Raw genomic sequence first — 72,089 nt, 5'->3', positions numbered from 1 at the left:
TGGTTTTTTTAAACGTTTGCTGACTCATGAGCTTGCTGTTTAATATCGGTGGATGAGAACATCAGAGCTGTCACTTGCCAAACAAATCTGAGATTTAGTAACTAATTAATTGAATAAATTTGCAATGCTGCTATCATAGCTTTCCTTGCTTGTTTATGTATTGTAACTACTTTCCAATGTTTGAGAGAGGTACGTTACCACCGGCGGTGGATTTCCAATATTTTTACCACCGGTTCGCTGTGTGCGCAGATGCTCACTTTGTGCATGCAACTTCTGCGCATGTGCTTTGCTCGCTTGTGCGCCTTACACATGCGCCCGGCCCAGGGGTGGGTTCTATCTATCTTTACTACCAATTTGCAACACAATCGCGTGTACGTACGCTCACTTCACTCACGCACGCGCCTTGCTTCTGCGCATGCGCAGATAGCTGATGATGACATCCGGGGCAGTGGGCGGGGCCTCCCACCGGTTTTACTACCGGTTCTTGCGAACCGGTCCGAACCGGGGGCAACCCACCACTGGCCCGGTCTCAAAAACATGCCTAAATAGGACGGCATAGAGCCAGAGTGGGGGCGGGGGGCAGGGCCCACCTGCGATTTCCGCTACCGGTTTGCCCGAACCAGTACGACCCGACTGAATTCATTGCAAAAAAGGCATTAAGATTTGTCAATCTTATTTTATGAAGTTTTCTCTCTGGTAACGCTATACTCCAAACTAGGGCATACAAAACCTTTGCCAGACCTGCTCACCTGTCTCACTGTATTTCAGACATCAATACATTAGAGAGGGTCCAGAGATATTTTACTAGAAGAATCCTCAAATTCTCTGCTTGAAATAAAATTCCCTATACCACCAGGCTTGAAATTTTAGGCCTGGATAACCTCAAACTACGCCATCTACGTTCCAACCTAAGCTTAGTTCATATGATTATTTACCAAAACGTCCTACCTGTAAATGAGTACTTTAATTTCAACCATAATAACGCAAGGGCTATCAATAGATTCAAACTCAATGTAATTCGCTCTAATCTTGATTGTAGGAAATATGACTTCTGCAATAGAGTAGTAAATGTCTGGAACACTCTACCTGATCCTGTTGTTAGTCTCTCTAATCCCCATCCCTTTTACCTTAAAACTGTCTACTGTGGATCTTTCATGTTTCTTCAGAGGTCCCTAAGGGGGCGTGCATAAGCGCACCAATGTGCCTACCATCCCTATCCTACTCTCCCCATTTATATGTAATCATTTCACATCCACCCTGGCTTATGGCAACTCAAGAGCAGGCCAGGGATGCTTTGTGAGTTGACAGCAGGATTGCTTCTGAGCCCTAGGTATCCCCATAAACATTCTCAGAAAATAAGGGGGGAAAGGAGATATTTGTTTGGCGGTGTGTCCACTTGTTAAAGAAAACACAAAAGAAGGATTGGGCGCTAAATAACAACCTTGGGAGACAGAGAGGAGGATTATTGACAAGCACCTTGCCAACATCAATCTTCTGTTGAAAGAGCCTTTCGTCAGTAAACAGGCAAGCTTTCCTAGACATTTCTTTTCAAGAGTGCCATCAAAACTCATTAGTTCAATTTTTTTTTTTTTAGTAATATGTCGGCAAATAGACAAGTCAGAGAAGAAAGAAAATTGGTATGATTGGATTCTGCATCCAGTGATTAGTTCAGAACCAAGAAATGTCTCAGCGTTCCAGAACAACCCAACTCCAATGAAAAACTCCGAGACAGGCATCATCTCAAATCTTCCATTTATTAGAGTAGGTATACTGGCACACCTGGGAAAACCCAAACCCCTCAGTAAATCAAAACCCCAAATCAGTGGTGAAATCCAATTTTTTTTACTACCGGTTCTGTGGGCGTGGCTTGGTGGATGTGGCAGGGGAAGGATACTGCAAAATCTCCATTCCCACCCTACTCTGGGGCCAGCCAGAGCTGGTATTTGCTGGTTCTCTGAACTACTCAAAATTTCCGCTACCGGTTCTCCAGAACCTGTCAGAACCTGCTCGATTTCACCTCTGCCCCAAATCCAACCCCTGCACCTATCAGTCGGTCACATGGCCCAATCACCATCTGTCCAAACTTGAGCCACCACTGCAACCACTCCTCCTCAAGATGCAGGAACACCATGACCTTGACCACAAAGAAGAATGCTATTATGTCTAACTACAATCTCTCCACTAAATCCCCCCCTCCTACTTTCCCAAGCTCAAGAAGGTGGAAGCTCCTGGTGCTAATATGCCTTCCAAAGCTGACAAAATGATTCCTTTGAGGGACTTGGCTACAAAATGGAGCATAACATCTCAGACCAAAATAGACCTAATGAAAAGACTCAGATGCTAAAAAGGTGACCTATTCGTTTAGCACTGACCAAAGACCATAGGCCATAAGAGGTTCAGGTAAAGTTTGAACCGTGAAAAAAAGAAAGTCTGAAACCGCTCCTCTAATTTGTTTCAATTCCAGCAAGCTCCAAACACTTGACAATTTTTTCTTTCTCCTCGATCTTCTGCTCCATGACTGGAAAATATTTGCCTGGCAAATGAAGTGAGTTTGCCATAGTTTGAATTACAGATGCTTACGAACAAGTATTTTTGGCATCTCTTGGGTAGCTTGTCATAGGTAATTAATGTGTTATGCTAATATATCTCAGCCTCTTCTTAGAATTTCCATAACTTAATGAATGACATTTAGTGGAACGGTCTTTAGTCCACAATAATCTGGGTTTCTGATCCATGGGAGTTAAGAAGTAATCAACATCCAATCTGTCTCTAGTCAGGAAGTCATCAGCCAAAAAAAAAAAAAAAGTTTTCTAGCAGGAGTTTTAATATATAAGCCAATATACAATTTACGCTGACATATTCTGTTAAAACTGCCTTGTTGTTGTTGTTAGTTGCAAAGTCGACTGCTTCAGTGACTCCATCCAGCCATCTCGTTCTCTATCGTCCCTTTCTACTTTTGCCCTCCATCTTTCCCAGCATTAGGCTCTTCTCCAGTGAGTCCTTCCTTCTCATTAGGTGGCCAAAGTATTTGCGTTTCCTCTTTAGGATCTGGCCTTCTAAAAAGCAATCAGAATCGATCTCCTCTAGGACTGACCGGTTTGATTGCCTTGCAGTCCAAGGGACTCGCAGGAGTCTTCTACAGCACCATAGTTCAAAGGCCTCCATTCTTTGGCGCTCAGCCTTTCTTATGGTCCAATTTTCACAGCCATACATTACAACTGTGAAAATCGTAGTCTTGACTACCAAATTTATATTTCACTGATAAAGAAATAAAGGGAGACTAGTATAGATCTATTTCAAGCTATTTAGCTCTCATCAGCTAGCCATACCCTTACTCGCATTCAAGTGGGAGTATAAAACTGCCTTATACTCCCACTATATTTAACTTATATGGTTGTCACATCTGCCTATGAACTTTTTGACCTGAAACTAAGGCTGTGGTTCTTTTTTTTTTTTTTAATTTGATTTATATGCCGCTCTTCTCCGGAGACTCAGGGAGGCTTACAATGCGTTAAGCAATAGCCTTCATTCTTTTGTATATTTTATACAAAGTCAGCTTATTGCCCCCACAAACTGGGTCCTCATTTCACCTACCTTAGAAAGGATGGAAGGCTGAGTCAACCTTGAGCCTTGGAGAGATTCGAACCAGCAGAAATTGCAGGCAGCTGTGTTAATAACAGGGTGCACTAAACCACTGTACTATCAAGGCTCTTAAAGAGTGTTCTCCAGATGTATCCAAAGTTGTTGTTCTTTTAACAAGAGTCATATCCGACTCTTCACAACTTTATAAGCAAGTGCTATCCTGTCAAACACAGCTTCTTTCAGTTGTTGGATGTTTATCTTTGTATCGGCTTTGATGTTATCAAGCCAGCGTGTTCTTTGTTTGTCCCTTCCTCTAATTCCGCTAGACTTTGGTAGCTTCATTGACTTCTCCAATGAATTTGCACGCATGACATGGCCAAAATAAATCAGACATTGTCTTACGATTTTAGCTTCTAGTGATGTGTCTGGTTTTATGCAGTTTAAAACCTCTCCATTAGTTGCTTTGGTTGTCCATGGAATATGCAATAATTATACACCGGTAAAAGGTAAAGGTAAAGGTTCCCCTCACACATACGAGCTAGTCATTCCCAACTCTAGGAGGCGGTGCTCATCTCCGTTCCAAAGCCGAAGAGCCAGCTCTGTCTGAAGATGTCTCCGTGGTCATGTGGCCAGCATGACTAAACGCCAAAGGCGCACGGAACGCTGTTATTTTCCCACCAAAGGTGGTCCCTATTTTTCTACTTGCGTTTTTTACCTTCTTTCGAACTGCTAGGTTGGCAGAAGCTGGGGCAAGTAACAGGAGCTCACTCCGTTACGCGGCGCTAGGGATTCAAACCACCAAACTGCCAACCTTTCTGATCGACAAGCTCAGCGTCTTAGCCACTGAGCCGGTACCACAATTCAAAGGCGTCAATTCTTCTTCGAACCCAAGTACAACTCCCAGAATTCCCAGCCAGCGTGTCCAACAGCTTGAGCACTGAGCTCTTTCCCACCTAAGCAGAGTCTATCAAGAGTATATAATTCATGACAGAAGAACCATAGAGTATAATGGAAGAAATGATAACATCTATTCTGGTCAAAGGCATGAGATTCTCTTTCACTGCCTCTCTTCTCCCTGAAGATCCTCCCTGAAGAAAAGAGAAACAATGTCAGCTGATAATTTTCACATTAGGTTGGGGAGGATCTTTGATCCTTCACAATTATTTCCCACAGATATTTTCAATGAGGCATTGAAAGGGAACTATTGTGACTATTGTTTAGTCAGAATAGTTAATTTACATGGGAAGTCGAGAGCTTTTCCCTCGCAAATGTTCAAGAAGGTTTCTTTCTTTCGTGTATTGATCACACAGATTTTCTTCCCTGAGTCAAACCCAGGCAACTACAACTAAAAAAGAACGACGGTAAAACTGAACATGCTACCTTCAATTTTTGGCTGTTGTTATTACAGTCCGTGAGTCACAGAAAGGCAGAAATTGATCTAGTGAGAAATGCTTCCTGTCAAAGGATGGTGGCAAGGTGAATCCAAGAAGTTTGGAGAAAAAAAGTAGGAAGAATAAAAGAGTAGAAATACGTTATAGAGAGTTCTATGGATGCTTTGATCTTAACTATACCGATCTGCCTGGAGCTTTTTGTAACTCCACACAAGGGAACTTCCTAGAAGTCATGGGTAGAATCTGAATTTTTTTTTAATGTAATTAATGTAATTTAGCAGTGATTTGTCCATTTTCTGCAATAGGAACAGAAGGAGCCATTGAGTAATGGTTGACTTGGGAAGGCTTAAGATATAACCCTTTATGATCTTTGACAATTAATAAGCTTACGGATTTGACTGGATTATTTTCCTTGTAGTTTCTTTCTTTCACGCACACACAAAAAGCATATTAAAATAACAATACCATAACCATTAAAATTAATCATGCACTAAATATAGACAGATCTCATTTATGGATCAAAGCCTATTTTAAACAACCATTGTTGCATTCAGGACCATGGACAGTGATCTCCTTTGGAATACTGCAGGGGTGTCAAAACTGGATTTCTTCAAGGGCCGGATCACATTGTAGTTCTCTGTGGGCTGGAGGGGGGGGTAGCGGGGAGGGGGGGGAGACAGGACGGACGCCTCCTGCAGTACCCTGCTGGCCAAAATGGGGTGCCGGAGTGCGGGTGCCTCATTTTCAGCCTCCAGCAGCATTCTGCCGGCCAAAAATGGGCCATGTGGAGGCCTCGGGGGGGGGGGGCGCATGCAGCCTGTTTTGGCTGGCCGAGACACTGCGGGCCAGTCCTTTGATATTTCCAGGCTGGCCCCACAGGCCAGATTTAAGCACCCCACAGGCTGGACACAGCCCACGGGCCTTGTTGTGACCCCGACTCCCGAGCCTGTCCTAACAGAGGACGAGGACTCAGAAGGTGATGGGGAGCAACTGACAATGCCTCCCTCTCCAGGACCCTCCTTTCTGGCAATGCCTCAGGTTCCATCCGAAGGCCAGGAGGAACAGCCTGGGAGATGCCAGGAGGAAGGCATATCAGAGCACCAATTGATAGGGAGTGAGGATGATGAATCCTGGCTTGATCCCAGGCAGTGTCGGAGGGAGAAGCGTGCACAGCAACGGAAGAGGCATGGGAGGGCCAGAGATTGAGCTGAGTCACAGAGCCACGCCCCACGAGGAATAAAAATGGGTGGGATTGCTCTTCAAGCTTTGTGATGGACAAAGTTAAACCCTGAAAGTCACATCGTGATCTCTGAAATTCGGCTTGGATATATTTTGGACTGAACATTGACTAAACTCTTGTCTTGTGGATAATTTGTTGCTCCTGGAACGGATTGAAGATAAGTCCTCTTCTGCTTTATGGGAGTGAAAACTGTCTTGGCAGGCATTTGGCAGTTTGCTGCCAAAACCTTTGTCTGCCAAGAATTCTAATCTGTTTACCTAATAAAATATTGGCAGGCGTGCTTGGTATTACGTTTGCCTGTGTGAGGCAGGGGGACAGAATAGGCCTTGAGTTTGATACCCCTGGAATACCGGATGCAATATTACAAGAATTTAGAAGGATTGGGGATCGCCTAAATCTGGAACCACTTCTGACAGCCCAGTTGCTCAAGTGGCTAAGATGCTGAGCTTGTCGATTGGAAAGGTTGGCAGTTCGGCGGTTCAAATCCCTAGTACAGATCTCCTGCGTGACAGTCTCCTCTGTTATTGTTACTGTTACATTGCAAACATCCTCACTGTTGGTCACCTCCTACTCAATTAAATGCTTTATAATTCCCAAAGGGTCAAGTGTCTGGTGTGTGATGAATACAGGAGGGAGAGAGGTCCATGAAGAAAAAGAAATCCCAACATACACTAATAAAGAAAATAACATTTTAACGGTGACAGGTATCACGTATTGCAGGAGATGCTAAGACTTTACAACCAGGTGTTTTTACTCTAATGAGGATTCCTTATTTATTTGCATTCAGTGATTTTCGCCAAAAAGTTGCTGTCATTACTCGGTAAAAGATGGTAGCTCCCTCACTCCCATCTCTGACCCCTTATCCAGAGCTTCAAAATCAAATTTCATTCTCTTGGCTCCTTACCTTGTTAATAATAATAAAGATTTTGCAGGCAGTCCAGAGCTGCTATGTTGAAGGACAGGCAGCTTGGATTCCCAGCACTGCATCTAAGAGCTGTTCGTGCCAAACAATAATTCATCGTGCCTACATAACACCTCTCATCCAAAATACTTTTAAAGCACCAGTCAATCGTGAAGGTTTTCTCTAGTCTTGTTTTGTAGCCAGTCTGCTGGGTCTTTTACAACTGAGAAAACCCAACATGAGAGAAACTTAAGGGGAGTACTATGGAAAAGACAAGGCAGCGTGCTGGGGGCATTGTGGCAAAGCTATTGAAATGACACTTAAGAAAGTGCGAAGTGGTGTGTTTGCAACTGGAGTCAACCTGAGGTGACTTAGAGGGTTTTTAAAGACTGAAATCCTTCCTTTTCATGAATTCCATTTTTTCCCTGCTGACAACAGGGAACGGAGAACAGAAGGTTGACAGGAAAGATAACAATCTTCCTCTTGATTCTTTGCAACAACAGATCAAGAGAAAGGGCCTTTCGGGTTATTATAGATTCACAGATTTATCAGAGTTGGGAGGGACCTTGCAGGACATCGAGTCCAACCCCCTGCCCAAGCAGGAAAGCCTACATCCAGTGGTGGGATTCAGCCAGTTCGCACCACTTCAGGAGAACCGGTTGTTAACTTTCTGAGCAGTTTGGCAAACTGGTTGTTGGAAGAAATCATTAGGGCAGAGAACCAGTTGTTAAATTACTTGAATCCCACCACTGCCTACATCTGCCTCTACCTAGGATCAAACTCACAACCTCCTGATTGTGAGGCAAGAGCTCCATGGAATCATAAAGGAGAGTAAAACATTGAGCAGTGGTGAATTATCAGCCAAGAAGTTCCCAGTTCAAATCTTTAGTCATTCATCAAATAGTACCAATAGAAGACAATATTTAAAGTTCAGGATTGAACTGTAGGGTCCTTGGTGCTCTCTGAGCTTGGTAGTTTTCTTGCAGACATTTCATGACCCAACTAGGCAACATCATCAGTGCTAGAAGGGAGTGGGGCTTGCTCTCTGTTTATGTACTGGTAGCTTGCCCTGTCGGTGTTGACTTCTTCTTCGTAGTTCCTTGATTTAAGCTATCATATACTGCTTGATTGTTGGTCTGGTGTTAATTCCTGATTACCTGACTGTTGATTGCTGGGTTTAATCCAGTGGTGGGATTCTACCGGTTTAGACTGTTTTGGGCGAACCCTTAGCTCCGACTATCAGCTGTGAGTGAACCGGTTCACTCTGACTTTGAAGTGGGCCCACCCAGTGGTGAAATCCAAATTTTTTTTACTATCGGTTCTTTGGGTGTGGCTTGGTGGATGTGGCAGGGGAAGGATACTGCAAAATCCCCATTCCCATCCCACTCCAGGGAAAGGATACTGCAAAATCCCCATTCCCAACCCACTCTGGGGCCAGCCAGAGGTGGTATTTGCCAGTTCTCCGAACTACTCCAAATTTCCACTGCTGGTTCTCCGAACTGCTCAAAATTTCCGCTACCAGTTCTCCAGAACCTGTCAGAACCTGCTGGATTTCACCCCTGGGCCCATCTGCCTGCCCCTTCATTATACTTACCTATATTTCCATTTCGGAAGCCCAGCTGATCGGCGGGGAAGAGTGGATTGCCGTGCCTCAGCTATTTTCCTCGCTGGCAGCAATGCAGAAGGACTGCAAAATAACCGTGCACGCTCAGTGAACCGGTTGTTAAACCAGTAGGATCCCACCCCCATTTAATCTTTTTGTTCTCTTTTTATCTTTTTGGTTATCTCTTCTGAGTGATTGAGAAAGCAAACCCTAATCCCTCATATCACTGATGATGCTAGCTAGCTGGGTGATGAAACATCTGCAAGAAAACCACCAAGCTCGGAGAACAACAAAGACCTCACCAAGTAGTTCTGGGAAGGTTGCTAGCATTTTCCTTACATGGCCCTTTTAATTATGAAATGGTTGCATTTGAATGAACCGTTAAAATGTCAAGGAAGACAGGATAGAATAGAGCCAATGGGAAACTCACAGTATATGGCCTGATTTCCAAGCATCATCTTCTAGATGTGGCCATCCAAGAAGAATCTGAAACCCCAGACTAAATCTAACGAGAAGATTATCATGGCTGAGGGTAGTGAAAGTTACTTTCAATTATTTCCTCTCCCACAATATATAGAGAAAGCGGGGAGGAAAATACAGCTTCTTCTCTTGCATTCAGTTTGGCCTAATGTTAGGTGAAATCCATCAACTCAGAGGCGCAGGCAGGAAGCAATCCTCGTTAGCTATGAATGGGAAGCATTTTGAAGAAGAGGATTTGCAAATCCTGCCTTGGACTGGATTTAATTATATTATCTCTTTCCTAGTTTTTAAACTTTGGGGATTCCGAGTAGCTGCGGGGAACGCGCGCGAGATATTTGTTTTCGAGTTCTGCAGCGCTTCCCCCAAAATATTGTCAAATCCTTGACCTTTTCTTTAGTTTTGAAAACACACTGAAAGCACAACAAGGAGCCGAGCGAGGCGATGAGTTCAGTACTCATTCATGAACATGTCTGTAGCCATTTTGGAGGCTATAGAAAGAAATCCAGCAAACGGGAAGAGCAATTACATTATTTGATGCATAAGATCCAGAGGTTATTCTGTACGGTTTTATTAACTGAAAACAGCAATAAAACTATATGAAATTGCAAAATATCTGTACATCTTTTGCCATCAAAGTATCATTCTACAGGGATCTCTCTTCCTCTCAGTGCAGGCATGGACACGTATGCAGTGGTGGGCCGCTGTCAGTTCAGACTGGTTCTGGCGAACCGGTAGTTCTGACCAGCGGCTGGGCCCGCCCACCTACCCTGGCGCTATCACATCCTATATAATCGCTGGTTTTTTGGCGTCGCACACATGCGCAGAAGGCACATGAGTGCTCACATTTTCGGTTCTGCGCAAACCAGTTGTTACAGTATGTGACACCCCCTCTGCACGTACACACACAGAGAGACACACACACACAACTATAATGAAATAGATCAGCTAATAACAAACATTCATTGGTTTTTAAGAAAGGCTTAAGACACTTAAACTGTCACCTGGATGGATAACGCCAAAGTATAAAATTGTCTTCTTGGCCTAGCCCTTTTTATCTCACTTATCTCCCTGTCAAGTTCTTTCAGCAGTTGTATTTAGACCTTGCTTTTTTGCAGCTACCTAGAAACATAGTTCCATGCTTTGTTTCTGCCTGGTGTCTCCTTAGAGAACATCACATTATCACAACTGCCTGGAAACTGTTATTTTCTACATGGAACGGCATCTTGTCAAGATTATGGAGCATCACGCTCTTTCAAGGAGTCGATTGTGAGCAGCATAGGGTACACTAAACATTTGAGCCATGGTGGCGCAGTGGTTAGAGTGCAATACTGCAGGCTACTTCTGCTGATTGCCGGCTGCCTGCATTTTGGCAGTTCAAATCTCACCACAGGTTCAAGGTTGACTTAGCCTTCCATCCTAAAATCCATCCTGGTCAAACTGGATTCCTTTTGAAGTACAGTTTGTTCACCCTTACAATGCCTAGCCATGAAGAAATAGCACTTAGCAATTGCACTTAGATTTATATACTGCTTTACAGTGCTTTACAGAGTCAGCATAATTCCCCCCAACAGTTTGAGTCCTCGTGTTACTCACCTTGGAAGGATGGAAAGTTGAGTCAACCTTGAGCCAGTCTGGATCGAACTGCTGGCAGTTGGCAGAATTAGCCTGCAATATTGCATTCTAACCACTGGGAAGGGAGGAAGGAAAATAGCAATTATACTTAGACTTATATAGCATTATACAGTGCTTTAAAGCCCACTCTAAGCGGTTTATAGAGTCAGCCTATTGCCCCCAACTAGCTGGGTCCTTATTTTATAGAATTTGGCAGAATTAGCCTGCAATGCTGCATTCTAACCACAAGGAAGGAAGGAAGGAAGGAAGGAAGGAAGGAAGGAAGGAAGGAAGGAAGGAAGGAAGGAAGGAAGGAAGGAAGGAAGGAAGGAAGGAAGGAAAATAGCAATAGCACTTAGATTTATATACCACTTCACAGTGCTTTCCAGCCCTCTCTAAGTGGTTTACAGAGTCAAGCTATTGTGTCCAACAATCTGGCTCCTCATTTTACTGACCTCGGAAGGATGGAAGGCTGAGTCAACCACGAGCCAGTCAGAATCGAACTCTTGACAGTGAGCAGTGAGTTAGTTTGCAATATTGCATTCTAACCATTGCACCACCCCAAGCTCAATCTTGGTATTGATTTTATTATTTATTTCTAATATGTATATGTTACCTCAAAGTAAACTCTGGGCGGCTTACAAAATGATAAGCCGTGGAAGCTTGCGGTTCTGTAATTCTGGGCTTCTCTGATATATGTTGCATTAGTTATTGGGTAGTGGTTAAAACCAGAAGACTGTGAAGACTCGGGCACAAATGCAGCTGGGTGGCCTTGGGCCAGTTGCTCATCCTTAGGAAGGAGTGAAAAACCTGGCCAAGAAAACCTCAGGGACTTGTCCAGGCAGTATCCAAGAATTGGACACAATTGAATCAATGATTGGGATGTGGTGGCTCATTGGCTAAGACACTGAGCTTGTCGATTGAAAGTTCAGCGGTTCGAATCCCTAGTACCGTGTAATGGGGTGAGCTCCCATTCCTTGTCCCAGCTTCTGCCAACCTAGCAGTTCAAAAGCATGTGAAAAATGCAAGTAGAAAAATAGGGACCACCTTTGGTGGGAAGGTAACAGCGTTCCGTGCGCCTTTGGCATTGAGCATGCCGGCCACATGACCATGGAGACGTCTTCGGACAGCACTGACTCTTCGGCTAAGAAATGGAGATGAGCACCGCCCCCTAGAGTCGGGAACGACTAGCACATATGTGCGAGGGGAACCTTTACCTTTACCTAGTGGTTAAGACACCAAGCTGGAATAGACTAGAATAACAGTGTTGGAAGGGACCTTGGAGGTCTTCTAATCCAACCTCCTGCTTAGGCAGGAAACCCTACACCACTTCAGACAAATGGTTATCCAACATCTTCTTAAAAATTTCCAGGAAACCAGAAGACTCTGAATTATGGTCTCTCCTCGGGCACAAAGGCAGCTGGGGTGACTTTGAGCCAGTTGCTCATCCTTAGGAAGGAGTGGTAAACCACTTCTGAAAAACCTGGCTAAGAAAAAAACAGGGACTTGTCCAGGCAGTATCCAAGAATTGGACACGATTGAATGGAGAGCAGCAAAGATATTGGCCTCACATTTCCTTTCTCAGTTCTTTCAGGGAACAGGTTGTGATGGTTCACTAAGTATGCATGATATGGGGTGTCAATGCCTAAAGCAGTGGTGAAATCTAAAATTTGTTACTACCGGTTCTGTGGGCGTGGCTTGGTGGGGGTGTAATGTGACTGGGTGGGCGTGGCCATTTTTGTTTTTACTTTTAAAACCATTTTTTCCACAACCTCTTCAGTGAAGAGGTTGTAAAAAAATGCTTTCAAAAGGCTCTGATGATCCCAGCTGAGTGGCCTGATCGGCAGAGGCTTTTTTTTCTTTTAAATGCCTCTGATGATCAGGCAACTCATCTAGGATCATCAGAGGCTTTTAAAAGCATTGTTTCCTACTTTTAAAAGCCTTTGAAGATCCCAGCTGAGCTGTGCGATCATCAGAGGCTCTTTTTTTTACTTTTAAAACCATTTTTTCTACAATCTCTTCAGTGAAGAGGTTGTAAAAAAAATGCTTTCAAAAGGCTCTGACGATCCCAGCTGAGTGGCCTGATCGGCAGAGGCTTTTTTTTCTTTTAAATGCCTCTGACGATCAGGCAACTCATCTAGGATCATCAGAGGCTTTTAAAAGCCTTTGAGGATCCCAGCTGAGCTGCGCGATCATCAGAGGCTTTTTTTTTTAACTTTTAAAACCATTTTTTCTACAATCTCTTCAGTGAAGAGGTTGCAAAAAAATGCTTTCAAAAGGCTCTGACGATCCCAGCTGAGTTGCCTGATCAGCAGAGGCTTTTTTTTTTCTTTTAAAAGCCTCTGATGATCAGGCAACTCAGCAGGGATTTTTGTTACCGGTTCTCCAAACCATTGTCCTCCATCGCTACCGGATCAGGCGATCCAGTCCGAACCAGGAGCATTTCATCCCTGGCTTAAAGATATCAGTAATGTGAAGGGGGCAAAAAAATAAACGGCATCCTAGTAATTAGTCCCGCATTTCTGGAAACTTCGTAGCTTTGTTCCTAAGCTACTTAGCTCCTCTTCTTCCTTTCATTTCGGCTTTGATAAGCTCTAAGTTTCATCCATCACATTGTTTGAACCCTCTTTGAATGACCACTCCAGATTTTCTTTCTCTCTCTTTCATAATTCTTTACTTCCATTGTAATTGCAGCCACTTCGGGGGAGGTCAACCCCCCCTCTAGAAGAGAAAACTGAGCAGGGTCACCCAGTTGCCTTGGTAACTCAGGAATACTTTTTAATGTTTTCCCATGCTAGGTTTCAAGCAATGACATGTCCCAAGTGCCGTGTTCGGCAAAACAAAATGACAAAGTGATGATTTTTACCGACAACTCCTGATGAAAATAGAGGAGAGCAAATAAGGTTGCTAAATAGACTGAACCCCACACACGCCACGTTCCCATTAGTTGAAGTTTCCTTAGCATCAGAACACTCTTGGCTCAGATTCGGTTTGGTGGGATTTCCGAGCAGCTCAGTGAGCGGCTCAGTGGCTAAGACGCTGAGCTTGTCGATCGAAAGGTCGGCAGTTCGGCGGTTCGAATCCCTAGTGCCGTGTAATGGGGTGAGCTTCCGTTACTTGTCCCAGCTTCTGCCAACCTAGCAGTTCGAAAGCAGGTAAAAAATGCAAGTAGAAAAATAGGGACCACCTTTGGTGGGAAGGTAGCAGCGTTCCGTGCGCCTTTGGCATTGAGTCATGCTGGCCACATGACCACGGAGATGTCTTCGGACAGCGTTGGCTGTTCAGCTTTGAAACGGGGATGAGCACCGCCCCCTAGAGTCAGGAATGACTAGCACACATGTGCAGGGGAACTTTTACCTTTACTTCCACTTGTTCCAATTTCTTCTCCAAAGTTTGCTTTTTTTAAAAAAAAATCATTACTACACGCCAATGAACAATTCATCAAAAGGACTTTCTTGAAATGAATTTAGAAACCAGAAAGTTCTGCTTCAACCTAAATGAAACAGATATGAAATGATGCAAGAGAATTCTGCAGAGGCCATTTACTTTGACACTGATGGGCACTGATCATATCAGTATTGCTTTTTTTACTTTTACTGGGAAACCCTTTCCTCTCAGATAATGCTTTTCCTCTCCCACAAACTCCTGGATAAGGATTGGAAATGTGGTTTAACCTAGTCGTGGGATTCACTTACTTTTCCTACCACAATCTGTGCATGCACAGTAGTCGTGCATTACAACCGGGCAGGTGGGCAGAGCTCCCACAGTCTCCGCTACTGGTTCACACAATCTGGAGAGAACTGGCTGAATCCCATCACTGATCTAACCTTAGGAATTGACAAAAGGTTGATTCAATGGAATAAACACTTGGAATTTTGTATCCAGTTCTGGTCACCACAATATAAAAAAGATATTGAGACTCTGGAAAGAGTGCAGAGAAGAGCAACAGGGATGATTAAGGGATTGCAGGCTAAAACATACGAAGAACGGTTGTAGGAATTTGATATGTCTAGTTTAATGAAAAGAAGGACTAGGAGACTTACGATAGCAGCTTTCCAGTATCTGAGGGGCTCCTACAAAGATGAGGGAGTCAAACTATTTTCCAAACCATCAAAAGGCCAGACAACAAATAATGGATAGAAACTAACCAAGGAGGGAAGCAACCCAGAAAGAATAGAATAGAGTAGAGTAGAGTAGAGTAGAGTAGAGTAGAGTAGAGTAGAGTAGAGTAGAGTAGAGTAGAGTAGAGTAGAATAGGACATTGGAATGAAGAATAGAATAAGAATAGAGTAGAGTAGAGTAGAGTAGAGTAGAGTAGAGTAGAATAGAATAGAATAGAATAGAATAGAATAGAATAGAATAGAATAGAATAGAATAGAATAGAATAGAATAGAATAGAATAGACATTGGAATGAAGAATAGAATAAGAATAGAGTAGAGTAGAGTAGAGTAGAGTAGAGTAGAGTAGAGTAGAGTAGAGTAGAATAGAATAGAATAGAATAGAATAGAATAGACATTGGAATGAAGAATAGAATAAGAATAGAATAGAATAGAATAGAATAGAATAGAATAGAATAGAATAGAATAGAATAGAATAGAATAGAATAGAATAGAATAGAATAGAATAGAATAGAATAGAATTTTATTATTATTCTATGTTCCAGGTTTCGTGTTATTCTGTCATATTTTAAAGGTAAAGGTTCCCCCCCATATATGTGCTAGTCATTCCCGACTCTAGGGGGCGGTGCTCATCTCCATTTCAAAACCGAAGAGCCAGCGCTGTCCGAAGAAGTCTCCGTGGTCATGTGGCTGGCATGACTCAACACCAAAGGTGCACAGAATGCTGTTCCCTTCCCACCAAAGGTGGTCCCTATTTTTCTACTTGCATTTTTTATCTGCTTTCGAACTGCTAGGTTGGCAGAAGCTGGGACGAGTAACGGGAGCTCACCCCGTTATGCGGCACTAGGGATTCGAACCGCTGAACTGCCGACCTTTCAATCGACAAGCTCAGCACCTTAGCCACTGAGCCACCACGTCCCCTATTTTAGGACTTACATCATTCTCCCGTAGATGCCAATTCTCCAACTTGCTTTCGGGGAGAAAGAATATAGCTTTGGGATGTCAGTCAAACATCCTAACTCCCAGCAAATAAAATGCTTGAAAAGAAGCTGAAGTTCACATTCTTAGAACTGGCTGGGGGGAAAAAAAGCCAAAACTTCATTAGAAGTCCTTGATTACTACGGAGTGTGAAATTGCATCTTGTCTTGTACACAAATGTGGAGAAGGGAGGTCAGGAATTAAACATTCAAACAAGGCCAAGAGGATTAATTCCTCCCCAGCAATAACTCTTCACACTGAAGGGTTTCCCCCCTCCCCATCCTATCCCCCCCGCTTTCCTGGATGTTAAAAAAAATTGCTAAAGTTTCCAATAGTATCATCTACCTATATTTGAAGAGTATAAGCTCCCCTCTCTCTGCCTACACAGACCCTCATTTCCTCTCACTCTGTCTGTGCCAAATGAGCTTTCCTTGCTTCAGATATTTCTTAATCATGGTTTCTTAAAGGATTATGACAAAGCTGTTGGGGATTATTTCTTTTCCATTTTTTTTTTGTCAAAGTTTAGTGTAAGCCTATGCCTGGGATTTTGCTAAAACTTGGAGTTTGGAAAACTGGTACAAGGCATGTGCAAAGGCATTCCAAGCTCATTTTAATCAATAGGTCACACCTATATCATATTAATCATCTTGCACATTTTTTTTTCAACGTGCCCCCCCCTTCCCCAACAATATCCTACACCGAGATAAATGCCATCGAGACTGCAAAAAGTCTTTCCCTTAAATCAGGGGTGACAAACTCAAGGCCAGTGGGCCAAATCTGGCCTGTGGGGTGGTTAGATCTGTGGCCCATGGGTCCACCCTGTGAAACAGCAAAGGAAACAGCTCCATTTTCAATGGCAGAGGGTTACAGGAAGCCATCACCAGGGTGGGGTGCTGGGGATTCGGCAAAACCTCTAGCTAAGATTCTGTGCAGTTTGGAGAACCCCCAAATCCCACTCCTGGCTGGCCTGCCCCACCCCTCCCAGAAGTCCCCACGCGGCCTGTTTTGGATGCAGGTAAGTGCAGGGTGCACGCGGAGGCTTGGGGAGGGTGAAAAACAGGCCTACTGGAAGTTTGGGAAGGCCAGAAAGGGGCTGTCAGCACTTCAACCTGCATTTACTCTAGTGCTGACATAAGAAGGAGAAGAGGGGGCAGCTGGCAAGAGGACGCTTGACTTCTCACCTACTTATTTTCCCTGAAGATAATGTCCCCTAGGAGATTAGATGGGAGGGGGAGATTCCTGGGAGCTGAAGTACTAGATATGGGGAGAGTGATTTGGAAGAAGGCCAATGAGATGCTGAGAATTGGGGAACGGAAAGGGAAGGTTTTGGGGTCAGGAAGTCAGTGTTGGCTACGCCACAATCGGGGACAGGTTGTCATGCTTAATAAAATGAAAGATTTCTTCAAAGATTACTTGTTTGGAAATGCAATTTATTTTAATTAAGATGACATCGAAACCTGACACGGGCCCATTTCCAGCCTCCAGAGGGCCTCCGGAGCCTGGGGAGGCCATTTTTGCCCTGCCGGAGGCTTGAGGAAAGCCTCCAGAGCCTGGGAAGAGCCAAAATGCCCCCCTGCTGTTGTGCAGGAGGCCAACTAGGCCACGCTCATCATGGCCACACCCATGCAGCAACCAGGCAGAAAACCCCTTGCTAAAATTTTTGAAGCCCACCCATGGCCGTCGCAGCCAAAAACAGAGGTCGGAAGCCCATTTTGGCAGGCAGAGTGCTTGGGCCAGCACAGGGGCCCCTGACACAAGTGATGTCAAGCTGGTTATGCCCACCCTGCCCAAGCCTGCCCAGCTCCCCAAGGTCAAACACAACCCTGATGCGACTCTCAATTAAATTGAGTTTGACAACCCTGCCTTAAATTGATGAAAAAAGTAAAATTATCACCCTGCTCTCTGCATGACCAATTTGTTATGAATTGCCTTCTCTTCTTTCCTCCGCATCTCCATGGTCACGTGACTTTTGATCATGTGACCATGGAAAAGCTACAAGGGTCGTACGTGTGAAAACGGTCATAAGTCACTTATTCAGGGCCATTGTAATGTCAGGGTTTCCAAGTAACACCCCCAACGAAAGAAGACTCCAAGGCTTTCCTCAAAGCTCCATTTTATTACCAATGCCATATTGGCACATCTGGGAAAACCCGAAAGTTTCCAGGTTTTCCCCACCCAAAAGAAAGTTCAAGCCCTTGCCCAGCACCCACATGTCCATCACATGGTCCAATCAGGCACCATCCAAAACTGGAGATGCCTCCCAGTCACCTGATCACAGCTGCAGGGCGAGGTGGCCTTGACTCTCTGAGAAAAGAATGTTATTTTGACTATACATCACCCATTCTCTATGCAATCCCCCCTCCCATTTTCCCACAGTAGAAAATGTGGCAGTCCTTAAGGCCTAAATGTAAAAGATGGCTTCCAGGCTTGACATGTAACTTTGAATGATCACTAAATGAACTTTTGTAAGTTGAGGACTTTTGTAAGTTGTAGCTTTCCTACCCTCCTACTGAGAAAAAAATGAGGAAATCTACAAGTAAGTGAACTTCTATGACATATATATGAGGGTGGGGAAAAAAACCCACCCAGATTGGCCTTTGAAGGTATATATTTTATTCACACTGACCTTTTCCGATGTATATTTAACACTTGGCTTTCTCTTTGCGCGTTCTCAAACCTGGAACTGCTTGAAAAGCCCAATTGCGTCTTTTTTCTTTTTAAGATGCTTCACGCTGATGTTTTAAAAATTCTGTGAACTTTTTGCTTTAATTTTTTTCCTCTTTTTGTTACGGTAAAATGGCATTTGCTTATTGTAGAACGTCTTGCAAAGTCTGGAGGTAGGGACATAAACATCTTCCATTTCACCTCTGTGGGTGGTTTTCTTTTGGCAGGTAAAAATTCACATTTGCGCTCCCTTTATTCCTGTGTACAATTGTTTTCTTTTGTTCTGCCTACTTTCTCCCGATTTGAAAGGTGAGCATACGGAAGCCTTTTCATTCACAGTTCAACGGCTTAAGGGTTGAACTCGCACCGCAGATTGGCAGAGCTGTCTCTTGTATCTGTTTCCAACAGAGCTGACTCTCCAGAATTTGGAAGGCTTCAGGACTTTTGAAATGATTTCTGGAGATATTGCTTATGGTGTAGACAATGACTTGACACTTATGGCCTAATCTGCACGCCTCTCCCCGCTCCTCTTTGACTGCTTTTGCTCTAAATCCTGGCTCATGGTTTACTATTTATCTTGGGCTGGAAATTTGGTTTGGGATTATCCAGTTTTGGTCACCACACTATAAAAAAGATATTGAGACCCTAGAAAAAGTGCAGAGAAGAGCAACCAGGATGATTAGGGGACTGGAGACTAAAACATACAATGAACGGTTGCAGGAACTGGGCATGGCTAGTCTAGGGAAGAGAAGGACCAGGGGAGACAAGATAGCAGTCTTCCAATATTTGAGGGGCTGCCACAGAGAGGAGGAAGGGGGTCAAGTTATTTTCCAAAGCACCTGAAGGCCAGACAAGGAATAATGGATGGAAACTGATCAAGGAGAGATTCAACCTTGAAATAAGGAGAAATTTTCTGACAGTGAGAGCAATCAACCCATGGAACAGAAGTTGCCTTCAGAAGTTGTGGGAGCTTCATCACTTGAGACTTTCAAGAAAAGATTGGACTGCCATTTGGTGTAGGGTCTCCTGTTTGAGCTAGATGACCTATAAGGTCCCTTCCAACTCTGTTAATCTGTGTAATTTAATTGAATTAAACAATGAATCATGTCTTGCAACTCAGTGCTAAGCTGGGTTCCTCATACATCAATCCTGATGAGTTTACTGGAATTCATTTACTTCGACTGATGAGCATTGTGAAAGTCTGTAGAGATTCTCAGTCATCCAGGTCGTGGTTGTCCCAAAGGTGTTTTTTTCAGGACTTTCTTGTTTTTTCTTTGAAGACATTTCACTTCTCATCCAAGAAGCTTCTTCAGCTCTGGCTGGATGATGGAGAATGGAAGGATTTATATTCCTTGCAGACAGCTGATAATTTGCATCCTTTTTAGAGGGTCCTCGAAGCACTTGGAGGTTTCTCTGTATCCTCAGGGTCATCTGAATAGTGCTAATGGTTTCTGTAGTCTGCAATTTTTTCTGGAAATCCATTCATACTCCCATACCATTCGAAGGATGTTCATCCCAAATTGCATAGCTAAAAGTCTGTAGAGATTCTCAGTCATCCAGGCCACGGCTGACTTTTTTCAGGAGGCAACTGGACTTGGAAAAGGATGCAAATGACCAGCTGTCATTTAAAATATAAATCCTTCCATTCCCCACCATCCAGTCAGAGCTGAAGAAGCTTCTTGGATGAGAAGCGAAACAGCTTCAAAGAAAAATCAGAAAGTCCAGTTGCCTCTTGAAAAAACACCTTTGGGACGATGAGTATTGTGGTTTTATAGAACTATCACAAACTTATTTATTTTATTTTTATTTATTTATTGGTTCGATTTATATGCCACCCTTTTCCGGAGACTCAGGGCGGCTTACAATGCGTTAAGCAATAGCCTTCATACTCTTGTATATACCTGCTTAGTAGGGCTTTCGGGCCCCCCTAAGCGGTGTTCTTTTTTATACAAAGTCAGCTTATTGGCCCCACAAACCGGATCCTTATTTTACCTACCTCGAAAGGATGGAAGGCTGAGTCAACCTTGAGCCTGGTGAGATTTGAACTTGCAGTAATTGCAGGCAGCTGGTGTTACTTAACAGCGCTTTAGTCTGCTGCGCCACCAGTGGCTCAAACTTAATGGGTGAGGCAGTAGCATTTGAGATTTGAAATCAGCAAAAGGCATTTTGAACTGGAGGTTTGAGAGCTGAAGATAACAGAATAGCAGAGTTGTAAGGGACCTTTGAGGTCTTCTAGTCCAACCACCAAACAATGTCGACTGACGGCCCCCAGGGGGAGAGCCTTTTCTGTGGGGGCACCTACCATCTGGAACGGGCTTCCCCCGGAGTTACGAAACATCCAAGACTTACGCATATTCCGCCGTGCCCTGAAAACATTTCTATTCCAACAAGCTGGTCTGGCCTAACTCTCCCTTTTTAATTGGCTTTTAAACTGGTTTTTAAATTGGGTTTTAAACCTCTTTAGATAAATTTGGATGTTTTTTAATCTTTGAGCCTAAATTACTTAATCTGTTTCTTAATAGTTCTATATGTATTTGTATTTATTATGGCTGTTCACCGCCCTGAGTCCTTCGGGAGTAGGGCGGTATACAAATATGAAAAATAATAATAATAATAATAATAAAAAAATGTGAAATGTGTTTTCTTGTAAATTTGAACTGAATCCATCCAAGAATCGAGAATCCATAAAAATGTCTGCAGCAATAAAATTCCTATTTTATAACAAAGGAGACCCTCAACCCAACACAGCAATGGATAGTTGTGCTAAAGCTTCTTCTAAATATTTTAAGTCTAAGAACAGACAATGAAGTAAAGTTGAACATTACCATGCTTTGCAGCTTAGACTCAGGAATTTCCTTCTTGGAAATGTATTCTTGAGAACCATAGCCTCCAACCTCTTAGAGCCTTAATTGAAATTGCCTGCAATTGAAAGCACCTGATTATTATGACATCATGTAATCAAGAGTGAGTTCATCTCACCTGGCTGCCAGGACTGTTCCTCCATTTGCCTCCATCTTCTTTTTTTGTTCTCTCCAACCCACTCAACAGACCTCAGCATTTCCCAAAGGTGAATCTTAATATTCACATCCCTGGATGACATAAACAGAAGACCTCAACAAGGGGGGGAAAATGGCACCGGCAAGGTAACAGAATTCTCTTCGTTGCACAAAGAGCCATTTTTAAGGCCTCAAAGCTTCTCTTTTATCTTCTAACGCTCAGTTGCCCCAGTGAGAAGAATCTTCTGCATTTGGGTGGACACCTCTCTTCAAGCAAAGTAAGGGGAAGAGCAACAAAGATGATTAAAAGCCTGCAGACCGGGGTGAAATCCAGCAGGTTCTGACAGGTTCTGGAGAACCGGTAGCAGAAATTTTGAATAATTCAGAGAACTGGCAAATACCATCTCTGGCTGGCCCCAGGAATGGGGATTTTGCAGTATCCTTCCGCTGGAGTAGGGAGGGAATGGAGTTTTTGCAGTATCCTTCCCCTGCCATGCCCACCTAGCCACAGAACCGGTAGTAAAAAAAATTTGAATTTCACCACTGCTACAGACTAAAACATATGAAGAACGGTTGCAGGAATTGAGTATGTGTAGTTTAATGAAAAGAAGGACCAGGAGTGACATGATAGCAGTGTTTTAGTATCTTGAGGGGCTGCCACAAAGAAGAGGGAGCCAAGCTATTCTCCAAAGCACCTGAGGGCAGGAGAAGAAGCAATGGATGGAAATGAATCAAGGAGAGAAGCAACTTGGAATGAAGGAGAAATTTCCTCACAGTGAGGACAATTAACCAGTGGGACAGCTAGTTTGCCTTCAGAAGTTGTGGGGACTTTATTACTGGAGCTTTTAAAGAAGAGATTGGACAGTGACTTGTCTGAAATGGTATCCTGCTTGAACAGGGGGCTCGACTAGAAGACCTCCAAGGTCCTTTCCAGCTCTATGCTGATTCTTTGATAATAATATGCCAGAGAAGGCAGAAAAAAAAAACCATGTTTGTTGTTGCAGCCCCTCACAACTTGAGGTGAGCCATGCTGAAAGGAGGCGAGTGGGCACTTCAGCAAATGATGTGGAGATGCTGGATGATGGAACTGGTTAACACTTCTAAAAACAAAGCAGTTCATTTCATTACTCACAGATGTTATAAAGCAACAACAACAACAACAACAAAACGATAAGGGGACTTGAGGCTATACACCATACAAGGAATGAGGACTCCTGCCCTGGACAAAGAGGGTTAGACTAGAAGACCTTTAAGGGAACCTTCCAGCACTAGGATTCTATGATTCTGTAAGTACAGCGGCCATTTTGTTTCCTAATCAACTTTTGAGGGCAGGCTTCATTTGAAGGAGGAATTATTGAGAATTCTGTTCCATTCTATAAACTGTGTCAGAGTGAAACCCTGCTTGAAAGAAATTGCCTGGCCCTAGTAAACATTAATGATGAAACAAGAAAGTTCATTTGGGGGGAGCTCAGCTCACCGGTTCTGTGAAACTCTCTTTCTTTCTTCCTTCTTAGCAGATATTTTTCAAGGAGCCTGGAGCTAAAATATTTAGGAAGTCTTAATAATGGCCTCTGAAGTTAAGGGAATAAAAATGTATAGCATGCATTTGTAGGTGAGGTCTCTGGAGGTTTCTCCTTTGGAAGGAAAAGGGGCTCTTTCCCTTGTGTTTTGTTTTAGACTTCTCTCTCTGTATATATATATATAAAATCACATGAGTATTTAATGGACTATCTTAAAGATTGAAAGAGTCTTTAAACTGTCAAAAGAACCATTCTTATCCCAGGCTGAGCCAAGGTTCCATTTCCTTTTTTGAAGCTCGGTCCAAGATGGATGGCATTTTTTACAGCTTTCGCAATGGTTCTCTTTGCCAAAATGGGGCTACTAAATAGTTTATAAAAGAATAGGATCACTCTCCTACCTGTGTCTGCGTAACCTGCGAGTGATGGGTCTTGTGATTTTTGCTGGTTTGTAGACTCAAAAAGAGCATGGGTTATTATTATTATTTTTTTTTTAATAGTCTTTATTCAACCTTTTTTAATTTTAAAAGCACATTTCCATTTTTACAGCTTTCAACTATCGGTAACAATTCGAATTTCATCATTCCAATTCGTGGCCTATTGTTTTATACATTATGTACATCTTTAAATATATAATATCTTTTACTGTATTCTATTTTTGTTCTTCATTAACATCGATTTAATATATTTCTCATGTATGTAGTATATACCGAATTTTTCAGAGTATAAGACGCATCTACATTTTTTGGTGAGGAAAACAAGAAAAAGAAGTTTTATCATATTTATAAATATATATAATTTTCAATTTAACGTACTTTCTATGTCATTTTTATGCATCAACTTTACATCTTGTTTCAAGCCATTGATACCACATATTCCAATTTTTCTAATACTCTAATTCCGCTCTATCTTTAAGCTCCATGGTTAATTTATCCATTTCTCCGCAATCGAGGACTTTTTTTTTTTATTGTGTTTGATGGCATGTTTTCTCAAAGAGCATGGGTTAATTGAGATGAGGAGATGTTTTCTCAGACTGATTTTTCCTCCTCTTCCTCCTCCTCCTCAGAAATCCTACTTTATCAGAATGTCACTGAATAATATACTTGTGTTCTCTGTTTCACTGACAGAGCTTCACCCTACAGCTAGTCCTCAACTTATGACAGGGGTGTCAAACTCAAGGCCCGCAGGCCTCAGTCATCCCATGGGGTACTTAGATCAGGCCCGCAGGGCCACCCTGGAAATAGCAAAGGACTGGCCCGCAGTGCCACTGCCAGTAAAAATGGAGCTCAAGAGGGCCATGAGTGACTCTCTAAAGCTCTGTTTTTGCTGGCAGAGGGTTGCAGGAAACTGTTGCAGCCTAAAACAGAGCTCGGGGGGACCGTAGGTGGCTCGGGAGCCCATTTTCGCTGGCAGAGTGACATTGAGCTGGCCACACCCACCCCAGCCCCCCTCCTCCCCCGAGGTGAAACACAACCCTGATGCGGCCCTCAATGAAATTGAGTTTGGCACCCCTGATTTATGACCACAGTTGGATTTGGATTTCCATTGCTAAGCGAAGGTGGCGGTTGGTTAACTCATGCTCCGTTTTATGACCATTTTTACCATGGTTGTTAAGCGAATCACTGCAATTTTAAGTGAATCACATGGGGGGGGCGGGTTTAAACAAATTGGGCTCTTCCCGTTGACTTTGTTTGTCAGAAGCTTGGCTGGGAAGCCATAAATGACATAAATCACATAATAACCCCATGGCCAATGCAATCATTGTAGATCCATGCTGATTGTCAAGTGCCTGAATTTTGATCACATGACCATGGGGATGTTGCAATGGTTGTAACCTAAGGACTGGTTATAAGTCACTTTTTCAGTCCTATTATGAAGTTGAACAATCACTAAATGAATGGTTGTAAGTTGAGGACTATCTGTATTGTCCATAACTAATGCTGCTTGAATGCATGAGCTGAGGACAAGTTGCATTATGAGTAGAGTAGAGTAGAGTAGAGTAGAGTAGAATAGAATAGAATAGAATAGAATAGAATAGAATAGAATAGAATAGAATAGAATAGAATAGAATAGAATAGAATTCCTTATTGGCCAAGTGTGATTGGAGACACAAGGAATTTGCATACGCTCTCGGAGTACATAAAAGAAAAGATACATTCGTCAATAATCATAAGGTACAACACTTAATGATAGTCATAGGAAAACAGCCAATATAAATCTTAAGGATACCAGCAACAAGGTTACAGTCATGGGAGGAGATGGGTGATAGGAACGATGAGAAGATTAATAGTAATGCAGACTTAGTAACTAGTTTGACAGTGTTGAGGGAATTATTTGTTTAGAAGAGTGATGGTGTTCGGGAAAAAACTGTCCTTGTGTCTAGTTGTTCTGGTGTGCAGTGCTCTATAGTGTCGTTTTGAGGGTAGGAGTTGAAACAATTTATGTTCAGGATGCGAGGGGTCTGTAGATATTTTCACAGCCCTCTTTTTGACTCGTGGAGTATATAGGTCCTCAGTGGAAGGCAAGTTGGTAGCCATTGTTTTTTCTACAGTTCTAATTATCCTCTGAAGTCTGTGTCTGTTTTGTTGGGTTGCAGAACCAAACCAGACAGTTTTAGAGGTGCAGATGACAGACTCAGTAATTCCTCTGTAGAACTGGATCAACAGCTCCTTGGGCAGTTTGAGCTTTCTGAGCAGTAGTTCCTCTCCTATTACATAGCATATTGGACAGCAAGGATTCTCCAGCATTTTCAATCTTGGGCAAAGTACTTTGTTGTCTTCCGATGTGATATTTAGAGTCTTTATAGTCTTCCATGAATGTTCTTCTCCATGTATTTTGAGGTCACTCTCTTGGTTATTTAGCATTGGGGTGGGGGATGGGCTTCCATCTCATTGCCATCTTGGGGATTTCATCATTCTCCATGCAGAGAGCATGACCTACAAGTTGGAATTCTCTGCGTGCAACTGTGTTATGTAGTTTGTAGGATAAATTCTTTTTTGTTAATTATGTGAGCAAATCTTTAGGATTCAGCGAAGGCATCGATGAGCAAATCTTTAGGATTCAGCGAAGGCATCGATGTTGGGAGATGTCAAATCAGGGATGAAATCCAGCGGGTTCTGACAGGTTCTGGAGAATTGGTAGTGGAAAATTTGAGTAGTTTGGAGAACCGGCAAATACCACCTCTGGCTGGCCCCAGAGTGGGGTGGGAATGGAGATTTTGCAATATCCTTCCCCTGGAGTGGGGAGGGAATGGGGATTTTGCAGTATCCTTCACCTGGAGTGGGGAGGGAAAGGAGATTTTGCAATATTCTTCCCCCAGGACTGGGGAGGGAATGGGGATTTTGCAGTATCCTTCCCCTAGAGTGGGGAGGGAATGGGCATTTTGGAGTATCCTTCCCCTGGAGTGGGGAGGGAATGGAGCTTTTGCAGTATCCTTCCCCTGGAGTGGGGTGGGAATGGAGATTTTGCAGTATCCTTCCCCTGCCATGCCCACAAGCCACGCCTACCAAGCCACGCCCACAGAACCGGTAGTAAAAAAAAAATTGGATTTCACCACTGTGTCAAATCTTTTGTTATTACTTTCTGTCCAAGTTTCACGGGCAAAAAATGGCTGTCAGGATCATTATAGAGGCGAGCAAACAGAGTTTAAGTTTTAACCGAGGGCAGTTTATTTATTTATTTATTTATTTATTTATTATTCAAATTTCTATACCGCCCTTCTCCTTTCGGACTCAGGGCGGTGAACAGCCAAGATAAAAACATCTATACAAACATCACAGTTAAAAATAAAGTTAAAATAATTTATAAATTTGGCCCATAATTTAAAACTTGTCAATTAAAATCCATATTAAAATTTTAAAAACTAACCCTAAAATCAAGACAGACCAGGCTAACTGGAAAAAATAAGTTTTTAGGGCCTGACGAAAGATGCGAAGATCGGAGATCACTCGTATCTCTGGGGGTAGATTGTTCCATAGGGTACAAACAGATGGACAAACAGATCTCAGCAACTTTTTTTTTTTTTTGGTCTTTAAGAATCAGGAAAATGAATTTGTCTCCTGCTTTCTGGGTACCACCAGCATCTCTTAACTGTCCAGCCAATGATAACGTTTAACAAAGGACCCTAAACATGTATTTTGAGCCCGTTCTAGAACTATCCTCCATCAAATGTTGCTCAAAAGGCTGAGGATGTCAAAAGTTGCTGGCACTTTTTTTTCAAGGAAACGAATCAACATCACCGAAGTGTTGATGGGCTTGTCTTTCGAACAGTTGGAAAAATAACAGTGTTTTTTTTTTTAAGGTGCAAGGCTCTCTTTTTAAAATGTGCTGCCGTGCTGAGGTATGTGACATATTTCCTATTGGTGTTATTGCTACAAAGGGCTCCCTTTGTTTTGCAGCTTTCTTGCACATCAGAAGTCTGATTCCCACAGATAAGACCCAGAGTGCAAGAGAGAACGAATCTACCAGCATTTGAATTGCATGAACCGGGTTGATCAAAATGCATTTGTGCTGGGAGGACAGGCAAACATTAGAGGCAGTCGTAAAATTTGTTGTAATTGAGGGTTGGCCCCACTGAGTCCTCTGAACACAAGCGCTAACATGTCGGCGATGAGAATAGCATAGCATAGCATAGCATAGCATAGCATAGCATAGCATAGCATAGCATAGCATAGCATAGCATAGCATAGCACACTGTAGACATGCCCAATTCCAGCAATAGTTCTTTATATGTTTTAGCCTCCAGTCCCCTAATCCTCTTTGTTGCTCTTCTCTGCACTCTTTCTAGAGTCTCCACATCTTTTTTACATTGTGGCAACCAAAACTGAATGCCGTATTCCAAGTGTGGCCTTATCAAGGCCTTATAAAGTGGTATTAACACTTCACGAGATCTTGATTCTATCCCTCTGTTTATGCAGCCTAGAACTGTGTTGGCTTTTTTGGCAGCTGCTGCACACGGCTGGCTCATATCTAAATGGTTGTCCACTAGGACTCCAAGATCCCTCTCACAGTTACTACTATTGAGCAAGGTACCACCTATACTGTACCTGTACATTTTGTTTTTTCTTGCCTAAATGTAGAACCTTGCTTTTTTCACCATTGAATTTCATTTTGTTAGATAGCACCCAATGTTCAAGTCTGTCAAGATCCTTCTGTATCTTACGCCTATCTTCTGGAGTGTTGGCTATTCCTGACAGCTTGGTGTCATCTGCAAATTTAATGAATTCCCCATCTATCCCCTCATCCAAATCATTGATGGATGGTTATATTTTAGATAGGCTAGTTCTTGCAACCATTCCTTGATATATTTTTTTTCACATAGGTGGATGAAATAGCAAGGAGGTGTTTAACTGCTGAAACATACCCTTGCATTTTCACCACAGCAAGCCTTCAAAATGCCTTCTGCAACAGGAAAGAAAATCCATTATTCTTTGGACAGAGATGTTGATATGGGGGACCGAGCCATTTCAGAGCTATCTGGCGTGCGAGTTTTTTTATTTTTTTTCCCCTCTTAACTTTGCAGTTTTTTTCTAGATTTCCATTTCTTAGGGCCAAACATACCCACCAGCAACCTTGTTCTTCATTTCTGCTGGTCACAAGCTGGGAGTTCATCGTCTTATCTTCCAGCAGCGGCCCCATCTTGTTGTCATTTCTATTTTCCCTTTTGCTGTGGCAACTTGATTTTCACACTCGGTGTGCTACACACCTCCGGAGCATAATAAAACATTTCTGTATCTGAAGGCAAGTTTTTCTTCCAACAATTGGCAGGTATGCTGTTCTGTTTGTTCCCTCTGATTTCTTAATAATAGATGGTTACCTGTCTGCATTGAGAGAGTTATAGTTACCTATACTTGTTATCTTGTACATGTTTGACAAACAAACAAATACAATTAATTAATTCATTTTTTAAAAAAAATTTGATTTATATGCCGCCCTTCTCCGGAGACTCAGGGCGGCTTACAATGTGTGAAGCAATAGCCTTCATCCTTTTTGTATATTTATACAAAGTCAGCTTATTGCCCCCACAACTGGGTCCTCAATTTACCTACCTTAGAAAGGATGGAAGGCTGAGTCAACCTTGAGCCTGGCAAGATTCGAACCTGCAGTAATTTCAGGAAGCTGGTCTTAATAACAGAGTGCTTTAGACCACTGTACTACCAAGGCTCTCTATTCTTCTATTCATTCAAGCCATTGAATGGCTCCTTGGTTTAAAATGTGATATTGCAGCATCTCCGTTGAAGAGGTGTGCCTGCTGCCTGCTTAAAGATCCTGTGGGCCTTTAGCTTATCATATTCATTTGTGGATGTATTATTTCATCACTGGAGGCTTTCAAGAAGAGAGTGGACTGCCATTTGTAGAAATGGTGTAGGGTCTCCTGCTTGGGCAGGGGGTTGGACTAGATGACCTACAAGGTCCCTTCCAATTCTGTTAATCTGTTAATCAGTTAATAAACCAGACATTTTATTTTGTGTAACCTTTTCACGTGTCCTGATTTTTCTTCTCAAAAACCATTGTGGGGTTTTTTTTTTTTTAATTCTTTCTAAGTTGGAACCCAATTTAAACCTGATTGACACATCACAATAAATCAAGCTGCAACATGGTTTGTTTGTGGCTTAGCATGTTGTACAGCGCTGTCAACAGCGAAACCATGCTCATTTTGCTTAATGACCATGGTGATTTATTTAAAAAGGTGGAAAAATTGGGTGCTATTCACTTAATCGTCTCTTTTAGCACAGACGTTCTGGTGCCAATTGTAGTTGTAAGTTAAGGACTACCTGTAATGTATTATGTGTGTGTCTTGTTCCATCTTGCTCAAAAATCGGATTAATCTGGAAAACTATTTATTTATTTATTTATTGGTTCGATTTATATGCCGCCCTTCTCCAGAGACTCAGGGTGGCTTACAATGCTTTTAAACAATAGCCTTCATACTTTTGTATATACCTGCTTAGTAGGGCTTTTGCCCCCCCCTCCCCCAAGCGGTGTTCTTTTTTTATACAATGTCAGCTTATTGCCCCCACAATCCGGGTCCTCATTTTACCTACCTCAGAAGGATGGAAGGCTGAGTCAACCTTGAGCCTGGTGAGATTTGAACTTGCAGTAATTGCAGGCCGTTGGCAGCTAAGTGCTACTTAACAGCACTTTAGTCCGCTGCACCACCAAGGCTCCTCATGTAGTAGAGGAGAGAAAAAGATCCTTGTTTCTATTATTTAAAATTATGAGGACAGCCATATTGGTACTAATAATACAATCCTATTTTCCAGCGGTAGCTGAGTCTTATTTAATCTATTTTTAAATCACAGCATTTGGAAAAGTTCAGTTTTGAGTAACCCGTATCCTCCATATTTACCATAATTTCAAAATACAAAACTATAAAAATTCCGGGGGGGGGAAATATCTCATCCCTCCCAATCCTTTTACCTCCCCTCCCCCCCCACCCCGCCATGAATTTCCCCCCATCCTCCCCCTTGAAAGCCATCAAGGCTAGATATCAATAAAATCTGTCCTCTATTCGCGTAGTTTAATTCAATTTTCCCTCGAACGCCTTAAACAGCTTGCGATTCCAAATACTTGATAGAAAAGGTATTTTTTTATTATTATTATCCTCATTATTCCGTACTTGTTTATGATTTGGGTTGTTATCATTTCATTCCGTTTCTAGTAACCGTGGATAGTATATAGCAATAACCTTCAGTAAGTACTATAAAAGCTAGTACAGGACTTTTAAAAGATTCTATAAATCCAAATGTTAAGGCACTAAAATACAGTTCGAAAATACTACCAGTTCATAAAAAAACCCTGCCTGTTGGAATAAAAACATTTTACAGTCCATCTCTCCTTTTCCTTCCACCTCTAGTTGTATTGTGATTGGAGTGCAGCCATCTGGTTCTTGATGGATTGGAACTGGGAGCTAAGTATGATGGATTAAGTTGTCCATGATGAGCAATAAGAGAAGGAGCACCAACTTAAAACAGTGCGAGTGTGTGTGTGTATTTTCTAATAGCCCCACCATGTTGACCAGACCATGAATTGTTTGTGTGTCTATATTTTTCTTGACTGTAAACCGCCTTGAGTCTTACGGGAGAAAGGCGGTATAGAAATATAATAAATAAATAAATAAATGAATCATCTATGCAAGAAACTTAAGAATGTCTATACTGTATTAACAGAATCTTGCAAATCTCTTTGTGCTCTACCCCCCTCTCTCCTCCTTATACCCATGCGAATTGGGAAGGTGTCTATCTGAGCAGGTTATACATGCTTTCTGCCTGTTTTGAACATTAACAGATTAACAGAGTTGGAAGGGACCTTGTAGGTCATGTAGTCCAACCCCTCACTCAAGCAGGAGACCCTACACCATTTCTAACCGATGGCAGTCCAGTCTCTTCTGGAAAGCTTCCAGTGATGAAACTCCCACAACTTCCGAAGGCAACTTCTGTTCCATGGGTTGATTGTTCTCACTGTCAGAAAAGTTCTCCTTATTTCCAGGTTGAATCTCTCCTTGATCAGTTTCCATCCATTATTCCTTGTCTGGCCTTCAGGTGCTTTGGAAAATAGGTTGACCCCTTCCTCTCTGTGACAGCCCCTCAAATATTGGAAGATGCTATCCTGTCTCCCCTGGTCCTTCTCTTCACTAGACTAGCCATGCTCAGTTCCTGCAACTGTTCTTCATATGTTTTAGCATCCAGTCCCCTAATCATCTTGGTTGCTCTTCTCTGCACTCTTTCTAGAGTCTCAATATCTTTTTTTATAGTGTGGTGACCAAAACTGGATGCAATATTCTAGGTGTGGTCTTACTAAGGCTTTATAGAATGGTATTAGTATCTCCCTTGATCTTGGCTGTATCCCTCTGTTAATGCAACATAACCCATTTGTTCTTCTTGTCATTTTGGTAATAGACCTGGTCTATCTCTGGGAGGATCCACTTCAGTGGTGAAATCCAATTTTTTTTACTACCGGTTCTGTGGGCGTGGCTTTGTAGATATGGTGTGGCTTTGTGGGCGTGGCTTTGTGGGCATGGCAGGGGAAGGATACTGCAAAATCTCCATGCCCACCCAGTCCAGAGGAAGGATACTGCAAAATCTCCATTCCCACCCCACTCTGTGGCCAGCCAGAAGTGGTATTTGCTGATTCTCAGAACTAGTCAAAATTTCCACTACTGGTTCTCCAGAACCTGTCAGAACCTGCTGGATTTCACCCCTGATCCACTTCTTCATTCTCAAAAGGTGGAGAACCAAGGGGTATATAGAAAGCTCTCTGAGATCTGTCTTGGCAATGTTTTTTTTTTTTTTAATTTATTTATGGTGTTATTATAAAACTTACATCATACAGTGTATTATTTCAACACTCTGGCATTTATGCAATGCCAATTAAAAATGGTTAACACACTAATGTTTAAGTGGTTTAGTTTAATGTTGATATCCCCCATTTCTCTACTGCTTTTATCCAAGATAGCAAAAGCAAAATAATATTTCCTCTTATTTCTGATTCATCCCACAATACCGGTATAGCATTCAGGGATCTGGGTCTTCTCAGACTGGATTTGCATTTGAAGGTGTAGGAAGAAATATCCTTCTGGGTTCAGCTCCAAGTGGGGAAAAGGACACTGGAAACATGGAGACTGCTTGGAAAGATGGTTTAATGGTGGACAGGATCACATGGTTTGAGTTCCTAAACAGATAAGGGCCGAGATGCTGCAAGTCCCCAGGTTTTATGCCCTCTCTGGCTTTGAACTTCCTGGGGCTCAGAAAGAGTATCCTGATTGGTTGTCAGACTCCAAGGGGATGGGGGTCTTAGCTAGCCTTGCTGGCTGATGTAATCTTCCCAGGTGCCATGTGGTGAGTTTCTGTTGCTAGATGGGTCCTATTGTGTTGCAGATGATGGTCCATTGACAAAGGTTGGGGGCAGGAAGATGGGAGCTGCTTCGTCTTTAAAACATGCTTCTCCATTTCTCATCCAGGGAAACGTAATATTCTGTCTTTTTAATATTTCCCAAAATATTTCATTCCTCTAGGAAAGGGGTGGATGCTAACTTCCTACACTCCTTCATCCATCTGAGATATCTGGGAAGGTTGAACTAGGATGCCCTTTTCCACGTGGTTTCCTCTTTCTCTTCTGTTTCTTTCTTTACTCATAAAAGAGCCCACATCTATTGACTTGGATCCAGCTGGGCCACCATGGAAGATAAAAACATAAACAAATGTTTTCTTCATTATCGAGAGGATTCTGCCGAGGCGTCGAGATCAATCTTTATTAAGGACCTCAAATGTTTTCTTATTCTTTATGAGCCATTAATTAGCTGGAGTCATGTTGTGGTAGCTTTCAGCTACTTGCTGTGAGGTCTTGCTTGATAATTTCAAAAAGAAAGGCAAAATAAAGTTAGTCACCTGAAACTGCCTTAAGTAGTAATGTGATCTCCTCGGAGATTAAATGTTGAAATGTCATTATGTTGCTCCTTGCATCTCCCCTTCTTCATCTGATGTGCAGACTTTTCTCGTTGTCTTGTCGGCTTCAGAAAAGTGATCCTGTGACTTCCTTTTCACAGTTTTTTTAAACTTCTGATAGCCTCCGTGCAGTGGTGGAAGTCAATTTTTTTTTTACTACCGGTTCTGTGGGCGTGGCTTGGAGGGCATGGTGTGGCTTGGGGGGCAAGGCAGGGGAAGGATACTGCAAAATCTCCATCTCCACCCCACTCCAAGGGAAGGCTACTGCAAAATCTCCATTCCCATCCCACTCCAGGGGAAGGATACTGCAAAATCTCAATTCCCATCCCACTCCAGGGGAAGGATACTGCAAAATCTCCATTCCCATCCCACTCCAAGGGAAGGCTATTGCAAAATCTCCATTCCCATCCCACTCCAGGGGAAGGCTACTGCAAAATCTCCATTCCCATCCCACTCCAGGGGAAGGCTACTGCAAAATCTCCATTCCCATCCCACTCCAGGGGAAGGATACTGCAAAATCTCAATTCCCATCCCACTCCAAGGGAAGGCTACTGCAAAATCTCCATTCCCATCCCACTCCAGGGGAAGGCTACTGCAAAATCTCCATTCCCATCCCACTCCAGGGGAAGGATACTGCAAAATCTCCATTCCTATCCCACTCCGGGGGAAGGACACTGCAAAATTCCCATTCTCTCCCCACTCCTGGGGGAAGGATATTGCAAAATCTCCATTCCCACGCCACTCCTGGAGGAAGGATACTGCAAAATCTCCATTCCCACGCCACTCTGGGGCCAGCCAGAGGTAGTATTTGCCGATTCTCCAAACTGCTCAAAATCTCCGCTACCGGTTCTCCAGAACCTGTCGGAACCTGCTGAATTTCACCTCTGCCTCCGTGCAAGGAAAAAAAAAAGGGTTGGAGGAAATAAAGTTGAGCTTGACATTTTTTTTTTTACATCATCGGATACAGGTGGTCCTCAACTTATGACCAGAACTGAGCCCAAAATTTCTGTTGCTAAGTGAGACATTTGTGAAGTGAGTTTTGCCCCATTTTGCAACCTTTTAAGTGTGAATCACTGCAGTTGATAAGTTAGTGATATGGTTGTCGAGTGAAATCTGGCTTCCTCATTGATTTTGCTTGTGAGAAAGTCGCGAATGGGGTTCCCATCACCCCTGGGATCCTGCAACTCTTATAAATATGAGTCAGGTGCCAAGCGCCTGAATTTTGATCACGTGACCATGGGGATACTGCAACAGTCACGTGAACAATGGTCATAAGTCCCTTTTTTGTTGTAAGTTGAGGACTACTCCGTTTCCCCGAAAATAAGACATCCCCTGATAATATGCCCAATCGGGCTTTTGAGAGCATGCGTTAAAATAAGCCTCCCCCTGGAAATAAGCCCTCCCCAAAAGTATTTAAGCACAGAGCTGGAAATCAGGTAAGACGGCAAAAGGAGCCCCATCTTGTTTCACGCACCCCCAAAATAAGACTTCCCCGAAAATAAGGCCAAGTGCTTATTTCAGGGTTCAAAAAAATATAAGACAGGGTCTTATTTTCGGGGAAACATGTACCTGTATCCATTGTGTGTTAGAGCAGTGTTTCTCAAGCTTGGCAATTTGAAGATGAGTGGACTTCAACTCCCAGATTCCCTAGCCATAAAAATTCAGGGACAGAGTGCAACGCACAGGAAACCAACAGAAGAGAATAGAAAAAGATGGTTTAATGGAGTGAAAGAGCTTTCATTGGGAAAAAAAAAAGAAGAGAATATTGGAGGAATAGATGATGTGCTGTGGTCTGCAATTTAATAGGAAAAGGCGGTTTAGTGATGAGGAGGACAGGATTAAAGATTGTTTTAACAGTAAGCTATGCAATCAATTTCTCCTTATCCGGTTGAATTGTTTTTTTCCTTCTCCTCTCTTACTCTATAGAGTTACTCATGTATTAATTGCCCCAATTCTTTGTCTCCCACCTTTCTTTAATTACTGGGAAGCTTCCTTTTCAAGGAGATGAAGTTACTTTGCATCAGAAGCTGTGGGTGGTGCATGGCTTAGAATGGAATATTGCAGGCTAATTCATCTCACACCCAGGAGTTCGACCCCGACCGGCTCAAGGTTGACTCAGCCTTCCACCTTTCTGAGGTCGGTAAATTGAAGACCCAGATTGTTGGGGACAATATGCTGACTCTGTAAACCAGTAAGAGAGGGCTGTAAGCTATATATAAGCCTAAGTGCTAGTGCTATATTTCTAGCTGAACAAGTTCAGCAGATGCTTAGCAATTTACTATAGTTTCCTCACAATAAGTAGCACAAGTGATGTTCCAGTTAACAGAATAACAGAGTTGGAAGGGACCGTGGAGGTCTTCCAGTCCAACCCCCTGCTTAGGTAGGAAACCCTACACCACTTCAGACAAATAGTTATCCAATCTCTTCTTAAAAACTTCCAGTGTTGGAGCATTCACAACTTCTGGAGGCCAGTTGTTCTACTGATTAATTGTTCTAACTGTCAGTAAATTTCTCCTTAGTTCTAAGTTGCTTCTCTCCTTGATGAGTTTCCACCCATTGCTTCTTCTTCTGCCCTCGGGTGCTTTGGAGAATAGCTTGACTCCCTCTTCTTTGTGGCAGCCCCTGAGATATTGGAAGACTGCTATCATGTCTCCCCTAGACCTTCTTTTCATTAAACTAGACATGCAATGCTGGTGGCTTACAGTATGTACCTAGCTAGTGAAATGGGAAAAGATGGAGTGTTACTCCATTAATTCAGGGCTAATGCTATACCAGAATAACAATGCCCTAATTGAAGCTCCCTGATTCTCAGCACTGAAGCAACAATTGTATACAAAAAGAATGCAGGAAGCAGGAGAGATTGCGGTGGGTGGGATAATACTGGTAGCAGGTCTTCATGACATCCCAGGCAAAAGGAAAGAGAGAGAGGGGGGAGAGGGAGAGGGGGAGGGGGAGAGAGGGGGGAGGGGCTGGCTGTGAATAAATCTGTTCACTTGAAATGCCTTTGACATCCCAAGATTTGGTGGCAAAGTTCTTTTCTCCCTTGAATTCAAGATGCAGCTAGTGCCAGGTGTAAGCTCATAATTTGCATTGATTTCATGTCTCCTTGCAGCCTTTATGCAAATGTGCGCAAAGCCCGAGTAGAGAAATCAATTGACACAACATATGTAATGCAACCATTTACCAGCGACTAAAAATGTGTATAAATCTGACATTAAGCACATGTTTATACACTGCTTCTTCTGTTGAGATTGACAAGTCTGGGTAAATGATGTGTCCCCTCAGCTTGTTGTTATTTATTTATTTAGCCTATGATGAGAACATGACAGCAGAGGTGTGTGTGTGTGTGTGTGTATATATATTCTCTGAGGTTTTTGCGGGTGTCTGTATGTAGGTCTTTGGTTATTCGGGTTTTCTCCCGCGTAAAATTGGAAGTGTCTTGGTGACATTTCGATGAAGTCTCATTCGTCATCTTCAGGCTGGTGTTTTTTGGCTTCGTGCTTCTAGGAGCAATGTGAGATCGCAGCTGTTTCTTCCTTTTAACTGCTAGTGAGGGTGTGAACTGATTGGGTGGGAGCTTGGCTGTGCTCTGATTGGATGGGGGGTTGGCTGTGCTCTGATTGGATGGGGGTGTGTTCTGTTTGGGTGGGGGCTTGGTTGTACTTGGGTTAGTCTGAGTTGCAGGGGGATTTAAGCTGGTGAGCTGCATTGCTGTTGTTTGGCTTCGCGATCGTACTCAAAATTTCCACTACCGGTTCTCCAAACTACTCAAAATTTCCGCTACCGGTTCTCCAAAACCTGTGAGAACCTGCTGGATTTCACCCCTGAGGTGAACCAATGCTCCATCTTAGGGATGGTTGACACATCGTTGCTTTTGCGCGAACTGAAGGCAAATCATTTTGAGGTGCCTCTCAGGGCTCGTCTCTTCTTCTTCTTCTTCTTCTTCTTCTTCTTCTTCTTCTTCTTCTTCTTCTTCTTCTTCTTCTTCTTCTTCTTCTTCTTCTTCTTCTTCTTCTTCTTCTTCTTCTTCTCTCCTTCCAACACACCTTGAGCGGCTTTCTTGATCCCCTGCTTTATTTACCGCCTTTAAAAACCCCACTTTGCAATCATTTATAAATAAAAGTCACCCTTCTGAAGTACAAGGGGTTGATGCTCATTCAGAAAACCAACTGATTGAGCCCTGTATTTGCCTGTACTTAATTAAAAGCTTAAATATCTCATTAGTGTTAACTGTGGTCCATTCATGTTGTGATAAAAGTTCCTTCAGCACAGGGAGAAGCCTTTGTATTATTTTCCCCCTTGGTCTCCTTCCAAAAATGGGGAGAAAAAAAACCCCTCATTTTTCCCTCCCCTGTGCAGGCCATTTTTCTTCTATTTAATTGCTCCCCTTGACATGAAATCTGGACATAAATGCTGTGTATAAAAATTGGCTGTGTGCCGCTTTGCTTATTTCTTCCCCATTTCTTTCGCTGAGAACAGAGAGACTCCTGTATAGGCTTTACAGACACACACACACACATGCAGATCTCACAGATTAACAGAGTTGGAAGGGACCTTGTAGGTCATCTAGTCCAACCCCCCACCCAAGCAGGAGACTCTACACCATTTCTGACAGATGGCAGTCCAGTCTCTTCTTGAAAGTTTCCAGTGATGAAGCTTCCAGAACGTCCAAAGGCAACTTCTGTTCCATGGGTTGATTGCTCTCACTGTCAGAAAATTTCTCCTTATTTCCAGGTTGAATCTCTCCTTATTCAGTTTCCATCCATTATTCCTTGTCTGGTCTTGGAAAATAGCTTAACCCCTTCCTCTCTGTGGCAGCCCCTCAAATATTGGAAGACTGCTATCCTGTCTCCCCTGGTCCTTCTCTTCACTAGACTAGCCATGCCCAGTTCCTGCAACCATTCATCGTATGTTTTAGTCTCCAGTCCCCTAATCATCCTGGTTGCTCTTCTCTGCACTTTTTCTACACTCTCAACATCTTTTTTATAGTGTGGTGACCAAAACTGGATGCAGTACTGGATGCAAGACATCCATACACTTACACAATTTTAAAGATAATTTTCCAGTGTCTTTCAGTTACGCGATAGAAGCTTTCTCTTTATCGGATGTTTTTCTTACAGAGACACTTGGAGTTATTTTAATTTTGAGCAAAAAATTGGATTTCACGATCTAAATCAGCAGTTTTCAACCCTGCCACTTTAAAACAGGCCACACATCTTTAAAACAGGTTCACGCATCTTAAAGTGACTAAAAACTGCTGATCTTAAATCGTGACTAAATTGTGACTAAAAGTAGACTTTTTTATTATTTTCAAAGGAAAGAACTTCCTTAGGAGCCATACCTCAGTTGTTGAATGCCATGCCTGAAAATATACACCCAATTCCCTCACTGTTGTCACTCCTACCCTCAAAATGACTCCATAGAGCACTGCACACCAGAACAACTAGATACAAGGACAGTTTTTTCCTGAACGCCATCACTCTGCTAAACAAATAATTCCCTCAACACTGTCAAACTATTTACTAAGTCTGCACTACTATTAATCTTCTCATCATTCCTATCACCCATCTCCTCCCACTTATGATTGCCATGACTGTAACTTTGTTGCTTCTATCCTTACAATTTATATTGATATTGTTTCCTGATTGCTTATTTGTTCTTTATGACTATCATTAAGTGTTGTACCTTATGATTCTTGACGAACGTATCTTTTCTTTTATGTACACTGAGACCAAAGACAAATTCCTTGTGTGTCCAATCACACTTGGCCGATAAAAAATTCTATTCTATTCTATTCTAACTTTTTTTTCTTATTCAGTAAAGCATTTCACTCAAATTCATCCTATTATGAGAATTGGCTTTGTTTGTTTGTTTGTTTGTTGTTTCTGAAACTTGTATTCAGTGCTTTGTTGCGAGTGCTTTTCTATTTGTTTCTGCCTGGTGCACGCTGCTCTGAACTTTGATAGATGGGAAAGGCAGTATCACAACAACTAAGGACTGCAAATGTCATTGTCCATTCTTCTAAACACAATGGGTTCTCAGGATGAAAAATGGGCATTAAATATGCTGCTGTCAGGACAGAGTATTACATATATTGCTGAATTTGTTTCCCCCAGTTCTTTTACCTACTGGCCTCTCACATACCTCTAGCTCCACAGTCGTCTTCAGACAGACCTACATAAACTCGCCTTCCTTGAAGCTATTCTCGTCTCATATATTATTTTCATTTTCATTGTAGCTGCCCCTCAGAGGCATGGCAGGTAATGTACATCTTATCTCTCTGCATGGCGGTCTTCTGGGGAACCCAGGACCTCAGCCCGTCTTTGTTCTGAGACCCAGGGAATCCTGCTCATTTTCTTCTTAATATGGTCAGTTTGCTTCATTGGTTCCATCGGGCATGGATGTCTTACCTGGAACATAAACAAAGAGCCTTGGTAGTACAGTGGTCTAAAGCACCCTGTTATTAAGACCAGCTGCCTGCAATTACTGCAGGTTCGAATCTCACCAGGCTCAAGGTTGACTCAGCCTTCCATCCTTTCTAAGGTAGGTAAATTGAGGACACAGTTGTCAGGGCAATAAGCTGACTTTGTATAAATATACAAAAGTATGAAGGCTATTGCTTAACGCATTGTAAGCCACCCTGAGTCTCCGGAGAAGGGCGGCATATAAATCAAATTTTAAAAAAAATTGTTGGTTTGATTTTAATAGGGTTTTCAGATAGATAGATAGATAGATAGATAGATAGATAGATAGATAGATAGATGGATAGATGATATCGATAGATACGATTAGATAGATATGATCAGATAGATAATAGATAGATAGATAGATAGATAGATAGATAGATAGATAGATAGATAGATAGATAGATAGATAGATAGATAGATAGATATGAGAGAGATTAGGGGACTGGAGGCTAAAACATATGAAGAACGGTTGCAGGAACTTGGTATGTCTAGTCTAATGAAAAGAAGGACTAGGGGATACATGATAGCAGTGTTCCAATATCTCAGGGGCTGCCACAAAGAAGAGGGAGTCAAGCTATTCTCCAAAGCACCTGAGGGCAGGACAAGAAGCAACTGATGGAAATTAATCAAGGAGAGAAGCAACTTAGAACTAAGGAGAAATTTCCTGACAGTTACAACAATTAATCAGTGAAACAACTTGCCTGCAGAAGTTGTGAATGCTCCAACACTGGAAATTTTTAAGAAGAGATTGGATAACCATTTGTCTGAAGTGGTGTGGGGTTTCCTGCCTTAAGCAGGGGGTTGGACTAGAAGACCTCCGAGGTCCCTCCCAACTCTGTTATTCTATTCTATTTTATTTAGATAAAAGATAGATGATATAGATAGATAGATAGATATGATATGATAGAGATAGATATGATTAGATACATATGATTAGATACATATGATTAGCAATAGCAATAGCACTTAGACTGGTACACCGCTTCATAGTTCTTTACAGCCCTCTCTAAGAGGTTTACAGACTCAGCCTATTGCCCCCAACAATCTGGGTCCTCTTTTTACCCACCTCGGAAGGATGGAAGGCTGAGTCAACCTTGATTAGATAGGTAGGTAGGTAGATGATAGATAGATAGATAGATAGATAGATAGATAGATAGATAGTTCTAGTTTAATGAAAAGAAGGACTAGGGGAGACATGATAGCAGTGTTTCAATATCTCAGGGGCTGCCACAAAGAAGAGGGAGTCAAGCTATTCTCCAAAGCACCTGAGTGCAGGACAAGAAGCAATGGGTGGAAACTAATCAAAGAAAAATCCAACTTAGAACTAAGGAGGAATTTCCTGACAGTGAGAACAATTAATCAGTGGAACAGCTTGCCTCCAGAAATTGTGGATGCTCCAACACTGGAGGTTTTTAAGAAGAGATGGTACAGTCATTTGTCTGAAATGGTGTAAGATCTCCTGCTTGGACTAGAAGACCTCCAAAGTCCCTTCCAACTCTGTTATTGTGTTATTCTATTAGCTAGATGATGTATACATAAAATATATACAAAAGAGCTCTTCGAATTTAAAAAAAAAATACCCTGATGTTCAGATAACTGAAGAAGTTCAAAATGCCCCATTTTGTGTCAGCCGGGGAAAAAAAATCCAAGATGGGGTGTTTGATCCTTGTTTGTTAATAAAAGAATGAGGTAGAATCCTTAGTTTGCAAGTTATAATAACAGGACACAAATGGAAGCATTCAGATTTGTTCGAAGTGTGTGTGTGAGAGAGGGGATGTGCGTGTTAAAGTTGGAACAATCCACTTGCACATTTCACAACAACTACAACAACAACAACAAATGGAAGGTTCTGGAAAGAAGTGAAGAACTCTGTTGTTTTTTTAAATGTAATACATTTAGGGACTTTAATAGTTGCTCTCTTCAAATTCAAACAAAGTGTTGAGAATTGGTAATCAACCTCCAGAACTTGGAATGATCCATTTTGAACCCCAGCTCATCAGAAGTTCTCTGTGTGTGGTTTTTGTGTGTGTGTGTGTGTCTGTGAAACAAACAAAAAGGCCGAATGCGCATCTTTCTAGTGTGTACATTGTCATAATTGTGTCAAGGTGTATATCATCTTCAGAGAAGATCCTGATCTTTCGTAGTTCTGACGCTCCTAGGCATCTTAGCAACCCTTCCTTTCTGTGACACCGAGATCATCTCGTCTCATCTGTATCTTTTCCCTGAAATTCTTTCTCCTTTCTCCTATTTTTAAGGAAGGCAATTTACCCAAAGCTCTCGACTCCTTCATATCCAGTTATGCTTGGTTAATGTAGTTGGGAGCTCCTCAAATTCCCTATTATGCTGTTTTGAATGTAACCTACTTAACTTTAATCATAATTTGGGGGATAGTAATGCTTCCCATTATGTCCTTTCTCTTCTTTTCTTTTCTCTCCTTCGCCTTACTTGCCAAATTTTCATTTCAGAAGAGGGGGAAAAAAATGGAAGAAAGTACCATTTATCTAGGTTTCTGAGAGGCCCCCATCAATCTGTAATTGAATCATTGTAAAAATACTTGATTTTACATCCTTTACGAGGGAAAAATTATAACATGTTGCGTTTTTTTATTTTAAAGCCCATATCTTCTTTATTATTTTTCTAAATTAACTGTCTTATGTCTGAGGATGTTTACCCATGTAGTACGGCTGTATTGTTGTTATCCTTCTCATATTTTCTACTACCTTCTGTTATTGGTATCTTAGAATTATATTACTTCATTGTTTGTATGTATTTGTTGCTAGTCGCGAAGTCGTGTCCAACCCATCGCGACCCCATGGACAACATTCCTCCAGGCCTCCCTGTCCTCTACCATCCTCTGGAGTCCATTGAAGCTCACACCAACTGCTTCAGTGACTCCATCCAGCCACCTCGTTCTCTGCCATCCCCTTCTTCTTTTGCCCTCCATCTTTCCCAGCATTAGGTTCTTCTCCAGTGAGTCCTTCCTTCTCATTAGGTGGCCAAAGCATTTGAGTTTCCTCTTCAGGATCTGGCCTTCTAAAGAGCAGTCAGGGTTGATCTCCTCTAGGACTGACCAGTTTGATCGCCTTGCAGTCCAAGGGACTCGCAGGAATCTTCTCCAGCACCAGAGTTCAAAGGCCTCCATTCTTTGGCACTCAGCCTTCCTTATGGTCCAACTTTCACAGCCATACATTGCAACTGGGAAAACTATACTATACATTTGTATGTATACTGAGAGCTTATGCATTGGAGACAAATTCCTATGCACACTTAGACAAATTCCTATGCACACTGGCCAATAATAGCAATAGCACTTAGACTTATATACCGCTTTACAGTGCTTTACAGCCCTCTCTAAGCAGTTTACAGAGTCAGCCTCTTGCCCCCAACAATCTGGGTCTGCATTTTACCCACCTCAGAAGGACGGAAGGCTGAGTCAACCTTGAGCCTGGTGAGATTTGAACTGCCAAATTGCAGGCAGCTGGCAGTCAGCAGAAGTAGCCTGCAGTACTGCACTCTAACCACTGCACCTCCGGAGCTCAGTGTTCTGTTTAGTTGTTCAGAACAACTGAAGTGTTCTGTTCTGTTCTGTTCTGTTCTATTCACTGTTCTTTTCTATTTTCTAGTCTATATGTAAATACACCCAAACACACACTGCATTTTTCGTCGGATAGCTTTTAGATTCATTTTATGGCATATCATTGAATTGCATAGTTTACTTCATTCACTTTAAGGGCCAGGTTTTTGGTGCACCTGGCCTGTTGAATATACAAATCTGCAATCCAACCATGTCCATCCATGATTTGATGATGGATGAGCAGGCAGACCTGGAGGCTGTGAAGTTCTGGATTAAAAGAAACAGTTTTAAACTGAATCCTAGCAGGTGGCAACTCAGGAGCAGGTCAGGAAAGGCATTAGGGGCAGAGATGGGTTACAGCAGATTCTGACCAGTTCTGGAGAACCGATAGTGGAAATTTTGAGTAGTTTGGAGAACTGGTAGTAAAAATTCTGACTGGCCCCACCCCCATCTATTCTCTGCCTCCCAAGTCCCAGCTGATAAGGGAGGAAATGGGGATTTTGCAGTAACCTTCCCCTGGAGTTGGGTAGGAGTGGAGATATTACAGTATCCTTCCCCTGCCATGCCCATCAAGCCATGCTCACCAAGCCATGCCACGCCCACCAAGCCACACCCACAGAACACACCACTGATTAGGGGGCATTATTAGGGCATTGGTCAGAACCCTGACAGCAGGAGGGAGTCACCATTTGTCCACTGGAGTTCTCCGTTGGCTCTTGTGGTGATTGACTGACACTAGCCATGAAGGAACAAGTTTTCCAACTTGGAGGATTCTCTAAAGCAACCAGCCGCCCCATGATTGTGTTTTCAGCACGATAGCAATAGCACTAGTACTTAGATTTATATACCGCTTCACAGTGCTTTACAGCCCTCTCTAAGCGGTTTACAGAGTCAGCCTCTTGCCCCCAACAATCTGGGTCCTCATTTTACTGACCTCGGAAGGATGGAAGGCTGAGTCAACCTTGAGCCTGGTGAGATTTGAACTGCCCAATTGCAGGCAACCAGCAGTCAGCAGAAATACGCTGCAGTACTGCACTCTAACCACTGCGCCACCGCGGCTCATAAAGATAACTTTGCTGGGTTGGAAAAGTAACTACATTCGGTTCAAATAGGAGTTGTGACGGAATCCTTGGCAGAACCTTATGGCCTTTCAGTTGACGCTTTGAGGATAGGATTTCTCATATTCACCATGATCTGGATATCGCAGCCTATGTAGATGAGCCAAAGGAAGTATTCAAAGCACCATCTGGCTTAATTTTGTTCAGTGACTTTCATCTGCTCAGGCCAAAGGACATGGATGAAGCAATTGATCAATTGCGTACATTTTTCTCACATCTCCTACTTCATCAAAGTGTCTCCAAGCTGAATCTTTTCAGGTGTGTCGAGGCTATTAAACAAAAGTAGTTTCACTGACTATGGATGGGAATTATATGCATTTTTGTCCAAAATACATGAAGCTCACACTGAGGAAGGCTGGTTTCTTACATATAATAGAGAGGGATGCTATTCTTTGATCTTGGAAGTTGACATGTTCTTCATTGGCTGATCTCATGCAATACACTCAACTAGTTCTGTTAAAGAACCATGGGATATGCTTACTATATTTTTTGTGCTACAAGATGCTCTGGACTATATGACACACCTAGATTTTGGGGAGGAAAACAAGAAAAAAAAAAATCTGCCTCTGCCTCCCAGCATCAGAGGTAGGTTGCAACAGGTTCTGACCAGTTCTGGAGAACCTGTAGCGGAAATTTTGAGTAGTTCAGAGAACCGGTAGTAAAAATTCTGACTGGCCCCACCCCCATCTATTCTCTGCCTCCCAAGTCCCAGCTGATTGGGAGGAAATGGGGATTTTGCAGTAACCTTCCCCTGGAGTGGGGTGGGAATGGAGATTTTACAGTATCCTTCCCCTGCCACACCCACCAAGCCATGCCCACCAAGCCATGCCACACCCACAGAACCGGTAGTAAAATTTTTTTGAAACCCACCACTGCCCAACATCCATCAGTATTCATCTGGTTAGCATCCTTGCAGCAAACAGCAAACAGCCTGGTCAACTTCAGCATGTTATCGCAGCTTGATTTAGCACGAGCAGCTGATTGGAGGTTGGATCCACCTCCTGGAATACTGCCGATCAGCTGTTCCAGGCTGCAGGGAGGCTGCCTGTCACCACCTCCGCGCGTCCCATTTTCGGCCTCTGCATGCCCCATTTTTGCCCTTTGCGCATCCTGTTTTTGGCCCATTCCAGGCGGCGGGGATTGCCACCACTGCTGGCTGCTGCTGATCGCTGCTGCCGATCACTGATCGCCACTGCCTGGAACAGCCCGAAAACGGGACGCATGGAGGATGAAAACTGGGCATGCAGAGGCCGAAAACGGGGCACACAGAGGCTGAAAACGGGGCACACAGAGGCTGAAAATGACCAAAGGGTGGGGGCCAGTGGCTGGGTGGGGCTTTGGCAACATTCACTCTATAAGATGCACAGATATTTCCACCCACTTTTGGTGAGGGAAAAAGTGCATCTTATAGACCAAAAAAATACGATAGCTTAGTTGTTTGAAACAAAGCTATTTGGTTATAATACAATATTTTGTAAAAAAAAAAAAAAACACTAAAATGAATACATTCAATAACTGGATGAACAGAAATATGGGTGAACGCAGTCAACAAGTCAACAGTCACTTTTCAAGAATCTTGCTTGGCATTAAAAATATTTATTTATTTATATTCCGCCTTGATCAGAGGTGGGTTTCAGCAGGTTCTGACCAGTTCTGGAGAACCGGTAGTGGAAATTTTGAGTAGTTCAGAGAACTGGTAGTAAAAATTCTGACTGGCTCCACCCCCATCTATTCTCTACCTCCTGAGACCCAGTTGATTGGGAGGGAATGGGCATTTTGTAGTAATCTTCCCCTGGATTGGGAAGGGAATGGAGATTTTACAGTATCCTTCCCCTGCCACGCCCACCATGCCACGCCCGCCACGCCCACCACACCACACCCACAGAACCGGTAGTAAAAAATTTTGAAACCCACCACTGGCCTTTATTATTTGTATAAACAACTCAGGGTGGCAATCGTATCCGATACTCCTTCCTCCTCCTATTTCCCCCCCACAACAATAACCCTGTGAGGTGAATTGGGCTGAGAGAGGGGGATGATGAACAACTTTCAAACAAGAGAAAAGTTGCCTGGACATTTCCTTAGCTGTACATACTTGGCTGGAATTGATTTTCTGCATCTATTTTCATTGGAATCCTGCTTGTGATTGCCATAGAAACGGCCAAGGTCAACCTATTGTAATGGTATTTTAAAACATTTTCTACCTTCTCATGAGCCATTTTAGGGATTATTTTATGGCGAGTACATATTCTCTGTAAATAACTAAATTATTGGTACAAGCTGTGAATGACATGATAGGAAAGGAAACCTAGACAGAGAACAAGATGAAGAAAATCACTACCATGTCAGACTGTCGTCTTCCACAAGCATTCGTGTATGTTGGACATAAATTTTGAATTCTTTTATTAATCCAGAGAAAGAGACATGAGGTAGCAGCCTTTCCAAGAGAAGCAGAATGGAATTTGCATTTCCATATTTTATTGCATGCATGGGAATTCACTTACTACAAAGATGTTGTTGCCACTGCTTAAAGGAATGTATATGTATGTGCAAGTCATCTGATATACATACTGTTGAATATGCAAATAGGAGTGAGTCTTACATCAGCCTTCACTCATTGGTTCATTTTCCCCAGCGGGAAAATGAACAAGCATCAATGGCTGACAGGCTGGACAGCTCCCTGTAAAAGGAGCTGCAGCCTCGGGCAGCCCTCGGTTCGTAGTTATTTTTGTTGTTCCTGTTGCCTGAAATAAACAGTTGTCAACTCTGTTAATCTGTTAACGTTTTACTTCACTACGATCATCCTGCCTCTCTTTTCGTGTCTGGACTTAACACATATCATATTTATATTGCATTGCAGTCATGCAGAGACTTCGGGGCTCACAATAATTGCACTAAAAAAATAAAAACGCAAAGATCAACAGTCAAAAATACCCAATGTGACTTCCTAATAGCATCTGGCACCAAATCCTAACTAGAAATGTTCTGTTTTCAAAATGTTTTGGCAGGTGGATTTATTATTGATTGATTGATTGATTGATTGATTCGATTTATATGCCGCCCTTCTCCAGAGACTCAGGGCATCTTACAATGTGTTAAGCAATAGCCTTCATACTTTTGTATATACCTGCTTAGTAGGGCTTTCGGCCCCCCCTAAGCAGTGTTCTTTTTTATACGAAGTCACCTTATTGCCCCCACAATCCGGGTCCTCATTTTACCTACCTTGAAAGGATGGAAGGCTGAGTCAACCTTGAGCCTGGTGACATTTGAACTCGCAGTAATTGCAGGCAGCTGGTTTTACAGCATTTTAGTCTGCTGCGCCACCAAGGCTCTATTTAGGGGCAAATATACTTTTTTTTTTTTTTTTGTGGAAGGCCATTCCAGAAAGCTAGTTTAGACTGGTTAGATAAATTCATGAGGATTATCAACCACTGCGAGTCATCCTCTCTTACTAATGGTTTGTTACTACAATCTCCATACAAATAACTCATTGATAGAAAAGAATATTTGTCGTTCAGAATTGAACTGTGGGGGTCCTTGGTGCTCCCTCAGCTTGGTTGTTTTCTTGCAAATGTTTCATTACCCAACTAGGTAACAGCATCAGTGCCAGTAGGAAGTGCGGTTTGCTTTCATTTTATAGTCTATTGCAAGGGAAATCAAACTCGATCTCATTGAGGGCTGCATCAGGGTTGTGTTTGACCTCTGGAGGCTGGGGTGTGGGCGTGGCTAGGTGGATGTGGCCAACTCAGTGTCACTCATCAAGGCTCTGTTTTTGGCTAAGATGGCCTCCTGCAACTCTCTGCTAGCGAAAATGGAGCTCGGGAAGCTCATTTTTGCTGGCAGAGGGCTGCAGGTTGACATCATGGCTAAAAACAAGCTTGGAAGGGCTGTGGCAGTGAAGGGTTCCTCTCGGTTCAGCCCGGTTCATCCGAGCCGGTAGCGGTGACAATATGACGTCACCGAACTGGTTCTCTTTGTTCGGGAGCTGGGTCTTCCTCCCCACCCGTGTTATTCTTTTAATTAGTTTGTGATTCTTAACTTCGGGCCAAAATTTATATATATTTTAAATGTTTTAATATTTGTATTCTATGTTTTTTATCTTGGCTGTACACCGCCCTGAGTCCTCAGGGAGAAGGGTGGTATATAAATTGGAAATTAAATTAAATTAAATTAAATTATTCTTACCTTTTATTTGGTCCCGCCCCCAATCTGTTCGCTGCCTCCCGAGTTCCAGCTGATCGGCTAGAAGGAAAATAACTGTTTAAACTCTTGCCGCAGGGCTTCAAAGGGCTGCCCTACAGCTGATCAGTGTTAAAAGGCAGTGTGGTGGGAGACCAGTGTGCTCGAAAAACAAATGGGTAGACCAATGCCTCCAAAAACAAATGGGTAGACCGATGCCTCCAAAAACAAATGAGTAGACCGATGCCTCCAAAGACAAATGGGTAGACCGGAGTCTCCAAAAACAAATGGGTAGACCGGAGCCTCCAAAAACAAATGGGTAGACCGGAGCCTCCAAAAACAAATGGGTAGACCGGAGGCTCCAAAAACAAATGGGTAGACCAGAGCCTCCAAAAACAAATGGGTAGACCGATGCCTCAAAAAACAAATGGGTAGACCAATGCCTCCAAAAACAAATGGGCAGACCGATGCCTCCAAAAACAAATGGGTAGACCGATGCCTCCAAAGGCAAATGGGTAGACCGGAGCCTCCAAAAACAAATGGGTAGACCGGAGCCTCCAAAAACAAATGGGTAGACCGATGCCTCCAAAAACAAATGAGTAGACCGATGCCTCCAAAAACAAATGAGTAGACCGATGCCTCCAAAAACAAATGGGTAGACCGGAGCCTCCAAAAACAGATGGATAGACCGATGCCTCCAAGAACAATTGGGTAGACCGGTACAGCTCTGCAAGCAGTTAAAAGCCTGGTAGACAAGTACCTCTGCTAAATCCTAAAGAATTGTCACATGACCATCAAACCACGCCCACAAAATAAGCCACACCCACAGAACCGGTAGTAAAAAAAATTAGAACCCACCTCTGGGCTGCGGATCAGTCCTTTGCTGTTTCCAGGGTGGCCCCATAGGCCAGATCTAAGCACCAGGTGGTGGGCCGGTTGTGGCCCACAGGCCTTGAGTTTGACACTCCTGGTCTAGTGGCTTGCCCTGTCACTATTGGTGGATGTGGTCTTAGTAATGATTTAGTAATTAGTTTAGTAGTAACCCATTACCAAATGTCTACTTCAGAGCTGTCTATACTCATCAGAATCATCTCTTCTGGTTTTCAACAGCTCCTACCTTGTCTTAACTGACTTTCTGCATGAAAATGAAACCAAATTTCCATACTCCCATAGGATCCACATCTTTAAAACACCAATATATTGGGACCAACACAACGTATTTTCTCTTCCATGTTCTGCTTATTAATTTCCTAACAACAACGTGGCACCTTAGTTTTTTTTGTTCTGTTTTACTTGTTTTTATCTCAACCGTTCGTTTTCCCCTTTGTGGTTATCTCATTGGTTTTGATTCTGCCCTGATTAATTACAACGGCAAGACTTGTCCTTTGCGTTTCTATTCTTGTGGATTTTCTCTCCTAAGGCAATGAAATTTTCAAGGATTCGTTCAATCACCCCCAAAGGCATAAGACCTGCCAGGTTTCAGTCTTGGAAAACAGCCTCCACTTACGGACATTTATAGATACTTAATTCCAGATCTAATTAACGTTGGAAGGAAGAATGAAAAACAGGAGCCTATTTGACAAGAGTTGTAAACTAAGGCAGGCGAAAAACTCTATTTTGCACATTGACTGAGATGTTATCGTTAAATGCAACGATCACCGCAGTTAGTTTGCATTATCGAGGTGCAAAATCAAGAAGGATTTAGTATCTTTTCTAAACTACTTGCTTTCAATTTTAGCTCCTGCTTTTTTTTTTTTCTCCAAACCTCCATATCCCAAACCCAAGTTTTGGGACACCTCAGTAAAGAAATGCCTACAGCTTTCCCCACATCTAGATGATTTCTAGAAGACAATTTGAAGGCATGGTGCACTAGGACCAAATGAGGAATCCCAAAACAGAGAAAAGGAAGATGGATTATGGACCAAAGCTCTTTCGGTTATCATCTGTCTTCCCCAAGGCTTTTCTGGCAATTAAAACCACTGAATCTAGAGCAAGGGTGTCAAACTTGCGACGTCATGTTGTCGTCATGTGAGGTATCTCGACTCCTCCCGGCTTCGCTAAACTGGGGGTGGGCGTGACCAGCGCGTGACGCATCCAGCCTGCAGGCCGCATGTTTGACGCCCCTGATCTAGAGTAATGTCTCCTGTGAGAGAATAGGTTGCCTACAAAATAGCCAGCACTTGCACCCCTGTGGCCCTGTCCCTTTAAGGCCTCTTTCTAGCCAACTCAGCAACCGTTTTATAAAAGCTGAGCAGAGGGGCAGCTGGATATAGTGATGATGTTTGGGAAAGAGGAAAGGAAATGTTGCTCCCTCTCCCTCCTAAAGCAGGTTGGAGGAGGAGGAGGTGGTTGAGGAGGTTGAGGAGGAGGTCGTGGAGGAGGAGGAGGAAGAAGAAGAGGAGGAGGAGGAGGAAGAAGAAGAGGAAGAGGAGGAAGAGGAAGAGGAGGAAGAGGAGGAGGAAGAGGAAGAGGAGGAAAAGGAGAAGGAGGTAGAGGAAGAGGAAGAGGAGAAAGAAGAAGAGGAAGAGGAGGAGGAGGTTGAGGAGGTCATGGAGGAGGAAGATGAGGAAGAGGAAGAGGTAGGGGAGGAGGAAGAGGAGGAGGAAGAGGAAGAGGAGGAGATTGAGGAAGAGGAGGTTGAGGAGGAGGTCATGGAGGAGGAGGAGGAGGAAGAAGAAGAGGAGGAGGAAGAGGAAGAGGAAGAGAAAGGAGGAGGAGGAGATTGAGGAGGAGGAGGAGGAGGTTGAGGAGGAGGTCGAGGAGGAGGAGGAGGAAGAAGAAGAGGAGGAGGAGGAAGAAGAAGAAGAGGAGGAAGAGGAAGAGGAGGAGGAGGAGGAGGAAGAGGAGGAGAAGGAGAAGGAGGAAGAGGAAGAGGAGGAGAAAGAGGAAGAGGAGGAGGAGGTTGAGGAGGAGGTCATGGAGGAGGAAGAGGAGGAGGAAGAGGAAGAGGAAGAGGTAGGGGAGGAGGAGGAAGAGGAGGAGGTCATGGAGGAGGAGGAGGAAGAGGAAAAGGAGGAAGAGGAGGAGGAGGAGGAAGAAGAAGAGGAAGAGGAGGAAGAGGAAGAGGAGGAGGAGGAGGAGGCCGTGGAGAAGGAGGAAGAGGAAGAGGGATTCGAACCGCTGAACTACCGACCTTTTGATCGACAAGCTCAGCGTCTTAGCCACTGAGCCACCATGTCCCTTTTACGAGCTTACTGACATGCAGATCGATTCTCTAGTTTGCAAAGACCAATGAACGTAACAGATGAAACTCTAGGGCTCCTTGGTTTTGCGGCAGTCTATTCCTTAAAGGTACAATATATACTTAGCAATATATGCCTTCCAGCCTGTGATAGATGAAACCAGAGACACGGCAGTCCCTTTCTGCACATACCAAATACCATTTCTTGAAACCTTACCTGCTAGTCTCCGGGATATTTATCTGTTTCCTCAAAGCTCCAAGGCACTGACTGCAGGATAAGGTCGTTTGTTGTGCAGTAACTCCTTATAAACTCACTTTTTAAACAACAACAACAACAAAAAAACAGATTGTTGGGTTTTTTGGTGGTGCAGATAAAATGGTAGAAAACAACCATGTATGTACAACAGTTGCAGAGTCCTGATTCCTGTGATCACCGCTTGAAATTTTCCCAGCCAAACCAAAGTCAAGGAGGGGAAGCCCGATTCGCATAACCAACTGGATTAACAGAATTGGAAGCGACTTTGTAGGTCATCTGGTCCAGGAGTCAGCAACCTGTGGCTCTGGAGCCGCATGTGGCTCTTTCACCCCTCTGCTGTGGCTCCCTATCACTCAAAATATGTGTCACAATTGCGAATGCGTGACACCCGCCGGCACACAATTTATTGAGCTTTTCAACCCCCGGTAGGCCAACCATGGATAAATCCAAGAAAAGAAAAGTTTCAGAAGAAAACAAAATGTTTAATTCAGCTACATATGCTAGTTTTGTGGCTGCTCAAGAAACAGTCAGGCACGGGAAGAGTTTTTGTGGCTCCCGGTGTTTTCTTTTCTGTGGGAAATGGGTCCAAATGGCTCTCTGAGTGTTTAAGGTTGCAGACCCCTGTTCTAGTCCAACCATCTGCCCAAGCAGGAGACCCTACATCCGTGATGGCACACATGCCGTCGCCACTGCCCTCTTCCAGGTTCCGGTGTGCACATGTGTGCCAGCCAGCTGCTGGAACTCAGAAGAGACCAGCTGGCCGGTGTGCATGCACATGCCAGAAACTGGAAGATCATCTTCCCGGTGCATGCATGTGCACCGGGCACCTGCTCTTCCGGTTACCATTTCGGCACCTGCTTCCATTTCAGCACTTGGTGCCAAAAAGGTTCGCCAACACCATGATAGAACATTGACATATATGTATGGACCAAAGTTGCTCTCAAAATTTCTCAGCCTTTGTTTATCCTGCAAGAATTCTATAGGCTCCCAATATAATGTCTGGGAGAACCGTGAACATCTCCATGAATGGGAACAAATGAAGACATTTACAATCTACCCAGCTATTCTTCAGAGTGCCATTTCTCGGGTTGGTAATAGGTGACTGCTGAACAGTTTCATGTTGATGGTCTTTAAAATATTGTGCTGGATGTCAAAGCTTATCTTTATGCCTGTCTCCTCTCTTTCCCATATAATTACGTTGTGTGCTCCTATCCTTTGTATTCATGTCCCACTGACTTTGATTGAGGGGTGGTAGGGAATATTGCCGCTTAGAACAGAAACGGAGAGCCAGATATCGTATTACCCATTATTTCTTGGTTGAATCCACTTTAGAGTACCGTTGCAATTTTGTTGGGTGACAGATTTGGCTCCCTTTTCGGGATTTTGTGGTGTTTTGTTACTAGTCAGGCTGCTTGGTAAATCCAATTCCTTCTCATTTGCACATGCTTGCCCTCAGTCCTAAACATGGAAGGCCTTGCTGTGATTATCTAGAATGAAGAATGTTCTTTGCATGTAAAGATTCTAGAAAGAGTGCAGAGAAGAGAAACATAGATCATTAGGGGTCTGGAGGCTAAACCATATGATGAGCGGTTGCAAGAATTGGGCAGTGGCTCAGTGGCTAAGACGCTGAGCTTGTCGATCGAAAGGTCGGCAGTTCAGTGGTTTGAATCCCTAGTGCCGCGTAACGGGGTGAGCTTCCGTTCCTTGTCCCAGCTTCTGCCAACCTAGCAGTTGGAAAGCACGTAAAAAATGCAAGTAGAAAAATAGGGACCACATTTGGTGGGAAGGTAACAGAGTGCCATGTGCCTTTGGCGTTTAGTCATGCCAGTCACGTGACCATAGAGATGTCTTTGGACAGCGCTGGCTCTTCGGGTTTGAAACGGAAATGAGCACTGGCCCCTAGAGTCGGGAACAACTAGCACATATATGCGAGGGGAACCTTTACCTTTTTACCTAGTCTAATGAAGAGAAGGACTAGGATGATGTGATAACAATGCTTACACAATGCTTAACGCATTGTAAGCCGCCCTGAGTCTCCGGAGAAGGGCGGCATATAAATCAAATAAATAAATAAAATAAAATAAAAAATAACAGTATTCCAATAATTGGGGGCTGTCACAGAGAAGAGAGGGGGGTCAACCTATTCTCCAAAGACACCTGAGGGCAGGACAAGAAACAATGGATGGAAGGTTATCAAAGAGAGATCCAACCTAAAATTAAGGTGAAATTTCCTGTCGATGAGAACAGTCAAGAAGTTGCGTCCAGAAGTTGTGGGTGTTTCATCACTGGAATTTTTTTAAAAAAAACCAGATTGGACAGCCATTTGTACAGGATGATATAGCGTCTCCTCCTCAAGTAGGGAGTTAGATTAGAAGACCTCCAAGTTCCCTTCCAATTCTTTTATTCTGTATTCCCTGTCCATTTATATATATATATATATATATAACTATTAATCTTCTCATCGTTCCTATCACCCATCTCCTCCCACTTATGACTGCATGACTGTAACTTTGTTGCTTGTATCCTTACCAGGGGTGGGTTCTAAATTTTTTTACTACCGGTTCTGTGGGTGTAGCTTATTTTGTGGGTGTGGCTTGGAGGTCATGTGACTAGGTGGGTGTGGCTAGCTGGTCAGAGTCATTTCTGGAAGGTCCTCGCACTTAAGACCAGTCCTCGCACTTACGACCCGACTCATTTGTTTGCTTTTAACACTGATCAGTGTAGGACGGCCCTTTGAAGCCCCGCGGCAAGAGTGTAAACAGTTTTTTTCCCTCTAGTCATCAGCTGGGACTCAGGAGGCAGCAATAGATCGGGGGTGGGACCAAATAAGAGGTAAGAATAATGTTGGGGGGTGGGGGGGGTGGGAGGGCGGGGGAGAACTGGTTCAGTGATGTCATATCGTCACCGCTACCAGCTCAGCCGAACCGGACCGAACCGGGAGGAACCCACCACTGATCCTTACGATTTATATTGACTGTTTCCTAGTATGATTTGATTGCTTATTTGTACCCTGTGACTATCATTAAGTGTTGTACCTTAAGATTCTTGATGAACGTATCTTTTCTTTTATGTATACTGAGAGCATATGTACCAAAGACAAACTCCTTGTGTGTCCAATCACACTTGGCCAATAAAAAATTCTATTCTATTCTATTCTATTCTATTCTATTCTATTCTATTCTATTCTATTCTATTCTATTCTATTCTATTCTATTCTATTCTATTCTATTCTACTCTACTCTACTCTACTCTATTCTATTTATTTTAGAAGACAACTGTTGGTTGGGTACAAATTGACCCTACTTCACATTAAATGTCCCATAAAGCATGAGTTGTTTCGGAATGTTCTTTAAGTAAGGATGTAGTGCATATTTTTCTATCCTGAAATACATATATTTAGAACCACAATTACCCTCCAGGAATAAAAGTAATTCTTGCCTATTTGTGAGTCTGCACGAGTACGTTCCTTAAGCTATTACGCAGTTAAATGGAGCTCTGAAAATGAAGAATGGTACAACCAATAATATTTTGGGCAACAGATTACTACCTCAAGGGCAAGGTGATCAGAATTTTGAGCGAGGAAAGGATGTATCATTAAGCACATTTGCAAATCAGTCTCCTAAAACTTGCAATTTGAGGAAAAGCAGGTATAAATATTAACTGAAACAGGGGAGCTATATTTAGAGATCTTTTGAATGTCTTTTTTTTTATTATTATTTTCCTTCTTTAAATGTAATTTTCATTCCGAGCCAGTCTTTTCAGCTTGTGAAGAGATTATAACACCCTTTAATGCACTGGACATGATAGAAAGTCTGACTCAAGACAGAAAAGAATTTCTCATAATTAGGCTTTGATTTCTTATGTGGATATTGTGAGAATGGCCAGTCAGATATTTTCATAGCTGATTTTTAATCACATTCCTTGTGCTGTTCAATATCAGCCTTGGACAGCATCTTCCGCTGGTGGATTCAATCAGAAAGAAAGCTGATGAGACACAGTGGACTATACTATGCAAAAAAACAAACAAAAAACCCACATTTTCTGTCTCCATGGCATCCTCTACCTCAAGGCATAAAGCTAGCCCCTAATTAGTTAATAACCTAATCAAATGAAAATGTTAATATTAAATATCTGGAACAATATATCAGCATTAATCCCCCAAACCCCTGGCTGTTTTTCTTTTAATTACATTCCCCTTTTCTCTCTTTTTTGGAAAGAAAAAATATTAGGATTTTAAAATGAACCCAAGTCTTGTAAAAATTAATGGACAGTGTACCAAGCTGTCTAGAATAGTGAAATTGCAAGAAAAGAGAAGTTTAGGCTGAGGAATCTTTTCTAATCTTGTTATCAAGTCTGTATGAATGCAGAAAAAAATGTTGGGATAGAGGAAATCAGATGTGAAATCCAGCAGGTTCTGACAGGTTCTGGAGAATGGCCATGGGTAAAGGCCATACAGACCTGGTGATTTACTCCTGCAACAACACAACATACAATGAGGTGGCACAGTGGTTAGAGTGCAGTACTGCAGCTACTTCAGCTGACTGCTAGTTCAGCAGATCAGCGGATTAAATCTCACCGGCTCAAGGTTGACTCAGCCTTCCATCCTTCCGAGGTGGGTAAAATGAGGACCCAGATTGTTGGGGGCAATATGCTATTTAGTATACTGTCAATTGTTGTAAGCCACCCAGAATCCTCGGAGAGTGGGTGGCATAGAAATATGATTAATAAAAATAATAAATAAATAAATAATAACAGTATTGTGTGGCGAGCACTGATTCTGGTCGGTGTTCTGTCCCCATCTCACACACTCACCCAAACAGCCAGCCGAGGGTTAAATAAACTCTTCAAACACCCAACGTCAGTGATAAGAAACTTGGCAGCAACTCCGTAGCTGCCTGCCAAGAACTTTTACTCCGATAACACAGACAAAAATACACACAGTTTGAATAGTCCAGTTTGTAATTAAATCCACAGCAAATAGGCGTTGTGTCCAAAGGTGCAAAGTGAGTCGCCACAGATTAGCTTTGTCCGTCACAGAGTCCGAATGGCCACCACACTCCCTTTTATAGCCTGTGGGGTGTGGTCCAGTGACTCAGCTTAATCTCTGGCATGCTTGTCTTGCCGACGCTGGCGTGGATCCAACCACAACGTTTCTTCGTCACTATCCGATGGCTCGGAAACACCTGGCTCCTGGCCAATCTCTTCTCCTTCGGGAGACACCTGAGGCATTGCCAGAGAGGAGGGTCCTGGAGAGGGAGGCCTGGCCATCTCCTCTCCTTCATGTTCGGAGCCTTCTCCCTCCAATAAGATGGGCTCGGAGGACGGAGCCACAACAGTCTGCTCCTTTTGCTGACCAGACCCTGGAGCTTCCTCCTCTTGACATTGGGTTCATCGTTTCTTTTCTTTTCCTTTTTTTTTTTAATGACAAAATATAATCAGTGGATAATGTAGACGGCGCATGTTTTTGTGGCAACGCCTGCTTTCTTTTCACACCTTTTGATGCCTTTTATGTACATGGTCAAATGCGCTGCTTCGGGTACCGCAAACATCCCTTGACCTTCTGCAGCCGGTTGAACAACTGAGCATAAGGCATAAGGAAATAAGCAAGGGGGACTTTTACTGCCCTTTGAGTAGAATACATAGAAAGTAAGCTCCCCTCTTTAAGCGGTACCATCAAGGAACAATTGGAAGCACATCTTCTTCCGTTTTTAGTGCGTGTACCATTCTTTGGTCCTTACCGCAGCTTCCTGCATTCTGTCTCAGGTTCGCTTTCTCCTCCACTCCAGTCTTTCTTCTTTCCCCCTAACCTATCTCTCAGAAAAAAAAAAAAAAGAAAGAAACCGATCAGAAGCGTAATCTCTGGGGATGCTTTGATCTCTGCTTGCCCTTGTAAATCATTCAGCAGAGCAGCCACCTTACAAAACTCGCTTCCTTAAAATGTTTCAGTACATTTCCTGCACTCTCCGGGGCCCTTGCCTATATCCCGCAAACTAGCACATGAAACGAATGCACCTCTTTTTCTTTTTTCTTTTCTTTCTTTCGGAATTCTCTTATATGCTCAATCTGCAATCACCTTAATTGCCGCTTATCAAACACTAGTCCTTCTAGATGCACCTGAAATTAACTTGTCCTTTCATTCGTTCTACGGGCATTTGGAGAGGGGGAAACCCCCCCCCCCACACACACACAGGCACGCATACATTTGCATCCTTCACCATGCGCAGAGAAGCAATTGCAGTTTTCTCCTTGCTCTAGTCATGATGGTGGAGTTAGGAAGCCATGGCTCAGACAGAAACATCCCTGAATTAAATTTTCAGAAAACGACTCCCTTTGGTACGGGAAGGCAGTTTCCATCTGTTCCTTGTGTTGCTAACAGCCGGATCTGTAATCGCTTTGCTTGCTTGTGACCATGTGAGAACGAACTCTTGCAAAGCAGAGAGGTCAGAAGGAGAGAGGGTGGGGGGGAGAGGGAGAGGGAGGAAGAAACTGCACTGAATTTGTGCATAGAGACATGCACAAATCATGAGGAAGCTTTAATTTTATCCCTGTATCCCTGTGATGAACAGCGGACTAGACCCAATGGCCAAAAATGCCTTATTCCAATCAATCAGAATAGAGCTGGAAGCGGTGGTGAAATTCAAATTGTTTTACTACCGGTTCTGTGGGCGTGGCTTGGTGGGCGTGGCAGGGGAAGGATACTGCAAAATTCCCATTCCCTCCCCACTCTTGGGGGAAATAAAATCCCCATTCCCTCCCCACTTCTGGAGGAAAGATATTGCAAAATCTCCATTCCCTCCCCACTCCTGGGGGAAGAATATTGCAAAATCTCCATTCCCACCTCACTCCTGGGGGAAGGATATTGTAAAATCCCCATTCCCTCCCCACTCCTGGGGGAAGAATATTGCAAAATCTCCATTCCCACCCCCACTCTTGGGGGAAGGATATTGTAAAATCCCCATTCCCTCCCCACTCCTGGGGAAAGTATTTTGCAAAATCTCCATTCCCACCACACCCCTGGGGGAAGGATATTGCAAAATCCCCATTCCCACCACACCCCTGGGGGAAGGATATTGCAAAATCCCCATTCCCACCCCACTCCTGGGGGAAGGATATTGCAAAATCCTCATTCCCTCTCCATTCCTGGGGGAAGGATATTGCAAAATCTCCATTCCCTCCCCACTCCTGGGGGAAGGATATTGCAAAATCTCCATTCCCTCCCCACTCCTGGGGGAAGGATATTGCAAAATCTCCATTCCCACCTCAATCTGGGGCCAGCCAGAGGTGGCATTTGGTGGTTCTCCGAACTACTCAAACTTTCCGCAACCGGTTCTCCAGAACCTGTCAGAACCTGCTGGATTTCCCCCCCCCGCCTGGAAGGGACTTTGGAGGTCTTCTAGTCCAACCCCCCTTCTCAACAGGTGACCTTATATCACAAGGTCTCCTGTTATAGCAAAAAATATAAATAGCTAGAGATATATGGAGAGGGGTGGGTGGGAAATAATGAATGTGTTAATTAAGAAAATGAACCTTTTTGTAAGTCTTGCAGCACACAGGAAAGCAAAATCGAGATAAGTTAGACCTTTTCATCACGATGGCTCCTCTCCCCAATAATCAGCTGTGTGAACTGCTCCCTTAAATACTTCTTTTTACTGAAAATAATTATCAGTTTTCATTTAATGATCTGCATTTCTCATACTTCCGCATCTCAGCCTACAACTTAACATGTTTATTTGGATGTCCTACTAAATGTGTATCTTTTTAACTAATATGTTTCTGCGGACTAACAGATGCTGTGCTACCTATTCAGGCTTTTATTTCTTTTCTCTCTTTTTTTTTTTTTTTGTATCGTTAGATTGTAATTGGCTTTAAATTCCAAGCGGCTCATTGCTAATGATATTCAGTCCATTTTAATTAAAGGGACACTGTCAAGTACTTTCTTTATAGTTCCCCCTCCCACTTTTGCGGATGTACTCTCAGTTGTAATATCCTTTTTTTTCCCCCTTTTTTTTTTTTTTTGCAAGCTTGGAGGTAATAATTAAAGTAATTCTCTGCTGATTTTGTCCTTTTCAGTTGGACAAACTTTGATCCATTATTTTTGTTTAAATAGAGATGAAATTAACATGGATGCATTCTTTCTTTCTTTTTTAATCCCCTGACTATTTTTCAGCTGCAGGCAATGCCTTTTTTTTTTTTTTTTTACTGATTCTTTTCTCACCTTTCCACAGTTCCTTGTTCTCTAACAAGTCAGGGATGGTATGGACAGCCTTGCAGACAGATAGAATCAAGATCATGTGAAGTGTTAATGCCGCTTTATAATGCCTTGGCAAGACCACACGTGGAATATTGCAGCTTTGGTCGTGATAATATAGCAATACCAATAGCGCTTAGATTTACATACCGCTTCACAGTGCCTTACAGCCCTCTCTAAGTGGTTGAAAGACTCAGCATATTGCCCCCAACAAGTTGGGTCCTCATTTTACTGACCTTGGAAGGACGGAAGGCTGAGTCAACCTTGAGCCAGTGAGACTCGAACCGCCAAAGTGCTGGCAGCCAGCAGGCAGTAGAAGTAGCCTGCAGTACTGCATTCTAACCACCACAGCTCATGGCACAATATAAAAATAATGTTGAGAGTTTAGAAAGAGTACAGAGAAGAGCAAGGAAGATGATTAGGAGACTGGAGGCTAAAGCATATCAAGAACGGTTACAAAAATTAGGTATGTCTAGCTTAATGAAAAGAAGGACTAGGGGTGATGTGATAGCAGTGTTCCAATATCTCAGGGACTGCCACAAAGAAGAGGGAGTCAAACTATTCTCCAAAGCACCTGAAGGCAAGACAAGAAGTAATGGATGGAAACTAATCAAGGAGAGGACCAACCTAGACCTAAGGATAAATTTACTGACAGTGAGGACAATTAATCAGTGGAACAACTTGCCTCCAGAAATTGTAAATGCTCCAACACTGGAGGTTTTTAAGAAAAGATTGTATAGCCACTTTTTTGAAATACACGTATGCCATGATACGTCCTTTATCACTTACCCATTGCCCCCAAGATGGCTTGTAGTTCAACTTTTTAGGGTAGAACTCTGAGATTTAAACTCTGGATCCAAATCCCTCATTTCCCAGGAATGCTATTTGGATCGCTGTAACTTAGCCAAGATTTCACAGCCTGTTCTCCTATGATAGCAATAGCACTTCAGCTTATGTACCGCTTCGCAGTGCTTTTACAGCCCTCTCTAAGTGGTTTCCAGAGTCAGCATATTTGCCCCCAACAATCTGGGTCCTCATTTGACCCACCTTGGAAGGATGGAAGGCTGAGTCAGCCTGGTGAGATTCGAACTGCCAAATTGCAGGCAGCCGGCAGGCAGCAGAAGTAGCCTGCAGTACCGCATTCTTACCACTGCGCCACCACGGCTCTTGATACAAAGGATTTGTATTAGTCTGCTGGTGGCGCAGCAGACTAATAGCCTGTTATTAACATCCAGCTGCCTGCAATTACTGCATGTTCGAATCTCCCCAGGCTCAAGGTTGACTCAGCCTTCCATCCTTTCTAAGGTAGGTAAATTGAGGACCCAGTTTGTGGGGGCAATAAGCTGACTTTGTATAAATATACAAAAGTATGAAGGCTATTGCTTAACGCATTGTAAGCCGCCCTGAGTCTCCGGAGAAGGGCGGCATATAAACCAAATAAAAAAAAAAAAAAAAAGATTATATTGAATGTTTGGGCTGCCTTGAACTCCTTAGGGGAAAGATGGACTATAAATAGAATGTAATTGCACAGATAGTTTTAATTCTTGAAAGTTTTAAGGATATCCGAACCAGTGACCCAATAATGGCATGGCTGGGCCAACGGGTTCTTCGTAATTAAGGCAACCCAATAGTCTTGGGGGCAATATATTTCAAAGCAGACTTCTTTAGATTTGGAAGGTTGGAAGCAAGCTGAACCCCATCAAGGCAAAAAGAATGTGAAAGTGACAGGATTTGCAGAGCAGGTCAGCCTGTAAACAATGCAAATGTTTTCCCCATGACAGTTTCTGCCAATAATTGCTTCTAATTACTTTCCAGGCTTCAATGGGTCTGCCCTGTGCCTGGTACATCACTGGATCCTCAGTCCATTCAACTCTGCTTTATTTGAGGGTTTCCCCCCCACAACCCCCACCCTGAAACCAGAACTTGTTTGCAAGCAAATTGCCTGCACGGGCTTCAAATTGCATGACTGTATCCAGAGCAGTGGTGGAATTCATTTTTTTTACTACTGGTTCTGTGGGCGTGGCTTGGTGGGTATGGTGTGGCTTGGTGGGCATGGCTTGGTGGGCGTGGCAGGGGAAGGATACTGCAAAATCTCCATTCCCACCCCACTCCAGGGGAAGGATACTGCAAAATCCCCATTCCCTTCCCACTCCTGGGGGAAGGATACTGCAAAATCCCCATTCCCACCACTCTGGGGCCAGCCAGAGGTGATATATACAATTACTCAGCATTACATTTAAAGTTACAGAATACATTTAAAGTTATAGAACACATATATTGCCTGGACAACTGGTTAGACTTACACCATATCCTAATCCTAACAATCTCCATTCCCACCAGAGGTGGCATTTGCTGGTTCTCCAAACTAATCAAAATTTCCGCTACCGGTTCTCCAGAACCTGTCAGAACCTGCTGAATTTCACCCCTGGTCCAGAGACATAAAGAGGTTTTGTCTTTTTCATCCTCTCAAATTTCAATGATTATTCAGATCTTTATTGTAGCGAAAGTTACGTTGGCAAAGTTAAAAGTGGGAAGCAAGCTAGAGAGTTGTTCGGCGCATCAACTTTGTGTGATCTTCCTTTTTTTTTTTCTTGCTGCGGTGATTGTGGACTGCGGCAGTCCATGCAAGCAAACTTAAACAATGACCGTAATGTTTCAAACTGGATGATATTTTGAACTCATCTGCCCAAATACAGTTGGGCCAGCATGCTAAGAAAAACAGGCTGGGAAAGAGGTGACAATCAAGAGTTGATTGTCATCTGAATGAAGAAAATACCATCAGCAGGGATAAGGGGGTCTTCTGTTTTTAAATTTGATTGGTCTTTATTTAAATAGAGGAGAGAGGAGGGAGCGTGGACAGGAGAAGAGGGGAGAGGAGAGGAGGGGGAGGGGAGGGAAAGGAAAGGAAAGGAAAGGAAAGGAAAGGAAAGGAAAGGAAAGGAAAGGAAAGGAAAGGAAAGGAAAGGAAAGGAAAGGAAAGGAAAGGAAAGGAAAGGAAAGGAAAGGAAAGAGGGAGGGAGGGAGAAACCAAAAAGTCAGGAAAAAATAGAAAAGAAAGAAAGAAAGAAAGAAAGAAAGAAAGAAAGAAAGAAAGAAAGAAAGAAAGAAAGAAAGAAAGAAAGAAAGAAAGAAAGAAAGGAAGGAAGGAGGGAGAAACCAAAAAGACAGGACTAAATAGGAAAGAAAGAAAGAAAGAAAGAAAGAAAAGAAAGAAAGAAAGAAAGAAGGAAGGAAGGAAGGAAAACAGGAAAAAAGGAAGGAAAAGGACAGGAAAGGGAAATGGAAATGGAAATGGGAGGAGAGGAGAGGAGAGGAAAAGGGAAGAAAAGAGAGGAAAAGGGGGGACAGGAGAGCAAAACATTCAGTCATTCAGTCATTCATTCAATATACATGGCCCCCATCTCAACAAGTGATATATTTAGCTTTACCAAAACAAAAATAAAATGCAGGATTGTATTTGCTTTTTAGGAAAGGTCTATGGTTTTTATTATTATTATTATTATTATTATTATTATTATTATTATTATTATTATTATTATTATTATTATTATTATTTATTCCAAGGATGGAACATTTATCTTCTACCTGTGTACCTTAGGTGTGTCCATCTCTAAGCTTTGTTCCCAGTCATTCCTTCTAGGTCAGTGATTCCCAACCTTTTTTTTTTTTTTTGGCCGTGTCCCACCTAAGCATCTCTAAAATCCTGATGCCCCCACCCCACCCTACCCCACCCCCGTGACATATAATTCTTACTTTTCAAAAAGTGAACTCCTGCTCATGCGAAGGAAACCTAAAAGGCCATTAGTTTAAACAAAGTTTAACTGAGCCTGGATAGCTGAGCAGACTAATGCATTGTAATTTAACTCCAGCTCTCTGCAATTAGTAAGTTCGAATCTCCCCAGGCTCAAGGTTGACTCAGCCTTCCATCCTTTCTAAGGTAGGTAAAATGAGGACCCGGATTGTGGGGGCAATAAACTGACTTTGTATAAATATACAAAAGTATGAAGGCTATTGCTTAACGCATTGTAAGCCGCCTTGAGTCTCCGGAGAAGGGCGGCATATAAATCAAATTAAAAAAAAAAAAGTTCCAAATTGCCCCCATTAAAAAATCAAATTGCCCTCCTGTCCAGATTGGGAACCACTGTTCTAGGTCCAGCTGCAAACTTTGCCAGAGCCAGACTTGTGCCTCTGTTAGATTTCTGGCAGGCTGAGCTAGGCTTTGGAAGCGAGCACTCAGCTTTTCCCAATATTGAAAGTCGGAAGCCCTCTGACTTTTAATTGAATAATGGTTTATTCTGATGACAAAGCAAAGATGCATTTCTGAGAAAAGGCCATTGCACCTCCCCTTCCTTCCTCGCTACCATCCCCGGGATGCTCTCCTCCCACCTACCGCTGCATAATTTAGCAATTTTGGTCGTCCGGTGATTTAATACATACAAGATGGGAAGTGACAGATTTTATACATTATAAGCAATCATGTTTGTCACTCCTTGTCTTTCCCCCTGTCGGGGAGTAAGAAACTCCAGTGATGCCCTGGAGGAGCGAAGAATCCCTCTGCAATCTCTATTTTCCCAGCATCTCTCATTAGCAAGGAAGAGAACGAAAACAATGTTTTTTAGGATCTGCGTCGCTTTGTAGAGAGAACCCGAGCATGGTTCTAATTGGATAGCTCTACAGGAAATACGGGGAGTCCTCAAGTTACAGCCGTTTGTTCAGTGACCATTAGAAATTACAACGGCATTGGGGAGCGGGGAAAATGACTTACACAGACTTCATGCTGATAAGCGTTGCAACAGTCACGTGTTCTAAATTTGGTCGCTTGGCAACTGGCATGTATTTAGGATGGTTGCAGAGCCCCAGGATTATGTGATTGCCATTTGTGATCTTGCCAGCCAGCTTCCGACAAAATCAATTGGGGAGTGGGGAGCTGGATTTGCTTAGTGACTGTGTGTTTCCCTTACCAACGGCAGTAATTTGCTTTTACCACTGTGGCTTTTTTGGTCGTCAGAATCAGGTGCGACTCAATTAACATCCATTTTGCTTTGCAACGGAACTCCTGGTCCCCATGGAATTGTATGAGTTTGATCTTCTTCATCCTAGTTAAGAAATCAAGGAGGGCTTCTCCTTGCCCACATGGCTCAAGCCTTCATGAAAAAGATAAATTTGGAAAAATGCTGGCTTTAACTTTTGCCTTCTGTAATTAACCACGATCGGGGATCCATTCCTTGACAAAGTCCTCTCCTGGGGCTTCTTCAATTCGGAAGTTTTCAAGTCCTAGCCAACATAACCAAAGAACATAGAATAATAGAGGGACTTTGGAGGTCTTCTAGTCCAACCTCCTGCTTGAGTAGGAGACCCTAAGCCATTTCAGATAAATGGTTGTCCTGTCTCTTTTTGAAAGCTTCCAGTGATGCAGCACCTACAACTTCTGAAGGCAAGCTGTTGTATTGATTGATAGTTCTCACTGTTAGGAAATTTCTCCTTAGTTCTAGGTTGCTTCTCTCCTCGGCTAGCTTCCATCTGTTGTTTCTTGTCTTGCCTTTTGGTACTTCGAAAAATAGTTTGACCGTCTCATCTTTGTAGGAACCCCTCAAATACTGCTATCATGTCTCCCCTAGTCCTTCTTTTCATTAGACTTTTGTTGTTGTTAGTTGCGAAGTTGCGTCCGACCCATCGCGACCCCATGGACAACGTTCCTCCAGGCCTTCCTGTCCTCTACCATCCTCTGGAGTCCATTTAAGATCATGCTTACTGCTTCAGTGACTCCATCCAGCCACCTCATTCTCTATCGTCCCGTTCTTCTTTTGCCCTCAATCTTTCCCAGGATTAGGTTCTTCTCCAGTGAGTCCTTCCTTCTCATTAGGTGGCCAAAGTGTTTGAGTTCATTAGACTAGATATATCCAATTCCTGCAACCATTATTCAGAGATTTTAACCTCCAGCTCCCTAATCATTTTTGTTGCTTTGCTTTTCTCTGCACTCTTTCCAGAATCTCAACCTTTTTAAAAAAAATTGTGGTGACCAGAACTGGATGTAATATTTCAAGTGTTGCCTTACTAAGGCTTTGTAAAGTGGTAGTAACCATATTCAGAGGATTCTGGACATTCAAACGGATGTATCTGGAGATATTCACGTTGTGATGACTGTGAAGCTAATCGCTCAAACTTTTGAGGGGATGCCAAAGTTTTTCATTTCAAACTTAGGTAAAATGACAAAATTTATTCAGGAATCGTTGCCGGTGAAACCAGATCCATCTTCCTGACAGCTGTAATGATGAACTGAATCGAATAGGATGCAATCAACTTGTTAATCTGCGTTAAAGTTAGCCCTGGGTTTCATTTTGTGTTGTCAATATTTGAAAATGAATAATGTAATTTCATTTATTAATTATCCAGTGGGTGATTAGGTGATGAATAGGTAGATAGAATGAAAAGTGAGTCATTTATTGTTTGCATGATATGCCGACACTAAATTGCTGTTATTGAATATCACATGAGACTGTATTGTGTCCATAAGGGGCAGATGGCACCCTTATCAAAGGCTGATTAGGTGGGAAAGAGAGATTATATCAAAAGATTAATCATTAGGTAAAGGTAAAAGTTCCCCTCGCACATATGTGCTAGTCGTTCCCGACTCTAGGGGGCGGTGCTCATCTCCATTTCAAAGCTGAAGAGCCAGCACTGTCTGAAGACATCTCCGTGGTCATGTGGCCGGCATGACTCAACGCCAAAGGCCCACGGAATGCTGTTACCTTCCCACTAAAGGTGGTCCCTATTTTTCTACTTGCATTTTTCATGTGCTTTCGAACTGCTAGGTTGGCAGAATCTGGGACAAATAACTGAAGCTCACGCTGTTACATGACACTAGAGATTTGAACCGCTGAACTGCTGACTTTTCAATCGACAAGTTCAGCGTCTTAGCCACTGAGCCACCGCGTCCCTTGATTAATCATTAGGATGGTGATATAAAGAGGGGTGAAAGTACCCCAGTAATTATTTGCTAATGACAATGATTTGTAGTGTTTCTCTAACATCATCATCATTATTATTATTATTATTATTATTATTATTATTATTATTATTATTATTATTATTTGAATTTGTATACCGCCCTTCTCCCAAAAGGGACTCAGGGCGGTGGACAGCCAAAATTAAAATATATACAATACAAAAGTTAAGATAGCTAAAATAAATTAAATCAATCGGCCTCCCAATTTAAAACCCCAAGTCTATAAAATTTAAAAATTCCCATTAAAAAACCATTTAGGCTTCACAGAGAGTTCCAAGTTGGCAGGAGTTATGATGTCATCCTGGTCCAGAGTGGTCTGACTGATTGCTGTGATTGTAAAGACCTCCCAGTGTCATCAGGAAGGGCAGATGAGAAAGAAAAGATACTGATGAAGAGGGAAGTAAGATACTGAGAGCTGGGAAAAGAGAAAAATCAAAGGAAATGTGATACCGGTCTGAAGAGAATGCAGTTAGTCCTCAACGTACGATGACCCACAATGGAGTCCCATGGCTCAGCAAAACAGTTGCCGAAGTGAGCTTTGTCCTATTTTATGACCTTTCTTGCCACGATTGTTAAGTGAATCACTGCATTGGCGCAGTGGTTAGAGTGCAGTACTGCAGGCTACTTCTGTTGACTGCCGACTGCCTGCAATTTGGCAGTTTGAATCTCACCAGGCTCAAGGTGAGACTCAGCCTTCCGTCCTTCCGAGGTGGGTCAAATGAGAACCTGGTTTGTTGGGGGACAACTGCTCAGAGAGGGTTGCAAAGCACTGTAAAGCGGTATATAAGTCTAAATGCGAAGTGCTATTGGTGAATTTAATAACATGGGTGCTAAGTGAATCCAGCTTCCCCATTGACTTTGCTTGTCAGAAGGTCGCAAAAAGTAATCACATGATCCTGGACATTGCAGCCGTCATAAATATAAGCCAGTTGTTAAGTGTCCGATCTTCGATCATATGACCCTGGGGATGCTGCAATGGTCGTAGGTGTGAAAAATGGTCATAAGTCACTTTTCTCAATGCTTTTGCAACTTTGAAAGGTCATTAAATGACCTTACAACCATTAAATGGTTGTAAATCAAGGACTACTTGTTTTTGTAGCTTAGACTTGAACTGTGGGGTCCTTGATGCTCTCTGAGCCTGCTTGTTTTCTGGCAGACATTTCATTACCAAACTAGGTAACATCATCAGTGGGAGGTGGGAGGTGGGTTTGTTTTAGTTAAGTACATTGATAATGAACATTTCTCTGCAAGAAAACAACCAAGCTCAGAAAGCAAAAAAGACCACACAACGAAATGTTAGGGTATCTCAATCTTTCTCAATCTTGGCAACTTTAAGCTATGTTGGCAGCTGGCTGGGGAATTCTGGGAGTTGAAGTCCATCAAGTTTAATGTTACCAAGGTTGAAAAACACTGACAATGAGGGTACAAGTGTCTGCTGGAGCAGAGTATGAACGGGGTGAGAAAAATGAGCAAGAAGAGAGAATACATTTATTAAGGAATTGATCTCAACTACCCTGTTTCCCCCAAAATAAGACATCCCCTGATAATAAGCCCAATCGGGCTTTTGAGCGCGTGGCAATAAGGCCAAGTGCTTATTTCAGGATTCAAAAAAATATAAGACAGGGTCTTATTTTCGGGGAAACACTATCTATCTATCTATCTATCTATCTATCTATCTATCTATCTATCTTTCCATCCATCCATCCATCCATCCATCCATCCATCCATCCATCCATCCATCTCTATCTATCTATCTATCTATCTATCTATCTATCTATCTATCTATCTATCATCCATCCATCTCTATCCTACCTATCTATCTATCTATCTATCTATCTATCTATCTATCTATCTATCAATCACTACCTACAGTACCTACTTACCCTGTTTCCCCCAAAATAAGACATCCCCTGATAATAAGCCCAATCGGGCTTTTGAGCGCGTGGCAATAAGGCCAAGCGTTTATTTCAGGGTTCAAAAAAATATAAGACAGGGTCTTATTTTCGAGGAAACACGGTATCTATCTATCTATCTATCTATCTATCTATCTATCTATCTATCTATCTATCTATCACTACCTACAGTACCTACCTACCCTGTTTTCTCCAAAATAAGACATCCCTTGATAATAAGCCCAATCGAGCTTTTGAGAGCATGGCAATAAGGCCAAGTGCTTATTTCAGGGTTCAAAAAAATATAAGACAGGGTCTTACTTTCAGGGAAACACGGTAGATATACTTCCAAGGAACCGTACTCAAGGTAGAAATATAAAAGAAATTCTTTGTGGATTCCCAGTTAGGGAGTAGAATAGACACAGATATGGACAGCAATGACCAAATTCCATTGCCATCTATCAAATTTTGTTCGAAAATATGTTTAAAAGAAAGGGAGAGAGAAACAGGGAGAAAAGAAGGGGAGAAGGTCGTCATAAGTGTATCTTTTAAAATTGTACATAAAAAAAAAAAAGAACCAACATAGCTAGAGAATGTAGGTTCGCTACTTGATAAACCATCAATGAATTTGCTGGTGAAATGACTTGGGGTTACGTTACACACACTGACATATTTTGCTAGCCGTATTGTAACTTCTTCTGAGCGGATCTGAAACCGAAGCTGGCAATAGATGTCACGTCCTCATATATTGCTTCTGTTCAATGGTGCATAACAGCCACAATCAATAGCCAACTGCCATGTAGAAAATAGCTGTTATCCTTTGTTTAAATTACTTGGTTGATTATGAATTCCTATGGCCTCATGAATAATTCAGAGGAAACATGTGTTACATCACGCCAGGATGCTGATGTTCTCCAGAGGTAATATTGTGATTTGGCCCCTGTGATTGGTGTTCAGCGAAGCCCACCCCTTCTTACACAGTGGTGAAATCTCAAATTTGTTACTACCGATTCTGTGGGCGTGGCTTGGTGGGGGGTAATGTGACTGGGTGGGCATGGCCTTTTTTTTTTTTTTACGTTTAAAACCATTTTTTCTACAACCTCTTCAGCAAAGAGGTTGTAAAAAAAATGCTTTCAAAAGGCTCTGACGATCCCAGCTGAGTTGCCTGATCGGCAGAGGCTTTTTTTTCTTTTAAATACCTCTGCCGATCAGGCAACTCAGCTGGAATCATCAGAGGCTTTTCAAAGCATTTTTAAAATAGAAAAAATGTTTTTAAAAGCCTTTGACGATCCCAGCTGAGCCGCGTGACCATTTTTTTTTTTTTGGCCGAAGAGATTGTAGAAAAAATACTTTAAAAAGTAAAAAAAAAAGCCTCTGATGATTGTGCGGCTCAGCTGGGCATGGGGAGGGGCAGGGATTTTTGCTACTGGTTCTCCGAACCACCAGCCTCCATCACTACCGGATCGGGCTATCTGGTCCGAACCGGGAGCATTTCACCCCTGCTCTTACACTTTTAAGCCTGTGATGTTCCTTGTAGGTTTTTCAATCCTGCATTCTATAGCAGGGTTCACCAACCTTTCGTACCTCAAGGATCACGAAATTCATAATTTTACATCCCGTGGACCATTAATATGATCTGCCTAATGACCGGCTGAGAGTGGGCGTGGCTAGGTGGTCATGTGACTGGGTGGGCGTGGCCAACTTGATGTCACTCACATGGAGGGGCACCTCACCGGCCTCTACTCACCCCTCCCCTCCCAGCCACTCCTCGCCTCCCCACCCGGGTTCCATAGGGCCCCAACAGGAAGCAGTTGTTAGAGCTATGCAATCACCACGAGAAAGAGTTGGCAAAACAGCTCAGTTCAAATTGGATCTGACCGAGAAGGAGGCTCAGCAGAAGCACCTCACTGAGGACTAGGAGCATAGGCTTTCCAAGCAGAGGAAAGACCTGTGGGAGTGCAAGGCCAGGTACCGGCACCTGGAGGCTCAGTGGGCTGAGATGGTCAGCCAGTTCCAGGCCATGATGGAACAAGACCCTCCGGCTCTTCGCCACCAGAGGCACTTCCCTCCAGCCTTCACCCAAAGCCCCTCACCAGGAGGCTGAAGCAGACCCTAAGTCAGAATTTCTGCCCCCCTCCAATCTGCACAAAAAGACCCTAAAGGAGGAGATTCTCTGCAGTAACACAAACATTCATTGCACGTATCCGGCCCAGGGGCCGTAGTTTGAGACCCCTGATTTAGTGCAATATAACAAATGCAAATAATTTTTCTTTGGACCACCAAAATTTTCTCGTGGACCACCAGTGGTCCACGGACCACCAGTTGGTTACCACTGTTCTATAGAGTGTCCTCTCTGTTCAACGTAATTGACCCTGGAATCATCAATTTACACAACTAAGACTGTCTGTTCTATTTCCACGCACTACCTTTTTAGAAAAGATGTACACAAATGGAGTGTCTTCAGAAAGTAGCCATCCAGATGAGAAGGGGCTTCCCTTCTGGTGGGTTGAGATGGAGGCATAAGGACTTGCAGTGTTCCAGTACCTGATTTCCCAACTTGATCTTCTCCTTGATGCATTGAACATCTTCTACCCTTCTTAGCAGGCTTTCCATCAAGCTGGGGAAAAGCTATTCTAGTCCATCA

Source organism: Pituophis catenifer, unplaced genomic scaffold, assembly GCF_029215685.1.
Source record: "Pituophis catenifer annectens isolate HBS135680 unplaced genomic scaffold, rPitCat1.0.hap2 SCAF_12, whole genome shotgun sequence".
In the NCBI taxonomy this organism is placed as follows: Eukaryota; Metazoa; Chordata; class Lepidosauria; order Squamata; family Colubridae; genus Pituophis; species Pituophis catenifer.
Note: the sequence above shows the minus strand (reverse complement) of the source record.